The sequence below is a fragment of the Phyllobates terribilis genome, unplaced genomic scaffold, assembly GCF_046119375.1.
Source record: "Phyllobates terribilis strain yellow unplaced genomic scaffold, ASM4611937v1 Scaffold_12__6_contigs__length_324123572, whole genome shotgun sequence".
Lineage (NCBI taxonomy): Eukaryota > Metazoa > Chordata > Amphibia > Anura > Dendrobatidae > Phyllobates > Phyllobates terribilis.
Window position 1 is genome coordinate 251772276 of NW_027362772.1, and position 72089 is coordinate 251844364.

General features: G+C 47.8%; 1 protein-coding gene across 1 annotated transcript; it reads left to right on the forward strand.

Annotated features, from left to right (window-relative positions):
* Positions 1 to 41109: 41109 nt before the first annotated feature.
* Positions 41110 to 54172, forward strand: LOC141171567 (taste receptor type 1 member 2-like). The gene is made up of 5 exons (XM_073655247.1): positions 41110 to 41402; positions 44531 to 45289; positions 50265 to 50471; positions 51156 to 51276; positions 52776 to 54172. The coding sequence occupies exons 1-5, from the start codon at positions 41145 to 41147 to the stop codon at positions 53702 to 53704; spliced, it is 2274 nt and encodes a 757-aa protein (XP_073511348.1). The 5' UTR covers positions 41110 to 41144; the 3' UTR covers positions 53705 to 54172.
* Positions 54173 to 72089: the final 17917 nt, after the last annotated feature.

Genomic DNA, 72089 nt, shown 5'->3' on the forward strand with positions numbered 1-72089 from the left:
TTCACTCATTGGGGGGATCACAATGGGTATGGGGTCCGTCACCCGCACATTACCGATTTCACCATCTGTTAACCTTACTTGCTGTTGGTACATCAGGACTCGGATCTCCTTCTGCAGCGCCCTCCTCTGTCCTGGTCTGGCAGTGTCAGCTATCTGTTGGAGTAAGAACACAACTTCTCCTAAACAGTTACCAACTATGTTAGTGCCTAATACCATATACGGATTGGTATCATCAGGATTAGTCTCTACTACAATTAGTCCCTGGTCCTTCAGCTCCACTCTCCCCACCTTTACTGTCACATTCTTAACCCCGATTAGGTTAAGGGGGAGTCCATTTGAGGCATAAACAGAAAGATTTGGAGCTGGCGGACTTAGGTCGTCCATGGACCAGAACCTCTTGTAGAGGACGTCAGGCATTATGGTTACCTGAGATCCTGTGTCCAGCAGAGCGTGCGTCGGTATGCCGTCCAGCACAATGGACAGGAAAGGTCTTCCTCCGACGAGCCTGTTGTACCAGTCTGAGGGGCCGGGCTGAGTTACTCCTGGGTGTCGGCCCTCGGCCCCAGGGTTTTCTCGTTTAAAGGACAATTCTGGGTGGTGTGTCCGGTCTTGCGGCAGCGGTAGCAGGCAGGGTCCTTCTGTGGACGGCGCTGGTCACTGATCCTCGTAGAGGGTGATGTTGTCCTCCTCCTCCTTCACATCCAGGGGAAATCCTCAGGGCTATCGGCTAACAGGATTTTCCCTCCTTCCTCGGGCTCCATCCGCAGATGCAGAGCACTCAGTACAGTGGTCAGGGTTTTGCTCAACTGGCGCACTTCAGAGCGCAGGCTGTCCAGCTCTCTAGGAGATGTTGCTGGAACCTTGGCTTCAGCAGCCACTGGGGAAAAGGTGGGTGTAGCAGGCACTGGGGTAGCCCCACCCTGGTAACATTGGATGGCATTTGTTTCCAGGGGCTGCAGTCCTTTTATAGCCATGTCCTTAAGATTGTCAAAGGTGGCATCTGGATGATCTAAGGACCACCAACGCACAGTCCTGCTCTCCTCTGGAGACCTCAGTCCCTGGACAAACTGTTCCTTCAGCATTTTGTTTTCATTTTCGATGCTGGTCGGACTAACCTGTTTCAGAGCCCGCAGGGCCCCTTGTAGACGCCAGGTGTGAAGCCCAGCTGTGCTTAGTATCACAAATCCTAGAAGGGTGTATTGAAGGATTCCTCCACAAGAGGCCCCCATAACCATTCACACATCTCCACCTTCCACCTCAGACCACCAGAGGGAGCCCGTTAGGGGTATAAAAGGGAAGGTGGAGCCAGGCAGCAGTCAGTCTAAGTGAGAGTCTAAGTTGGAGTACAGTCTGGTTTAGCAGTGAGTTCAGTACAGTCTGAGAAGAGTTACCTCAGAGGAAAAAAGCCTGTTCCAGCTCCTGCAATTGCTATCCTGCAGTGGAGCTTATCCAGATCAAGACTCCGTGTAGCTCAGAGAGGTGAGCTTGAGGTGTGCCGGCGCCATAAGATCGGTGAAGCGCGGCAAGCTGCCGTTAGTGTGAGTAGCCTATTGAGGGCCCGAGTAGGCTGAAGGCGAGTAGAGAGAGTTAGTTCCTAGGGGGCAGAGGAGCTTAACTAGCTCACCCCGAGAAGCAGTTACCGGACACCGGGTCCGAAGCTTACCGGGATCTCCATGACCCAGTAAGATAAACCGGAATCCCTTGAGAACTACAAGTCCCAGGATCGCTAAAGTGCTGATACGTACCAGCACCAGGAGACACATAGGCCCCGTAAGTCGGGAGCGTGTAATCCAACAGAAGGCCCTACCACAAGGTCAGCCAGCGCAGGACAGAGACAAAGTTAGGCCTAGATCCAGGCAGGTCAGAAACTTACTACGCAGAGGCAAGAAACAGGAGGCCCAAAACCCGCTCATTGGGGAGGATCCGGACATACACCCTTCACCCTACAGTGCTCCGGGGAGTGCCTGAATTTCCATCAGTACAAGGTACTGAAGTGACTATTGTGTCCGTCCCTGTTCTTGCTCTGACCCGGCTGAGTCTCTCCGTCCTGCATACCCCGTCCGTACCCTGCCCTGAGGCCTAGCTCCACCTGTGGGGAGCCATACCATCTAGCTGCCTTATCACCGGCCTCAGTGGACTGCGCAGCGCTGGTGAATATCATCAGAAACCATAGGTGGCGTCACGAACTTTTATAAACTTGATATCTATCAACGCCTTTTTAAAGAGAGACCCCAGAGTACGGGCCCGGGAGCCGACCACCGCGACCTCCTTAAGGCTAAAGGCCCGGGTAACCAAGTCATCCCCCATCCCCTGGGCTAGTCACAGGCATAGTCCTGAACATTGTCCTCCGGCTGTTGGGAACAGTTGTAGAACCTCATCCGGAGGTCCGCCTCAGTATGATCCTCAAAAACAGTCTGCAGCTTTTTAAAGATTGCGGACACTGACTCCTGGTCTGCGGCCGACCATGTTTCCACTTCCCGTTCCGCAGCACCAGTCAATTGTCCTAATACAACAGCGGCCCTCTACTTGCCTGTCATAGAGTACATGTCCAATATACCGCATATCTTCCGTTTGAATCCAGACAGGGTATCTGGTTTGCCGTTGTATTGGGGGAGCCACTTTGCTCCAGGAATGTACGGTAGAGTTATGGGGATGACAGGAGTTACACGCGCTGCTGGTGGAGCGGCCGCCTCGGCCTGCCCGGCGTCGGGCGCGGGTTGAACATCAGGGCCGTTAACCGGTATTCCGGCGTCGTGCTGTTCCTCGGACATTCTGACGCCCCCCTAGCGAACCGTGGCCTACCTTCTTTTCTTTTCTTACAGTAGGCAGCAGCTCCGCAGGTGACGGTCGTCTTCAGGACCTTGCGTCGCTTGCGTCCTACGTCAGATCGTTCAGTGACGCTCCTTCCAGGACCTGGCGCTTCCTGGTTTGACGTCGAGGCGTGGGGCGTGTCCGGGGCTTTGCGCGCTTTTGCAGGTACGCCCCTCAGTTTCCCGAGGATACGCCCTTCTTCTCGCTCGGCGGCCCAACAATGGCGGCAGTCTTCACTACAGTTTAACATACACAGTTTTTAATTAAAGGCGCACAGTACCCGGTGGCAACGGGCATAACATTCCGTCGTTGCAGCGGGCACGGAATCCTGTTCGTGACGCCAGGAAAGAGAATGTAGAGCCCAGGGGGGGAATGGGGAGAACTCGGTGTCCGGGCCTTGTTACGGCCTGACCCTGGGGGATGTCGCGGTGGTCAGTTCCCAGGGCCGTACCCTGGGCCACTCTTTTAAAAGGGTGGATGATTATATTATTAAGTTTGTGACGCCACCTGTGGTGTTTGGTGAGGATCACAAGCGCTGCAGCAGCCCACTGAGGCCGGTGTTAAGGCAGCTTGCATGGTATAGCTCCCCACAGGTGGAGCTAGGCCTCAGGGCAGCGGGGATTTAAGGATACAGGACAGATGGGACCCAGCCGGGTCAGAGCAAGAACAGGGACAGACACGATAGTCACTTCAGTACCTTTTACTGATGGAAATTCAGGCATGTCCCGGAGCACTGTAGGGTGAAGGGTGCATATCAGGATCCTCCTCAGTGAGCGGGTGTAGGGCCTCCTGTTTCTTGCCTTTGTGTGGTAAGTTTCTGACCTGCCTGGAGCTAGGCCTAACCTGGTTTCTGTACTGCACCGGCTGACTTTGTGGTAGGGCCTTCTCTTGGAGCACGCGCTCCCAGCTTGCGGGGCCTCCGTGACTCCTGGCTCTGTTACTTATCAGCTCTTAGGTGATCCAGGGACTTGAAGTCTTCCAGCGATTCCGGTTATGTCCTACTGGGTCATAGAGATCCCGGTAAGCTCGGACCCGGTGTCCGGTATATGCTTTCTGGGGTGAGCTTGTACAGCTTCTCTGCCCCCAATGCTACTCACTTTCCACTCGCCTTCGGCCACTCTTGGGCCCTCACTAGGCTATACACACTAGCGGCAGCTTTCCGCGCTTCACCGATCTTATGGCGCCGGCACACCTTGAGCTCTAACTGAGCTACAACTGCGTCTGGACTGGGCTCCACTGCAGACTGACCTCTCTCAGACTTGACTCTCTGTAGACTCCAGACTAGACTGAGCTCGACTCTGTATTCAGGTCTGTACTTGCTTAACTCTCCAGAGGAACTGACTGCCTAGCTCCACCTTCACTATTAATATCACTAACGGGCTCCCTCTGGTGGTCTGAGGTGGAAGGTGGAGGTGTGTGTATGCTGGGAGGGCCTCTTGTGGAGGAATCCATTAATGCACCCCTCTAGGATCTGTGGCTCCAAGCGCAGCTGGGCGCCACACATACTGTACAGATTCAGAAGTTTGCAGTCACATAGAGTAACTGCAGACTTTCATCCCAAACCTGGACCACCCCTTGAAATAATTCTGTTATATTTCTTTAATTTGAAATTAAAGATATATAAGAGAATTGTTTCAAGTTCACAAATTATAAATAGTACAGTAACAGAATTGTGCTAAAGTTTGAGGTGTTTTTTTTCTTGCAATCTTGTTCATTGGTACAAGCATCAACATGCTGCACTACCAATCATTTCTGATTGTCTCTGGAGTGGAGCATTATAAACACACAATAACATTAGGAAAGCCTAAGTGAACATGTCAGAAAAACACGAATATAATGCATTTATTCTTTAGCTTCTCTCTCATCTCAACTGGTAGGTGAATTTTTGGATAGTGTAATCTTGTAAACTTTAAACAATATAATTACAGCTAATACCCACTAGGTGGCACATGTGCATAATAACTCAAAATAACTGTCAATGCTAATTGGTGTACTAATCAGGTCCAAGTGTTAAAAGGAATCAGTAGCCAGGTTTTTTGCTACCCTATCTGAGAGCAGCATGATGTAGAAACAAAGACCCTGATTCTACAGATGTATCACTTACTGGGCTGCTGGCCTCAGTTTTTACAGAATCACAGTTTTATCTGCTGCAGCTCATCTAGTTCTCTGAATGCTGAACTCTTTTTAATTCAGCCCACATGATTGGCAGCTTTCTGTGTACACTGTGCATAGGCAGAGAACTGTCCATCAGTGGTGGGGGTGCGGTTGACGCGCCCCCTGGGCCATGTTCAGGGGATACCCGGAGCCGGATCTGGATAGGGGTAGTAGTCCTTGTGGCGGTGACCCGGTCCGTGCCCAGGGTGTCAAACTAGGAGGCAGTGTTTGGCAGATAATGCTGTATGGTTCGACTACGCCACCCGTTGAATGCAGCTATGGAGCTGCCGCTGCAGGGCAGACCGCTGAGGCCGGTGGTAGGATGGTGCAGCGTGGATGGTATAACCCCCAACAGGAGGGGTATGGCCTCAGGGCAGCTATTGTGAGTTGGATGAGGGGAGTGATGGTGCGGGTGTCCCAGTACTGAGGGTGCAGGTGATACAACGAAACACGGAGGCTTGAAGTGCAGTTTCAAAGACTTTACTCACTGTTCTTTATCCGGTCGCTTGTGCACAGTAAGGACCACCCGAGTCATGCTGCGTCCACCAGGGCAGGGACTCGGCCAGCTCCCAGGTAGTTCCAGAGCGTGGTCCAGAGCTCCCCTCTCTTCCTTCCTACTGGCCGTTCTCACCAGGGACCCACCTATGTCCGGCTCCCTCGGGCCTCTTGGTGGTGAAACCTTTCCTGGCTTCCCTGGCCCTACGCGTGGTATGCCTTCCTGGTGGATGTGGTGAGGGTCGTGCCAAAGCTTGACCACGACCTCCGGTTCCTGGCTAAGGATGATTAGCCTCTGCCAGTTTGGGATCCGGTACCCTTCTCTGCCAACCCTTCACCCTCTTCGTTCTCCTGGGGGATCTCAGGGTTCCCTCTCTCCTTGCGTCTCTGGGCCTTTCTGTCTCTTTCTCTCTGCTTCAGGCCTGGCCCTGGAGCTGGGCCCAGCCGGAGCCTCAGCTCCCTGTCAGCCCCCTCTGGCTGAACTCCTCTCTGAACAAACCCTGTCTCTAGATGGTGCCCACCTTATATACTCCCTCTATGTGTGAGCCCAGGTGACTAGCACCCAATGGGCTCCTAGCTATACCCAGAGTCCCTCCCCTATCTGCCCCTACACTACAGGGATATTCCTCCCCCCTCCCCACTCCAGCCGGGGACAGACGCTGTCGTACCTGCACATCTACCTAGTGGGAGTACCGTTGTTCTGTCCCCCGGAAATGGGGTGAGTGTAGTGCATGCAGCTATCTGAGCTCTGTCCCACACTCCATCCTTACCCGGGAGTGGAATACCACACCTCTGGGTCGAGGTGCAATACCCCTGTAGCAGCCGAGTCCTCGGGGTGCTACAGGGTTATACAGAGCTCATGAATATGGAGGACTACATGTCAGAAGGTTTACCAGTCCTCTAGTCAGGGTCGGACTGACCAGGCGGGGTACCGGTGAAATCCCTGGTGGGCCCCTATTGAGAGACAGAGACCTCTTCAGTCCCTGACAGCTCCTGCAGTTAGCACAGCGTCCTTCTCCGGTTTGTGGCGCCAGCAGCAGTACGTTCTGTGAGGGCGGAGCTACGGCTGCTTCACTCTCCGGCACCTCTTCTCATGCTGTGTGCGGCCCCTTTAATATAGGAGAGGAGATTCTGCAGACTGCTCTGTGTCTGTGAGCGCTAAGGAGTCTCCAGGATCAGAGCAGCTGCACAGTAACCTGTGTGTGGCATAAAGGTGAAGAAGTGTGCTTTAACGTCTTGCAATTTGTAACGCTAAGTGTAACGCTAAGTATGCAAACATGAAATATATGAAGTTTGAATAGCATTACTGCTGTAGAAAATAGAAATAAATGAGAAATCTTAGCGCATAAATTGACCAATTCATGTGTACCTGGTAGCCACGGTAAGGCGTCTCTCAAAATACCAGGACCCTATCAATGTGAACTCCTAAGTGACTATGTCTGCTTGTGTGTGGGACAATAAGATCCTGCTGCAATTAAAATCACCTGTGGCCTAGAGGCGGAGTGCGCAGTCAAAGCTAATGCATAGAAACAGAAGAAACAGACCGGCACTTCCAAAACAAGAAATAGTTTTGAACAAGGTGTGACTGCAGCGCTGAATAAAATATATATTTTATTTTTTTCTCATTTTCATTACAGAGATATTGGCTAATAAAGTTTAAATTCTAGTTTTCACTAAGACCAAAAGGTGGTTAAAAGAGATTCTTCTCTGGGGACTCTTCTTTTTTCTCCCCTGTATGACACTGACAAATCATAAGCAGGAAGCAGGGAGGACAAAACACTCCTCCAGAGAAGCCAAGAGCTGACTCCCCGGAGCCTGTGCAATAGAAACCTGCGGCGCAGTGCACAGAGAGACGGGCTGGGATGAAGCAAAGCGCGCTCTATGTGATGTGCAGAGAGGGGGGGGATATGGTAAATAAGAACATAGGCGGGGATTTCGGGGAATAAAAAACAGATAAGCTGGGATTTCTTGGCATCCGAGGGAAGCCAAGCCTATGCAAAACCAAGTTGATAAAAACACATAGCTCTGCAATCAAATCTCTACTATGGGCCATACAGGTATGTATATGTGACATGCAGAAGTAGTGCTGTTGCAGAGTGTGACATGCAGAAGTGGTGCTGTTGCAGAGAGTGACAATCAGAAGTGGTGCTGTTTCTTTGGGAGCATTCAGCAACTATTGGAAGTGGCACAAGCACATGAGACAGGAAGTGTTGTGCTCCAGAAGCATCCAGCAACTAGAGGGGTTAACACAGTCACAGGAGAAGGGGAGTATTTTAGCAGAGCCCCAGGGGGATTGTGGGGAAGTTGTTTACTGTCTGGCTGGAGCCAAAGAGAAAGGTGGTGTGTGTGTTCTGTATCTCACAGAAGCGTCCCTGCAAGTGAAAAGGATTCAAGTCAGGAGTGAAGCTAAGCACAAGTCAGGTAGAGTTCCTGAACTAGCAGTGTAGAGTATTTTCAGACAGAAAGATAAGGACTGGAAGAAATGGTGTCACAGGGATCATCTCCCTCAGCAAACCCTCCCCCCTCCTCCATCTCACTGTGCTGTAAAGAATGCTGTGTTCATTAATGTGACTTTGCATTAGAACTGTACTGTCCTGTACTACTGGGAAGACTGTGAACTGCTGTGCTGCTAAGGAAACTGTACTGTTTGTCACTGGAGCCTGTTGCTCATAAGACTTAACTTGCACTGGCTGTGCGGCTTCTTATTAAACGCTACTGTTTTACCGTTTATGAGGACTCTTGACAAGTGTGTCTACCTACAACCTACATGTCTGTGCCTGAAGGTCAATACCCCTGTGTGCCTGAGAGAAGCTGCAGCACATGGTCTACGGTCGCCCTGAGTAACAGTTTCCCCAGGATTGCAAAGAATTCATGTAACCGGTCTCGTCTCTATCTGAACCTAGTGGCGTGCGTGTAACATATAGACTTACTTTTCTATAACCTGTATGTTCATAGTAGAGGTCTGATATCTCCCAGGGGGTGACAGATTCCTTTTAAGAAGAAAAGCTGTGTCGTTACACAAGCCATCACACAACTAAATTGAGGGGTCTTAAAGGTTTTACCCCACAAAGAAATGTTTTTAGTTTTTCTTAGTACATTAAACGCTTTTCATACTTCTATGAAGAAAAGGATGAAAAAAAACTAAGGCGATATTATGAAGAATGGATACACAGAGCCATCCTCGGGCATTGCTCACACATCCTTTGGCGGAGAAATGAACTTTGGTTGACAGCAGCACTTCACTGGTAGCATCTATCTCCCCAATCTATGATCAATTGAGTAGGAAAAGAGGTTGAGTTTACATCTCTACAAATACAGATGTCTCCCCTACTGATCTGCCTGTAATGGAGACTAAAGCTACTGTAATGCAGCACCTTGCTTGGCATTACTGTATGGTCCAGGGTATGTTCTGGCCGACCAGGTACCACCCCCTCAGCTGACTGGTCACATGACTGTGACATCACACAGGTCCTTTTGCACACAGAAGGTCTGAACACATGACTGTGACATCAGCTAAGGTCCTGTCTGTGTATGTGTGTGTGTGCTACAGGATATATAAACCCTGGTAGTCTTGAGACAGTGTGATAGGCGTGAGGCCTGTTCCCCGTGTGTGGGACACCATTCGTGTGAGGCCTAGTGAGGCCAAGTGAAGCCTGGCAGCCTGAAAGGTCGAGCCTGGATCCTGTGTGTGGTTGCTAGTGGCCTTACAGGGAAAGCCGGCTTGGTGAAGAGTCCTGAAAGGCGCAGGCTGGATGTTGGCGGTATAAGCATACCAGTAGCCTTAGACGGAGTGACGGCTAGAGACCCCCATCTGGGAAGCCGCAAAGCCACAGTGGTGGCAAACCAAATGGACTGAAGCAGCTAAAACCCGGCAAAGGTAATACACTTCATTATATGGACATTGATATGGACATTGCTATATTATTACCTTGCTGAAGGCTGTACCTGGAGCCAAGTGGGCCTGTCTGCCACTTGGGGCTCGTGGACATTATATGTGTGAACTGCGGTTTATGATAAAATAATAAACTGCTGCATTCTGAAATACTGAAAAGACATTGCTGGTTGCACTAATTGACCCGGTGCAGCGAGTATCCCCCAATATGATGACTAGCGCTGCCGTACATGTGGTTCGAGAATGCGAGCAACTGCAGTCCTGTTGCTAGGGGCAACTGCAGTCCGGTTGCTAGAGGCAACTGCAGCCCGGTTGCTAGGGGCAACGGCACAGGACGACGAGTGTGGATAAAGCATCTTGCTGTGGCTCTGCGGGGTCACGAAGATCAAAGCATCAGGCTGCAACTCGGTGGGGTTGCGAAGATTGTCATCGCACTCAAATCCGGTTTTGCTGTGACTCGGCGGGGTCACGAAGCTTAAAGCATCTTGCTGTACCTCAGCGGGGATTAGGAAAATTGTCCTCGCACTCAAACCTGGTTTGCTGTGGCTTGGCGGGGCCACGAAAATTTTCCGTGGAGAGCGGTGAACTTCTAGTGTGAACAGCGTACCGCGATGGCTGTGAACGAAGCAGCAGATATGTCTGAAACTATTGAGCGATTAAAGGGCCGGTTAAAACCGGAGCAGGTATTTGAGAAACTTTTACAGGACATGGTGCAGGAACCGCAGGAGCTGTGGGCACCATATAGAATGGCGGCAGTGGACCATTCTATGAACTCTCCGGGGGCGCCAGTATTGTTCCAGAGTGCCCGGGGAGGTGGTAAGAGATGTTGTGAACTGAGTCCTAAGACTAGTGCTGATTTTTTTTGTAAAAATTACCCTGCCGGTGTGGTTGTTAAAAAGGGGGCGGGGTCTAAAATGGGGCGGATTTTCACAAAGGTGAGGAGTGTAGAAAACTGAAAATTGTTACTGGTTGTGGGTTGGTACCTCCTAAAAATGACAATGTGACCGTTGATAACGGGGTAGCTCCAGTAGAAGGAGGTGACGTCAAAGTGGGAGGTGACCTGTTAGTCCACAACACCATGAGGAGTGACACAGACCCCGTAGCTGATGGTGACACTTCGAAAGTAGAAGGAGAGGTCAGTCAGGAGGGGCTAGACGGGGTGAAAAGTCCCCATCTCATAGACATCCACAAAAAAGGTTGCTCCTGTAGTCTTTGCTGAAAGAGAAAATAAAAAAATGTAATGCTGTGTGCCGTTGTTTCAAGGGTGGATCCTCCTTCCGAGGCAGAAGAGGAGGTGATGTTGCCAGTAGCAACCTCTGGTACAGTACCGAGTCAGAAGTATCGGACAGCCCTGGACGAGGAGGCGGCCAGTCGTGACCAAGTGCTGGAGCCTATCAGGCAGCAGTGTCAGAGTGACGTGCAGCAACTATGTGGAAACCTGGAGATCGTGTCCTCAGACCAGCAGAGCCTGGAGTATGAAAGGCAGAAATTATACCAGGTTGTGAGGAATTTACAGCGAGACCTGAAGGGAAGCAACGAGGAAATTAACCAGTGGAAGGAAATGTTCTACGAAATTAAAGAGGACCGCCGCAAAATCAAGGGAGAGGTTTTGCAGTTGAAGCTTGAGAAGGAGATGCGACAGGATGGAGTTTCTGGACGTGATCAGAAACTAGAACGAGTGCGCGAACAGTACAACCAGGAGCTGTGTGAATCCAAAAAGGAGTATGGTGAACTCATGAGGGAGCTGCAGCAATTCCAGGACTAAGTAAAGCCTCTAATGCAGGAGGAGCGGCTGGAGGACTCTCTGTACCAGCGAGACCGGGAGCTATCCACCCTGAAAGAGGCAATAAAAGTTGAAGTGTCTGGTCACGACCATGAGGCAGAAAAGAGGCATGAAAAGTTCAGTGAGGAACTGCAACAGATTAAGAGAGATTATGAGGATCTCCTCAAGGTTAAAGAAAAACTAGAGGAGGGTAAGGCGGATGCAGAGCAAGAGCGCCAAGTGGTTGAGACCACTCTGCAAGACACCCGTGGTGAAAATGGTGATCTCCGCAGAAAGACCTTAGGTCTGGAAGCTCAGGTGAAGGAGCTGCAGGCGTTCTGTGATAATCTCCAGAGGGCAGAGACGTGCATTTAGGAAAGGCTCAGCAAGATGGAAGCTGAGCGGGAAAAGATGGAGGAGTCCATCGGAGAGGCCACAGACCAGGGCCAGGAGTTGGCCGCTGGTGATGGGAGGTATGAAGCAGATACCTCCTCGAGTGATGTGAGCTCGGATGATTCGGTGGATGTAGGAGCCGAGATCAAGGAGCTCAAGGAGTCGCTACAAACCCATTGGAAGCAAGAGAAGCTTGAGAGACTGGCAGTTGAGAGCCGAGTGGGCGCATTGGAGACAGAGAGGTCTGATAGAACTCTACTGTTAAAGGAACAGTTGAAGCAGGAAGAGCTTCAGAGACGGGCCACTGAGAGGCGAGTGGCGGAGCTAGAGGAAGAAGTTCTCAAGCTCAAAAATCACCTGGCAAAGTATCACTCAGTGAATGAGGCCTCCTTGGATAAGGAAAAGGAAAAAAAAATTGCACTTACTCCTTTATACCATGAGAAGGTGGACCTGAGGAGAGCTAAGAGAGGGTTAACGGAAGATAAATATGAAATGGAAGTAGTCAGGACGGAAATTCGTGAATTTGTAGCTGTGAGTCAGCTCAGGGGAAGCATACAAGGTGAAGAAGCTGGAAGTCAGTTGTCCTTGAAACCTGAGCTGGTTGATCGTCTGGAAACCACTGGTGAGACCGAAACGTCTCGATACAAGTGCCTCGTAGATGTACCCGAGGATTTGAGGGAAGAATGCACCAGTGAGTCCATGCATGAGGAGTTTAAGAAGGCCGTGGGAGCCTGTAAGGTGTACTTGACCTCAGAAGCTAAACAGCTTGTGGTCCTGTCCACGACCGAAGTCACAGTGAAGAGGGTGGCTATCCTAAGTGACATGCACTGGCGATGTATTCGCACGACGCGGGTTCTCCGGTTGAAGACAGAACAAGCCGTTAGACAACTGGAGCTTATGAGAAAAGCTCACAGTCTGCGGGAAGAGGTCATCCGGGTGCCTCATGTTCTGGTGAGAAAGCTCGTTGGGAGAAATGGTCGAGCCATGCAGATGATGGTCAAGAAGTCTGGCGTGGTGAAAGTAAGCAGTCCACGTGATCGTCAGGACTGGATACCAGACGAAGACGGCATGGTGTCATTCTCCGCTGTAGGAACGGAAGAAAGTCTTGCATATATGAGCATGCTGATAGAGTACCGAGTGACCTACCTGCGAGAGGTAAAACAGTTGAATCTCGCTAGACTGCGAGTGGATAGACAGCATCATCTGAGCAGCAGAAGAGGGCAGCCGTCTAGAAATTGTGAGACCAGACAGAGAAAGGGCCCCCTAAATAACAGAACAGCTATAGCTGGAGTTAGGGACCTTTCAAGATGTCCTGAGAGTAGTGGGCGTGGGTTTAGAGGTAGTGAGACCTCCAGTAACTCAGGTTTGAGAGGCCCATACAAATGGCCCAATAGAGTACAGGACAGTACGGAGTCTAACCGGACCTTAGATACCAGGGCATGTGAGTCACACTGCTGTATGTCTCCCTTGTCAGGGAGACCTGACAAGGTTACGACTGACCGCTGGGAGCAGGGGAGCTCTGACAAGGTTACGACCCGGAAAGGTGACCTGACGAAGTCAGTGACATTGACAGATGGTAGGTCCCTAAGGAATGGGCTAATGTCGATGACTAATGTTCCAGGGGCTGGACAACGCAAATGTCAAGTACATGGTCTCGGTGTGAACTGTGGGTTATAGTGGTTTGTGTATGTTATGTGTTCAACCCCACAAGTTTGAACAGAGGGGGGGGGGATATGTAATGCAGCGCCTTGCTTGGCATTACTGTATGGTCCAGGGTATGTTTTGGCCGACCAGGTACCTCCCCCTCAGCTGACTGGTCACATGACTGTGACATCACACAGGTCCTTTTGCACACAGAAGGTCTGAACACATGACTGTGACATCAGCTAAGGTCCTGTCTGTGTATGTGTGTGTGTGCTACAGGATATATAAACCCTGGTAGTCTTGAGTCAGTGTGATAGGCGTGAGGCCTGTTCCCCGTGTGTGGGACACCATTCGTGTGAGGCCTAGTGAGGCCAAGTGAAGCCTGGCAGCCTGAAAGGTCGAGCCTGGATCCTGTGTGTGGATGCTAGTGGCCTTACAGGGAAAGCCGGCTTGGTGAAGAGTCCTGAAAGGCGCAGGCTGGGTGTTGGCGGTGTAAGCATACCAGTAGACTTAGAGGGAGCGACGGCTAGAGACCCCCATCTGGGAAGCCGCAAAGCCACAGTGGTGGCAAACCAAATGGACTGAAGCAGCTAAAACCCGGCAAAGGTAATACACTGCGTTATATGGACATTGATATGGACATTGCTATATTATTACCTTGCTGAAGGCTGTACCTGGAGCCAAGTGGGCCTGTCTGCCACTTGGGGCTCGTGGACATTATATGTGTGAACTGCGGTTTATGATAAAATAATAAACTGCTGCATTCTGAAATACTGAAAAGACATTGCTGGTGTGCACTAATTGACCCGGTGCAGCGAGTATCCTCCAATATGATGACTAGCGCTGCCGTACACTACATTTACACTGGTCGATAATCTGTCAGATTCTAACAGTACCAACCCATCATTCACAATATTTGTGTAATGTTAAAGGGTTCAGCAACTTAACGATCTCTCCAAAAACGCTTGTTTATGATGCATGAAATGGTTTAGGTGAGCAAAAAAATTCCCATCCAGCTTTTAAAAATTATATAATATAAATGGAGATTTTTCAATGATTTGACCAACAAAAAGGATTGCAAATTAAAGTCCTAAATAGGGTTGATCATGTCCCAAGTCACTAGTTCGGTAACAGCTGGAGCATTGGAAAAAATAAATATTCATATTAGAGAAAGTTTTTTTCACTTCTCTTTCAATTCGATTATTACAGTATCAACTCAAATATTTGTACAACGCTTTAAGAATTCATGTATTCAAAATAAATAACATCACTTAGGGCAGACCTGGGCAAAATGCGGCTCATGGTTGTCCCAGTCCGCGGGCCGCACTGGAACAGCCAGCCAAAGAGTTTATGCAATGGCACTTTCACTAATATCGGCATCCTCGGGATGAAGATACAAGGGAATATGTGACATGCAGAAGTAACACAAGCACATGAGACAGGAAGTGTTGTGCTCCAGAAGCATACAGCAACTAGAGGGGTTAACACGGTCACAGGAGAAGGGGAGTGTTTTTAGCAGAGCCCCAGGGGGATTGTGGGGAAGTTGTTTACTGTCTGGCTGGAGCTGAAGAGAAAGGTGGTATGTGTGTTTTGTATCTCACAGAAGCGCCCCTGCAAGTGAAAAGGATTCAAGTCAGGAGTGAAGCTAAGCACAGGTCAGGTAGAGTTCCTGAACTAGCAGTGCAGAGTATTGTCAGACAGAAAGATAAGGACTGGAAGAAATGGTGTCACAGGGATCATCTCCCTCAGCAAACCCTCCCAGCCTCCATCTCACTGTGCTGTAAAGAATGCTGTGTTCATTAATGTGCATTTGCATTAGAACTGTGCTGTCCTGTACTACTGGGAAGACTGTGAACTGCTGTGCTGCAAAGGAAACTGTACTGTTTGTTACTGGAGCCTGTTGTTCATAAGACTTAACTTGCACTGGCTGTTCGGCTTCTTATTAAGTGCTACTGTTCTACCATTTATGAGGACTCTTGTCAAGTGTGTCTGGTCAGCAAGTGAAACAACCTACGTGTCTGTGCCTGAGGGTCAATACCCCTGTGTGCAGAGAAGCTGCAGCACATTGTCGATGGTCGCCCTGAGTAACGGTTCCCCAGGATTCCAAAGAATTCATATAACCTGTCTCACCCCTATCTGAACCTAGTGGCGTGCGTGTAACATTGGTGGCCCATACAGGGAATCCTATGCGGGAATTAGCGTGTAGAGGGAGAAGAGGAAAAGTGTCTGGAAAAGCACAGCAGCAGAGCACCTCAACTCAACTCTGCTACACCAGTTAAAGGAGAGCAGCCCTAAAGAAAAACTCACTAGCAGCAATGGATGTGGAAATACAAATGGACAGAATTAGTGAGCTGCTTCTTCAGTTAACCTGTGAAGAATTGAGAACAGTAGCTGAACATATAAAAATGTCAGTAGAACAGATTTCCAAAGCACACAACCGCAGGCAACTGTTAGCTGCCATTAATGCAAAAATGGATGAGCTGGGGGAGAAATAAGCTGAAGACATCATGGGGACATTCCTCCAGGAACTAACACAGTTTCTAACCAGGTTGAAGTTGGAGGATGGAGGGGCGGCACCAATTACCAAAAGCAGGAATCTCTGTCCACAGACAGGAATTGAAAGAACAATTCAAAGCCCTAACAACAGCCCTGCAGGAATCGACCAAAACCTCTGAACGGGTGATAGACTCAGACAGGACATTTAACCTGCTCGGGTTAGATAAATCAGGGAGACAGTCCTCTCTAACACCACAAATCACCATAAGGAAAGAATTCAAGATCCTGGGACAGATTGAAGAGTGTGTACAGAAAGAGAGACTGTCTTATAGGAACTTGTTGCACCAGATCGATGCAGGCTTACAGAAAGGCTACCAGCCAGATGAGATTGTTGAGGGGGTAGTGAAAGCGATCAGCCCAGGACTGAATCTCCATAGTATGCTATAAATGAAAAGTCAATTGACCTCGCAACAGCTGAAGATGATTTTAAAAGGGCAGTATAAAGAAGAGAGTACTTCAGAATTGCTCCACTGACTCATTAACCTCTCACAGAAAAATAATGAATCACCCCAAAGTTTCTTGTTCAGAGCAATTGAACTAAAGGATAGACTGTTGTTTGCATCCAGAGATGTAGAAGCGGAAGAGAAGTTTGATGCTGGACTAGTCCAGAAGAAGTTCTTGAGATCATTGGGAATGGGATTAGTCAGCAAAGATATCAAATTGCAGCTGAAACAGTACATAGAAGATCCTGGCATTTTGGACAAAGTCCTAATTGAAAAAATGAATGAGGCCGCTAGTTTGGAGTCAGAGAGCGAACATAAGTTAAAGAAAGGCTCTGCTCCTAAATTAGTCAGCTGAAGTTGGAGACCCCCGGTGGCCAGTCCAAAGATCATCATGGAGACTCTCCAGTGCCACCTCCAAGAGGGAACCCTAAATCACCAACAAAAGAGAGGCCTGCCAGCGCTGACTGGGAGGAAGTAATAGGAGTACTGCGAGCCGAGTTGATTAAGGTGAAAAATTTGATTCGTTCAAGGCCAGAACTGGTATCCCTCAGACCCAGAAGTGGGTTCCAAAGCAGAAGATACTGTCACGGGAGTGTCAGAGGTGACAGACAGTCGCCCTGCAGTGGTTTGCAGGAGATCTCCACGTTTGGCAATGCAGACAGCTGCCTAGATAGGAGGCTGTGTTTAGGACCCAGCAACTACCTCCCTTTAGTCTAGGTGGGCGTCGCCGGTTATACTCATTTTTACTTGGAACTTGGCTGAAGCAGTATCACATCCTCGCTGGAGTCTTGAGGCCATGTGCCCTGTTGGAGTTCTTCTAAAGCTGAGTTGTTGTTCCCCTGTGTTGTCTTTCCCTTTTGTCTTTAGAGTGCTTGCGGCGGTTGACTAGTGCTCATCTCCTTCCACCCCCTGCTATAGCCTTACGCCAGGGATGGTAAGGCGAGGCACGTGATCGGCGACAACTGTGGAGGCTGTATAGGGACGTTAGGGGGAGACAGGGTGATGCTAGTCCAGATTAGGAGGTCACCTCTTCCCCCTTTCCCTAGTGTCTGGGCTCCCTTTTCCTTTCCCCTCTGTGTTGCACTCACACCTGTCATGACATTATAACCGGCCGAGCACGTTTTGAACAACAACAAAAAAAAAGCGACACAAGATTGACATTTGTTTTTTTTACTTTGTGTTTTTTTGGGCATGCAGCTTTTTTTTCTTTACTCCCTTTAGTATGGGATCAGTTGCAGAGCAGTTCCGCTGTCTCTGGAGGTGAATGACCTGTGAGGTTCAGCAGCGTTTATAGGCCGCCAATGTGGGGGTCTCTGCAGGTAGGCCTGTCCAGCCTGAACCCAAGGTTGCCCCCCCGGACAGGTTTTCAGGAGGTAGGGACAAGTTTTTTGTGTTTAAGAAGGCATGCAAATTGTACTTCAAACTTTGTCCCTACTCCTCCAGTAATGAGGAGCAACGGGTTGGTATTGTGTTCTCTCTACTGCAGGGCGATCCTCAGTCATGGGCGTTTTCGTTACCGCAGGACTTAGTTTGTCTCCAGTCTGTGGAGGTTTCTTTTTGAGCTCTTGCCCTCATCTATGATGACTCTGACCGAGTCGCCTTGGCTGAGTCTAAGCTATGTCACCTTCAGCAGGGGATTCAGCCAGTGGAAACGTACAGTTCGGAATTCCATAGATGGGAAACTGATTCCAAATGGAATGACTCAGCCCTTAAAAGTCAATTTTGTGAGGGCCTTACTGAAAGGTTGAAAGATGCCTTGGCTGTATATGATACCCCTCAGTCCTTGGAGGCTGCCATGTCTTTGGCCATACGTCTGGATAGGCGCCTTCGGGATAGACGGGCGCAACCTTTTTCTCCGTGGCTTTCTTGTCGGGGTTGTGTACCTTTGCCAATTGAGCAGTCTGGGGGTGAACCAGTACTGGGGGAGGTGGAGGAACCTATGTAGTTAGGGGGTGTCTCTACATCATACATCTCCCCGGAGATTCACAAGAAAAGAGGCGTATGTTTCTTTTTGTGGGAAAAAGGGACACTTTGTTGGAACCTGTCCTTCAATTCTAAACAAAAGGAGACTCGTTTAACTCTCGGTAGTCTGGAGTTGGATAAACAAGGGGTACATTTGTGGCCAAACTGCAGTTCCCGCTTTGTCCTGACAGCAGAGGTGGTGCTAGAGAGCAAAACTGAAAAAAAATCTATGTTTGTTGACAGTGGAAGCCGGGGTCAGCATGGTTGATGCTGAGTTTTTGAAAACTCATGGTCTTGCTTGCTGTGCTTCTGGTGGATTTGCAAGCCAGGGAGATTACTGAATGGGGAGATTACTGCCATGAGAACTGTCTGAATGTTTCTATTGCTGCTGTCTCTACGGGGATACTGCCTGCTTTTCTGTCTGGTTTTGAGGACATTTTTTTTGAAAAGGGGTGTCAAGATTTGCCTCCTCATCTTGCTTATGACTGTCCTATTAACCTGACCCCCGGAGCTAAACTACCAAAGTCCAGACTATATAATCTTTCTGGCCCTGAGACACAAGCCATGAAGGTTTTCATTGCGGAAAGTCTGGAGAAGGAACATATCAGACCCTCCACTTCGCCTGTGGCGGCAGGGTTCTTCTTTGTGAAGAAAAAAGATGGCGGTCTACGTCCCTGTTTAGATTTCCGGGAATTAAATCAAATTACCATCCATGATCCATACCCTCTTCCTCTGATTCCTCATTTGTTCAGCCAGGTTGTGGGAGCTAAGGTATTCTCCAAGTTGGATTTAAGGGGAGCCTATAATCTGATTAGAATCAGATTAGATTAGAATCTGATTAGAGGGGGACGAATGGAAGACAGCGTTCAATACCCTGGAAGGTCATTTCGAAAGTGGTTATGCTTTTTGGTTTGACCAATGCACCTTGCGGTATTCCAGCATTTCATGAATTATATTTTTCATCATTTGGTGGGGAGGTTTGTGGTGGTCTATCTGGACGATATTTTGGTTTATTCACCTGATTTTGAGACCCATCGGGGTCATGTTAAGAAGGTGCTCCAGATATTAAGGGATAACAAACTTTATGCCAAACTAGAAAAATGTGTTTTTGCTGTTCAGGAGGTGCAGTTTTTGGGGTACTTGTTGTCATCTTCAGGTTTTGGATGGATTCGGAGAAGATCCATGCAGTCCTTGACTGGGAATGTCCCGAGAACCTGGAGGCCCTACAATGTTTTCTGGGCTTTACTAATTTTTACAGGAAATTCATCCAAAATTACTCGGTGGTAGTGAAAACCCCTTACTGACATGACAAAGAAGGGGTCTGATTTTTCCAACTGGTCGGAGGCTTCCCTCCAGGCTTTTTCTTCCTGAAAGAATCATTGTCTTCGGATGAGAGAAATTATGACGTGGGTAATAGGGAACTTTTGGCGATCAAATTGGCGTTCGAGGAATGGCGACCAGGGGTGGATTAAGAGTAGCAAGGGCCCCGGGCAGTTTAGAAGGCGTGGGCCCCCCCTACACACACACACCCCTGATGTATCACGTGACGGCACCCCCTCTTCCCACCCCAGATACAGCCGGAGGCCGCACGGCGGCCACCCCCCCCAGATACAGCCGGAGGCCGCACGCCCCCCCAGATACAGCCGGAGGTCGCACGGCGCCACCCGCTCCCCAGATACAGCCGGAGGCCGCACGGCGCCCCCCCCCAGATACAGCCGGAGGCCGCACGGCAGCCCCCCCCCCAGATACAGCCGGAGGCCGAATGGCGCCCACCCCCCCCAGATACAGCCGGAGGCCGCACGGCGCCCACTCCCCCCCCCCAGATAGAGCAGGAGGCCGCACAGCGCCCCCCCAGATACAGCAGGAGGCAGGACACACACACAAACATATACAGACATATACAAAGACAAATACACGCATAAACACATTTGAAGCACAAAAATACATATAAACAGACATCACACAATGATATCTACACACACTGACACGCACTGTGACACACACACACAAACACCACTCACCATCCCCCTGGTCGGCTCCCGTCGTCCAGCTCCTCTCTGATGGTCAGAAGCTGTGCAGGGCGCACTGCATGACGTCATGCTAGCAGACACTGCCGCACACAGGGCAGTGTCTTCTAGCTGTGACGCGGCCGGGCCAGCACAGGTGCGCAAGCACGGTACGCAGACATGCGCGCAAGCACGGTACGCAGACATGCGCGCAAGCACGGAACGCAGACATGCGCGCAAGCACGGTACGCAGACATGCGCACACATGCATATGGCACACAGATATGCCCACAGACACATGCATACAGGCATACATAGATATCTTATAAACACATAAAACTGTCCTGTCCAGCAGCTCCTCAGGCATGTCTCAGTGCAGGGCCGCCGGCTGTCACAGACATGGCCCTGGACCATCAGAGGGGCCCACTTGCCGTTGGGTCCTTGGCTGCTTCTACGGCACCTGTGTAGGTAGTAATGACGTGGCAGGGGCAATACACATTATAGGCACAGTGTCGCCCCTGCCGTGTCATTAATACCAGACACACAGTTCACGGCCATGTCAGGTGAAGTGCTGGCGGTCCTGCACAAATGCCGGGGAAGCGGCCCGGGCCACGACAGCGAGTGATATATAGTTATACACACACACACACATATATACATATATATATATATACACACCCACACATTGCACATGGACTTACCCTTTCTGTACATGATGCAGGTTCTGCCATCTTCTCTGTGGGGCAGCCTCCCCTCCTCTTAGGGCCCGACTGCAGAGCTCACGGAGGGGGAGAGCGGAGCAGTAACATTCAGAGCAGGGGAGCGGGCAGGGAGAGCAGTGACCATGCTGTAAGCTGGCGTTCTGCTCTGCTGGAGGCCGGAGCAGGTGGGCGGAGCCTCGTCTCCTGCACTTACACAGTCAGCAGCTGGTGAGTCATCCTCTGCAGCGCCGCTGGACGCATCAGTTTTACAGAGCAGATTCCATCTTCCGACTCCCGGCCCACCTGTCACACATTATAATGAGGGCAATCTGGCCATGGGCCCCCTGGGAGGCCCGGGCCCCGGGCGGTAGCCCAGATTGACCTCATTATAATCCGCCTATGGTGGTGATGGCACTTTATGGCGCTCATAAAAGGAGCTTCCAGAGTATGACTCAGACGTTGCTTTATTAACTTGTAGATCTCATATAATTCAGTGTTGTGCCTATTAGTGTTTATGGATCTCGATTTTGCAAAAGATTTCACCCAGTTGGATTGCAACTAAAGTAACTGCAGACCATGCAACCTGCCTTGTAAGCTGCTGTGAGTCAGTTCTAACCCAAGTTCACACGTTATGGGTACTGCCTATTCGATAATTGCACAGTCAAATGTAGCGCCCCGAGGGTTCGGTTGCTACAGGGGTATTGCACCTCAACCAGAGGTGTGATATCCCACTCCCAGGTAAGGATGGTGTGTGGACCGGGACTCAGTTAGCTGCATGCATCACATACACCCCATTTCCGGGGGACAGCTCAACGGTGCTCCCATTAGTACGGTAATGCAGGCATGACAGAACATGTCCCTGGCTGGAGCGGGGAGGGGGGAGGAAAACCCAGTGATGTAGGAGCAGGAGGGGACGGTTTCTGGGCATAGGTAGGAGCCCATTGGTTGCAAGTCACCTGGGCTCATACACAGAGAGGGAGGTATATAAGGTGGGCACCATCTTAGATCAGTGTTCAGTCTGAGAGAGGAAGTGACAGAGCAGGGCCTCTGTGGAGCTCTGCTCCGGAGGCGGGCCTAGCCTGTGAGGCCCAGCCAGCACTGAAAGAGAAGAAGTCAGTGCAGAGAGTTGGAGAAGAGAAGGAGTTCAGCCAGAGAGGGCTGACAGGGAGCTGTGGCTCAGTCTGGGCCCAGCTCCACGAGGCAGGCCTGGAGTGGAGGCCAGAGCCAGAGGAGAGGAATGGAAACAGAAAGGAACAGAAAGGAAAGTAAGAAGGAACAGAACACCAAGAGAGGCCCAGAGACACGAAGGCAGAAGGAACCCTAAGGACCCAGGAGATTGCGGGTGACGGGTTGGCAGAACAGGGTACCGGATCCCAAGTTGGTGGAGGCGACTAATCCTCAGCCAAGGACCGGCGGTCGTGACCATTTACTGGTGCGACCCCTCACTACACCTACTAGAAAGGCACACCACATAGGGTCAGGGAAGTGGACACCCAGCCTCCCAAGAGAAGACCCGAGGCAGCTGGACAGAAGTAGTGTCACTGGTGGGGCACGGCTGATGAAAGGATAGAAGGGAGTCCTGTGCCACACTCCGGAATTACCTGGGGGTTGATCGAGCCCCCTGCCTGGTGGACGCAGCACGGCTCGGGCAGTCCTATCTGTGCACAAGTGACCTGGATGAGAACTGTGAGTAAAGAACTTGAACTGCAACACCTTGTCTCTGTGCTTTCTCACCGCATACAGCACTACTAGTGCTGGGACGCCCGTGCACCACCACCCCCATCATCCACATTCCCTGCCCCGAGGCCATACTCTTCCCGTGGGGCGTTATCCCATCTTTAGCTGCACACACCACACCGGCCTCAGCGGACTGCCTTGCAGCTGCGGTACACCCTGACCGCAATCCACGGGTGGCGTAGTCGGACATTAAACCATAAAAACCCCATAAATAGACTGCCACTGGTTTGACCACCCTGAGCCACGGGACCGGGTCGCCGCCACGGTGACTACAACCCTAAGCATCTCACAAAAGGCCCGGTTCTGGGTTCCCCACGTGGCCCAGAGGGCGAGTCACAAACACATAAAGGGAGTCTGTCTGCCCAAAATGACTTGGTGCACCCTTGGTGCACCTTCCCACCTACTTGTTTTCCACCTATCTCTGCCTTCTCTGGCTCCTTTAAAGCCTGAACTGTCAATCAAGGAAGAGGAGGGAGGAGATAGATGGAAAACAAGGAGGAGGAGGGAAGGTGCACTTAAATGTTTGGCCACACCAAGAGTGCACTGAGCTCCTGCGCTTGAATTGAACAGTCATTTTGTGCTGACACACTCCTTTTAACTTGAAAAATATCTTGTACGTGTTAAATTAAAATAGGAATACACTTGTCAGGATACAAACATGGTCTCTCACTGGCCTCTGCCACATGTGGCTGTTAATCCCCTCAGCACTAGTAGTGGGATCTCCTGAATTTACATGTTGGAGACTTAATGCTCACAATCTGGTGGCACCCCCTTATATTATCTCTGCTTGCCTCTGCCCCTTGCCCCAAGCCTGCCAGGCCCTACAATGACAGCTCCTCCTGCCAGGCCCTATAATGACAGCTCCTCCTGCCAGGCCCTACAGTGACAGCTCCTCCTGTCTGGCCCTACAGTGACAGCTCCTCCTGCCTGGCCCTACCGTGACAGGTCTTCCTGCCTGGCCCTACAATGACAGGTCCTTCTGCCTGGCCCTACAGTGACAGTTCCTCCTGCCTGGCCCTACAGTGACAGCTCCTCCTGCCTGGCCCTACAGTGACAGGTCTTCCTGCCTGGGCCTACAGTGACAGCTCCTCATGCCTGGCCCTACAGTGACAGCTCCTCATGCCTGGCCCTACAGTGACAGGTCCTCCTGCCTGGCCCTACAATGACAGGACCTTCTGCCTGGCCCTACAGTGACAGCTCCTCCTGCCTGGCTCTACAGTGACAGCTCTTCCTGCCTGGCCCTACAGTGACAGGTCCTCCTGCCTGGCCCTACAGTGACAGGTCTTCCTACCTGGCCTTACAGTGACAGGTCTTCCTGCCTGGCCCTACAGTGACAGCTCCTCCTGCCTGGCCGTACAGTGACAGCTCCTCCTGCCTTGCCCTACAGTGACAGGTCTTCCTGCCTGACCCTGCAGTGACAGGTCCTCCTGCCTGGCCCTACAGTGACAGCTTCTCCTGCCTGGCCCTACAGTGACAGCTCCTCCTGCCTGGCCCTACAGTGACAGGTCCTCCTGCCTGGCCCTACAGTGACAGGTCCTCCTGCCTGGCCCTACAGTGATAGCTCCTTCTGCCAAGCCCTACAGTGACAGCTCCTCCTGCCTAGCCCTACAGTGACAGTTCCTTCTACCTGGCCCTACAATGACAGGACCTTCTGCCTGGCCCTACAGTCACAGCTCCTCCTGCCTGGCCCTACAGTGATAGGTCTTCCTGCCTGGCCCTGCAGTGACAGGTCCTCCTGCCTGGCCCTACAGTGACAGGTCTTCCTACCTGGCCCTACAGTGACAGGTCCTCCTGCCTGGCCCTACAGTGACAGGTCCTCCTGCCTGGCTCTACAGTGACAGCTCCTCCTGCCTGGCCCTACAGTGACAGCTCCTCCTACCTGGCCCTACAGTGACAGGTCTTCCTGCCTGGCCCTGCAGTGACAGCTCCTCCTACCTGGCCCTACAGTGACAGCTCTTCCTACCTGGCCCTCCAGTAGAGCTCCTCCTGCCTGGCTCTACAATCACAGCTCCTCCTACCTGGCCCTGCAGTGACAGCTCTACCTCCTTGACCCTACAGTGACAGGTCTTCCTGCCTGGCCCTGCAGTGACAGCTCCTCCTGCCTGGCCCTACAGTGACAGCTCCTCCTGCTTGGCCCTGCAGTTACAGCTCCTCTTGCCTGGTCCTACAGTGGCAGCTCCTCCTACCTGGCCCTGCAGTTACAGCTCGTCCTACATGGCCCTACCATGACAGCTCCTCCTGCCTGGCCCTACCATGACAGCTCGTCCTGCCTGGTCCTACAGTCACAGCTTCTTCTGCCTGGCCCTGCAGTGACAGCTCGTACTGCCTGGCTCTACAGTCACAGCTCCTTCTGCCTGGTCCTACAGTGACAGGTCCCCCTGCCTGGCTCTACAGTGACAGGTCCTCCTGCCTGGCTCTACAGTGACAGGTCTTCCTGCCTGGCTCTACAGTCACAGCTCCTCCTGCCAGAACTCCAGGATGCTGCCTTGCCCCAAACCTTTGGCTGTTCCCATACCGCTACCTCCTGTAATCGGTACCTGGATGGACATATTTCCTTCTCAGCCATGAAAGGCTGAAATGAGAATAACACTTTAAAGTCTCGGTGTCATCACCTTCATGCAAACTTTGCTTTTCATAAGCAAAGAAACCTCCCAAACCAAACTCGAGTATCCGTGTAAATGTAAAGCCATGCAGGCGGTCCACCATTGAGGATGTAAATGAGAAGATGGTACATAGATAAGACACATAGAGTCTCTTGACGTTCTCAAAGTGGAGGTAACATACATTAAAGTATCGGTAAAGATGGCAGCCAATGTCATTGCTTTTGGACTCCTGCTGGCCATTACACCTGTTGTGTACTGCTGTCAAGATGACAACGTTGCATCTGAGTTTGTGTCTAAGGGAAAGGGAGATTATACTCTAGGAGGATTCTTCAGCCTCCATGCCTCTGGGAAAGACCAGAGCACTGACTACATACCTGACGTAGAGACCTGCTCCAGGTAAGACAGTTCTCACTAGAGCCGCAGGAGTTTGTATCACCTAAATGTGTCTAAGATAAAGAAAGAAGCAAGTTAAATAGTTTTGATTAAATAATATTCTACCGGTGTGTGTGTGCAGCTCTTATGCAGAGCTATGTGTCTGCAAGGTTACAAACTACAACTATCACATGTGTAGTCTGACTCTACTGTATACAGCTTTATAGCTATGTCAGCTTTCTTAAACTTAGAAAATTAGTATAGTGTCTCCACTGCCAATACTAGTGGCTAAATTTACATTAACCGAGCTCACCTGTCAATTGATTCAGCACATTCATAGGTAATTAACATTGTGAATGCAGCTCTGGAGTATAATACATATTGCAAGACAAGATGAGTAATGTAATGTATGTACAGTTATCCCACCAGCAGACTAGCGAGTGCAGCTCTGGAGTATAATACAGGATGTAACTCAGGATCAGTACAGGATAAGTGATGTAATGTATGTACACAGTGACTGCACCAGCAGAATAGTGAGTGCAGCTCTGGAGTATAATACAGGATGTAACTCAGGATCAGTACAGGATAAGTAATGTAATGTATGTACACAGTGACTGCACCAGCGGAATAGTGAGTGCAGCTCTGGAGTATAATACAGGATGTAACTCAGGATCAGTACAGGATAAGTAATGTAATGTATGTACACAGTGACTGCACCAGCGGAATAGTGAGTGCAGCTCTAGAGTATAATACAGGATGTAACTCAGGATAAGTAATGTAATATATGTACACAGTGTCTGCACCAGCAGAATAGTGAGTGCAGCTCTGGAGTATAATACAGGATGTAACGCAGGATCACTGCAGGGTAAATAATGTATTGTATGTACACAGTGACAGCACCAGCAGAATAGTGAGTGCAGCTCTGGAGTATAATACAGGATGTAACTCAGGATCAGTAATGTAATGTATGTACACAGTGACTGCACCAGCAGAATAGTGAGTGCAGCTCTGGAGTATAATACAGGATGTAACTCAGGATCAGTACAGGATCAGTAATGTAATGTATGCAGACAGTGACTGCACCAGCAGAATAGTGAGTGGAGCTCTGGAGTATAATACAGGATGTAACTCAGGATCAGTACAGGATCAGTAATGTAATGTATGTACACAGTGACTCCACCAGCAGAATAGTGAGTGCAGCTCTGGAGTATAATACAGGATGTAACTCAGGGTCAGTAATGTAATGTATGTACACAGTGATTGCACCAGCAGAATAGTGAGTGCAGCTCTGGAGTATAATACAGGATGTAACTCAGGATCAGTACAGGATCAGTAATGTAATGTATGTACAAAGTGACTACACCAGCAGAATAGTGAGTGCAGCTCTGGAGTATAATATTGGATGTAACTCAGGATCAGTACAGGATCAGTAATGTATGCATGTATACAGTGACTCCACCAGCAGAATAGTCAGTGCAGCTCTGGAGTATAATACAGGATGTAACTCAGGATCAGTACAGGATAAGTGATGTAATGTATGTACACAGTGACTGCACCAGCAGAATAGTGAGTGCAGCTCTGGAGTAAAATACAGGATGTAACTCAGGATCGGTACAGGATCAGTAATGTAATGTATGTACACAGTGACTGCACCAGCAGAATAGTGAGTGCAGCTCTGGGGTATAATACAGAATGTAACTCAAGATCAGTACAGGATCAGTAATGTAATGTATGTACACAGTGACTACATCAGCAGAATAGTGAGTGCAGCTCTGGAGTATAATACAGGATGTAACTCAGGATCAGTAATGTAATGTATGTACACAGTAGTGACTCCACTAGCAGAATAGCGAGTGCAGCTCTGGGGTATACTACAGAATGTAACCCAGGATCAGTACAGGATCAGTAATGTAATATATGTACACAGTGACTGCACCAGCAGAATAGTGAGTGCAGCTCTGGAGTATAATGCAGGATGTAACTCAGGATCAGTACAGGATAGGTAATGTAATGTATGTACACAGTGACTGCACCAGCAGAACAGTGAGTTCAGCTCTGATCAGCTGTTGCTCACTGTGGTGATTGTGGGTGTGGTGGCTGCAGATCCTGCTGTGTGCTCCTGATGTCTGTGAACCAACACCTCTCCACCTGGGGATCTGCTCTCTCTCCTACCCAGGGAGGGAGTGGGTTTCCTTAGATGAGCAATAGAGCCAAGTCCCAGGCTTCTGCTTCCTGAACCAGGCTGGCGGGGGGCAGGAGAAACCAGCAACCGGCCTGCACATTGGAGGACTCCGGGGTGAGATCCTCCACCAGGAGTCGCAGCAATGTGGCTCCTACTCCCCCCGGGTCTGTGGAGACCCTGAGAAGCCGCAAGGCTTCCAACATGGAGGAAAAGCCTGACAGTGTGCATGAAGACGCTCCTTCCGGAGGAAAGCTGAGTTCTCACGGAGGTGAGGCCAACCTCATTGAGGAAGGTTGGGGGCTGCAGAGACCCTGGGAGTCTGTGTCCACCTATGCCTCCCGGGTCATGAGCCGCGTCCGTGAGTATGAAGATGCGAGTAAGCTCGTCAGGAGGCTTCGGGAGGAGCTGCGCTGCACAAGCGCAAAAGCTGCTGGTGCCTCCAAATCGAGGAAGACGAAACTCCAAGCGGAGGTAAAACAACTCAAGCTTGATATTAATGAACTGGAAGTGAGAAAAGCTTTGATAAGAGAGCAGAGTGGTCAATTCAAGGAAAAACTAATTAATGAAGACCGCTTCAGAGAAATGGCTGATAACAGAGAGCAAAGGCAGATGGGGCTGCAGCCTGAGAGCCAGGTGGATGTTGAAGTGCATGATGAGAGTGATGATGACCAGCAGAAAGCCCCATCTGGCAGCCTGCAAAGTCACCCGCAGGCCACGTGCAGCGAGCTCCCTGCAGGACAGGCGACAATGACATCCGGTCGCAGTTCTGCCGGCTCTGAGGAGGACAGTGACAGCAGCGGCCAGGGAGGGGCGCTAATGGCAGAGATAAAGCTCCTGGAGTCTCCAGTGTGCCTCCAGAACTTTCATCTTGGTGACGATCTACCAGAAGATGCACCAGGGGGCCAGAAAAAGGCTAAGAAGAACAAGCTAAAGCTGCAGGAAGCGGTAAGCTATGTATATGCCCCCCTCCCTGTACCCCCTGAGTCGGCAGCAGGCTCAGCTCACTGTATAAGCCCCGTTGCCCAGCCCAGGTTCTGCTGTGGATCCAGTGCAAAGGCGCGGGGAGATTACACAGCGTGGTAGTGAGGCGCAGAGCTCCATCTCAGCTTGTAGTAGCAGGGACGCAGCAGGAGGTGCATCAGCCGTGAGGCTGGACAGTGAGGGTGGCCTGGTGGTGGGTGTTCGGTCAGGCCACGATACTGTGGTGCTCTCCTCAGTGGGAGCAGCCCGGTGTCAGGGGCAGCTTCGGTAGCCTCGGCGCCTCTGAATGCTGTTGCCGCTGATCACTTAGTTGAGAAGTGGCGGCAGTGTGAGGAGGCTGCTGGGGCTGAGAGTTCCAGTCCTCCCACAAAAGTGTTATTTTGTGTTGGCGTTGCTGGTCAGGAAGATCCTGATGCTAAAGATCAGCGGCGCCTCACAGCAGCTAAAGATCAGCGGCGCATTGCTACAAATGCAAAACAGCGGAAATTACCGACTGATGATGTGGAGGGCACACATAAGACCAGGGGTGAGGTCGCATCCAGTTCTTTGGAGGTGACTGAGCCCCTTGTGCCTGATGATGCTGAGGTCAAAATGTCATCCACCATTGTTACTGGTCCAGCAGGAATGAATGTGGTGGTGGGTGTGAATGAGGCCAGTTCATTGTCTAGTGGTGTGGTTGCTGGTTTGGTGTAGGGGGAGATGGAGGTGGGTAATGGTGATGCCGTTGGGGCTGGTGTAGTCACTGGTCCGGTTGCCCCCCCCAGTGGTGGCAACGCCTCTCCAGAGTTATGCCAGTGTCACCTCCGGGGCAAATAGGGCATCCTCCTCCTCCTCGTCTCCGGGTTTGGGGACGGCATGTTGTAACGGCACCTTCTGGAGGCTCTAAAGAAGGGGGAGAGATCACTAATGGTACAGGGTCGAGAGGTTGATCTATCTTTCTGGATTGAGAGGCATGGCCTCGGGGGCCTTCCGAGAGCAAAAAGTGGGGGATACAGTGTGGTCCCTCCCTACAACTGGGCCAGGCAGTGTGCGTAGGAATGTGGTACGTCTTCGGTGGAGGGGCAGTGATGCATGTCCTCCAAGGTCTAAAGTTGTGGAGCTCCTGCTGAGGATGGGCTTCAAGGCAATTGACATCTACGCCTTGATACATCCCTATTCCACGCCTGAGTTTAATGTCAGCTTTGTTCGGCCGGAGGGGCTTGAGCTCTTCTGGACGAATTATGAGTTGGCAAAAAATGAGCCCGGCTGGCGAGACTTTGCCATTCAAGCAGTGTCTCGCCAAAACCAAATCAGGAAAGTGACTGTGATGACTCGTAACGAGTCGCTTTCTTGTTATGACATCATGACGTGCCTTAGTCGGTATGGAGAGGTGGTGGAGATGCCAAAGAAAAACCGCGACGAGTTTGGTATCTGGTCAGGGGCCTGGATGTTTATGGTAAAACTTAAGCGTTCAGGTGGTACGGTTGCCCACATTCCATCATGTGCCTTCCTGGGTAGGGATCGTAACCTGGTCTTCTACCAGGGGCAACCAAAGCTCTGTCACAGTTGCGGTGACCCCACACACTTCAGTGCAAATTGCACTGTGCAGAAATGTGCGTTGTGTGGGGGTGTCGGCCATCTTGCTGCTTCTTGTGTGGAGATTAGGTGCCACCTGTGTGGTGAGTTAGGTCACCCATTCAGCCGTTGTCCTCGCTCCTTCGCTAATGCAGTCGAGACCCCGGTGGGAGGAAACCGTGAGGCCGATTCTCCTGGGGAGGGGACTAGCAGGGGTGGGGGAGTTGAGGGGCCAGGGAAGAAAAACAATAAAAAGACATCTGCCCAGCTGAGGCGTCTAGACAAGCGCAGACAGGAGAAGGAGCGGGGCGAGCTGCGGGCTACTGGGACGGCCCCTGTCCTGGATGCCAGTGTTGCTGCTGAGGCCCCGAGGGATGATGAGTTAGATGAGGAGGTCAGGAGGATCCACAGGGAGGAAACCGCCTCTGCCTCAAAATCCTCCCATTATGAAAGTATGGATAAGGATAATAAGCGGTGGCTAGACGACAAGCGTAAGTTCGGCACCAAAAAGAAGAGAAAGAAGGGAGATAAAACATCTTCTCCCGCTCTGACCAAGGTACCTAAGGAAGGTAAAACTGACTCCCCCCTAGTTGGTCTTTCTAACCTGTTCCAAGCCCTTGATAACATCTCTTCCTCTGAAGAGGAGGCTGAGGGTGAGGTTCCAGCTTCGGCAGAGGAAAAGGGGAGTGGGAAGAAAAAAGCCACCCAACTCGATCACCAATGATGGCGGTACCCACTCCGTTGACAGTGGAGTCCATTAATGTCGCCAGCATTAAGTCAAATATGGCTAGATTTGCGGCCTTTGATTTTCTCAGCTGGGTTGAAGCTGACATTTTCTTTTTGCAAGAGACCAGGCTGCCAAACATGGCAAAGGTGTTTAAAGCAAAGAGGGAGTGGAGACTCGGGCCCTCCTATTGGTCTCTTGCGGCCTAGCTGTATAGCGGAGTGGCGGTCCTTTTTTCCGCATCGGTAGAATGCCGACGGGTTATTGAGTTAGAAATGGGGAGGTGTCTGATATTAAATGTCCTCATGAAGGGATAGGAGTTCGGCTCATTAACATCTATGGTCCCCAATCTAAGTGGGACTGGAAGTGTCTCTTTATGAGGATTAAGCCCTACCTTTTTACGAGTCGGCAGGTCGTCTTTGGAGGGGACTTCAACACTGTCACGAGGCCCCGGGATAGAGGAGGTTCCAGAGACAAGCTGACTTATGATAGCGTCGCCCTTAATAGTATAGCTAGTGAGGCTCGCCTGGTGGATGTCCACATCCGGCACACCCCAGGCCACGAGGGGTTCACCTATCATAGAGGTAACTGTAGGTCCAGGATAGACAGGTTTTATTTAAAGGAGGAAGCCGTCTCTTCAGCAGTATCTGTTGTCGAGGTGGAGTTCTCCGATCACTGTTTGATTTTGTTTTCTCTGAATGTTACAGAGACCCCCTGGATGGGAAGAGGATTTTGGAGGCTCAATTCGTCTCTCTTGGAAGAAGAGGAGATAAGACAGTCCTTTGATTTTCTTCAGAGCCAGGTACCCTTACTGGATCTTTGTAGTAGTAAGTCAGAGTGGTGGGAGATGTTCAAGAAAAAGGTGGCGAGATTCTTCCCCCAGCTCTCGAGCCTCAGGAGCCTGGACAGGTATCGCCTGTATCAGGGCCTGAGGAGGAAACTCGAGCATCTTGTCTCAACTGGAGGTAGCCGCGAGGAGATCTCCAGAGTGAAATCTTTGCTAATGAGGTGTCAGTATGATAGACACGCATCTTTGGTTTTTAAGAGGGATTACGGGAAGTACCGCTCGCCCGACCCTTACAGAAACTGCAAGATGTCAGTGAATAGTAAAGTTGTTACCGGACTGGTTGACACTGCGGGTTCCCTGAAAAGATCCAGATCAGGGATCCTGGAGGTCGTCAGATCCTTCTACTCACACCTCTTGGGGAGGAGGGATCTGGATTGGGATGAGATGTCGGCTTTTCTGGCTGAAGTCGTCCCCGAACCAGGGGTAGACCCCTCTCTTGGCGTTTTGACAGAGATGATCAGGGAAGAGGAAGTTAAGTTGGCGATTGAAAGGCTTGCCCTAAAGAAATCTCCCGGTCCAGATGGCTTAACATCTGAATTCTATAAGACCTTTAAGGACGCCTTGGTTCCCCTCTTGACTGAGGTATTCAGTGAGTGTCTTTCCTCGGGTACTCTGCCAAAGTCAATGAGGAGGTCTGCCCTGATCATCTTGTCAAAGGGTAAGGACTCATCTTGCATTGAGAATTGGCGTCTCATAGCGCTTCTCAGTGCAGACAGGAAGGCTTTGGCAAAGGTGCTGTTTAATCGGCTGGTGAAATTTGCGCCCTGGCTCCTTTCGGGGGCCCAGCATTGCTCTGTTCCGGGCCACAGTACGATTAGTGCTGTACTCTGTGTCCGAGAGGCGGTGGAGCAGGGTAGGGCTGGCCACTGGAAGGGGTACATACTGTCATTGGACCAGGCAAAAGCGTTCGATCGGGTTAATCATGAGTACCTCTGGTCTGTCCTTCTGAGGTATGGCCTGCCAGGGAGGTTTGTTGATTGGCTTAAGACCGTGTATGCTGGGGCAGAGAGTTTCCCGCTTGTGAATGGTTGGATTGGCAGCTCTTTTGAGGTTGGGTGTGGTGTTTGCCAGGGTTGTCCCTTCAGCCCACTGCTGTACGTGTTTGCGGTTGACCACTTCTTAGGGGGGTGGGGCGTGGACCATTGGCTGGGATCAGGATGGACCGGGCAGCACCGGAAGCCACTCTGAGAGTGGTGGTGTACGCTGATGAAGTCACCGTTTTTGTTCCCTCTGACGGGGAGGCAGAGTGGCTGATGTCAGAGGTAAATCGCTACTCTGAGGCATCCGGGTCTAAGATCAACCGGGATAAGTGTGAGAGTCTCTGGCTGGGAGAAGGAGATCCTGTTTTGATCTCCCGGACACCCTGCCAGGACCCAAAGGCTCTGCAAAAGTTTTTGGCATCGAATTTGGCCAGGGGGATTACCCCAAACAAAATTGGGACAGCAGGCTAGAGATCGCCACTCAGAAGGTGAACCAATGGAAGGGTTGGTCCTTGACCCTAAGTGACTCGCCCCCAGGGCCGTGGGGTACTCGGCAGCTGGGCCTTATGGCTGCTGTTGGGGGGGAGATCACGATGGCTGGCCCGGTCCGTGAACCAGGGCGGTCAGTGCAAAGAGGGGATATTTTTATATGGAGTTTTTGGGATTTTTCGTGACGCCACCTGTGGTGTCTGGTGAGGACCACCAGCGCTGCGACAGTCCTCTGAGGCAGGTGTTAGGGCAGCTTGAGATGGAACGGCTCCCCACAGGTGGAGCAGGCCTCAGGGCAGTGTAGATAAATGGAGGTGCGCTGGGCGTTGTAGTGCAGGGAGGGAAATGGCACCGGCGAAAGAAAGGAGCGGAGGCAGCTTAGTGCAGTCATCCAAGATTTACTCACAGTTCTTAGACAGTCCACAGGTGCACTGTACAGGTGCAAGCCTCCCGCGTCGCACGGCGTTCACCGGGCAGGGGTTCAGTCCTTCCTCAGGCAGTTCGGGTGTACCTGGTAGAACCCCACTTTCTTATTTACCTCTCTAGACCGACTTCACGCTGGGTCTTACTCCCTCCTGCCCTGCGCTTCCCACTGTGAATCCTGTTCGGGTGCTGCGAGGTCCCCCCTGTCCGTCGGAGTTGCACAGACCTGCTTGACCTTACTTGGATTGAAGTGGGGGTTTGGCTCCTGGCTATAGAAGTCAGAAGCCTCTGGTTTTTCCAGTCGAGGCATGAAGCTGCACGACTGAACCAGGGGCCGGTCCCCTTCTTGCGGCCTAGATCCTCCTGACACTTGGCAGGTTTGGGGTGTACGGGTGCCTCCTGCACTCGCCGTACTCTCCTAGGATCCCTTCTGTAGAACGGAGCTTACTCCCTGCTCCCCTCCTGGGCCTCAGTCCTGGGCCATTGTAGTGGAGCAGAGCTCCTACAGAGACTCTGCTCCCAGACTTGTTCCTCTGAACCACGCTCTCTCTACACTCTCTAACGTTAAGATGTCTACCTTTTATATATCTACTATATGAGTGCTCCCATAAACTACTTCCTCCATCCACACCCACTACTGGTTCCCCCTAACTTTTGGGTTCCCCCCCACCCCAGCCAGGGTCAGGGCTCAGCAGAAAACTACATTGCGTCTTGCCCCTCCTGCTGGCCTGGGGTAGTGTAGTGTTGGATGTAGGTGTTGGGGTTCCGTGCAGCACTCCCTCCTTACCTGAGAGAAGGGAGACACCACGCCTCTGGGTGAGGTGCAGTATCTCTGTGGCGACCGAACCCTCAGGGGCGCCACATAAGGGAAAGGGTAAACCTGATCAAAACTTACCTGCTCCCTTTGCTGATTTATCTGGGCAGTGTGTGCATCTTGCCGGAGCCTCTCTGGACTCGGGTCTACAGTTTGTTCTTCCAACTGTTATGGGGGAATAGACTGAACCTGGTCAAGAGGGAGGTTACTTACCGTACGAGGAGACTAGGAGGGTTGGGTATGGTCAACCGTGTGGTATTCCTTGTGAATACCTTCATTAAGATCAATATTGCAAACCTCCGGAAAGAGAGGGCTCCTCCGTGGGTACTCTCCAGTAGGGGATTGTTTCAGCCTTTCTTCCAGGAATGGCTTACGCTACCCTGGTTCTGAAGGTAATTCACCGGTGGGGTCTGGGAATGTGGGAGGTCAGGACTCTGCCAAGGAAGCTCCTTGACAAAAGGGTTCTGTTGACCCATTTTCAGAGGCCTCTGGCGCTCAGGGATTGCCCAAGTCGGGATCTTGGGGTGGGTCTGCATCTTTTGAATTCTATCAGGATCCCCTTGAAGGTTTGGGACTTGGCTTGGCGCTGCTTCCATGGGAAAATGTGTGTGAGGGACAATCTGAAGTGTAGGAGCTCTGAGGACAGGAACTGTCCTCGGGAGCATTGTGGTACCATGCTTGAAAGCATGGACCACTTCCTGCTTCGTTGTCCCTTTAACACAGAGGTGTACAACAGGGTGGACACCTCCATTGGCTGGCCCCGGCTGGCCGGTCTCTCTTATGCGGAATGGGCCTATGGAGCATTCGGGGACCTGGGTGGTCGGGACCGCTGCACCTTATTTCTAGTTAGCGCAGTGGTTAGGTATCACACGTGGAACGCACTTTGCTTAGTATAGACGCAGCGGAAAATCCTCCCAGTGGACGATGTGTTTAGGACCATACTCGGTGACCTGGTGAAGGTGCGTTCTCCGGAGTATGAGAGACTGGGTACACGGAGGGCCGCTCTCCTCTGGAGGGGCTTTTCTTTTATTGTGCCCTAGTCTGGTCATCTCCTCTTCTGGTGGTGGGCTGCTGCTGACACCATAGATTTTTGTTTTATTGATCAGTAGACAGTGATGTAGGGCTGCAGGCATCGAACTTGGGCTTTGTCAGTTGTGGTTATTGTATTGTTTGTTATTGTATTGTTTGTTTCTGTATATATTGTATATATGGGTTTGGGTGTAGGTGTTAGGTTGGGTGGAGGGAAAAGGGGGGAGGTGGGTTCATCTTGTGGGACACTGGTTATTTGGGTGAAAAACTGGCACTGCCTGATCTGTCCTATGGACGTTGGACATGGACTGAGGCATGAGGCGCAGGACCAGCTCTCAGGTCAGTGCCGGGGAGGGACTGGTGGGCTCAAGTGTGGGGTGTTTTGTTTTGTCTTGTATATATTTGTATAGTTAGTATTTATTTTATCTATTTAAAAAAAAAAAAAAATGTATATAATTTGTCGGTTATTGTTTATTATATTGTTATTATTTGTTTGGTAACCGGACCAGATGTCATGGTGTAGGTAGTTATTATTGTGTATATATGTATGATATGTGTGTGAGGAGAGAGGGAGCGGCTGGACCAGTTTCATTACACTGTTTATTTTCTGGTTATTAATTTTGTTATGTTTCTGTTATTATTATTGTTATGTTTTTCATTTTTATAATAAAAGATCTACAGGATGTAACTCAGGATCAGTGCAGGATAAGTAATGTAATTTATGTACACAGTGACTGCACCAGCAGAATAGTGAGTGCAGCTCTGGAGTATAATGCAGGATGTAACTCAGGATCAGTACAGGATCAGTAAGGGGTCTCAAACACGCGGCCCGCGGGCCGCATGCGGCCCCTGAGGCTGCTTTATGCGGCCCGCAGGCACAGACCCCTTGACGATCCCGACCTGGTCCAGGAGGAGCCGCCGACAGCAGCGCTGAATTGCCACACAGAGACTGTTTCCCAGCACTGCATTTCCAATGCCAGCCACTGGCCAATCAGAGGCCAGCAGCTGATATCTGCGTGTCGGCGCAGCGAGTATGACGTCATTGCCATATGCAGATGTCAGCTGCTGGCCTCTGATTGGCCGGCGGCTGACATTGAAAATGCTGTGCTGGGAGACAGTCTCTGTGCGGCAATGCAGCGCTGCTGTCGGCGGCTCCTCCTGGACCAGGTCGGGATCGTCAAGGGGTCGGACTCTGTGGTGCCTGCGGGCCACATCTGCAGGAAGGCCGCCGAGGGAACGGAGGACAGGTGAGAATCATCTTTTTTTTTTTCTATTTTATGTGTGTGAAGAACAGCACAGGGGGCACAGAGCCACAACATGGGGACCGGGATGGGGCACATAGCCACAAGAGGGGACCTGGATGGGGCACAGAGCCACAAGAGGGGACCTGGATGGGGCACATAGCCACAAGAGGGGACCTGGATGGGGCACATAGCCACAAGATGGGGACCTGGATGGGGCACATAGCCACAAGATGGGGACCTGGATGGGGAACATTGCCACAAGATGGGGACCTGGATGGGGCACATAGCCACAAGATGGGGACCTGGATGGGGCACATAGCCACAAGATGGGGACCTGGATGGGGAACATTGCCACAAGATGGGGACCTGGATGGGGCACATAGCCACAAGATGGGGACCTGGATGAGGCACATAGCCACAAGATGGGGACCTGGATGGGGAACATTGCCACAGGATGGGGACCTGGATGGGGCACATAGCCCCAAGATGGGGACCTGGATGAGGCACATTAGTACAAGATGGGCGCCAGGATGGGGAATGTTGCCACAGGATGGGGACCTGGATGGGGCACATAGCCACAAGATGGGGACCTGGATGGGGCACAGAGCCTCAAGATGTGGACCTGGATGGGGCACATAGCCTCAAGATGTGGACCTGGATGGGGCACATAGCCACAAGATGGGGACCTGGATGGGGCACAGAGCCACAAGATGGGAACCTGGATGGGGCACATAGCCACAAGATGGGGACCTGGATGGGGCACATAGCCTCAAGATGGGAACCTGGATGGGGCACATAGCCACAAGATGGGGACCTGGATGGGGCACAGAGCCACAAGATGGGGCACATAGCCACAACATGGGGACCTGGATGGGGCACATAGCCACAACATGGGGACCTGGATGGGGCACATAGCCACAAGATGGGGACCTGGATGGGGCACATAGCCTCAAGATGGGAACCTGGATGGGGCACATAGCCACAAGATGGGGACCTGGATGGGGCACAGAGCCACAAGATGGGGCACATAGCCACAACATGGGGACCTGGATGGGGCACATAGCCACAAGATGGGGACCTGGATGGGGCACATAGCCTCAAGATGGGAACCTGGATGGGGCACATAGCCCCAAGATGGGGACCTGGATGAAGCACATTAGTACAAGATGGGCGCCAGGATGGGGAACGTTGCCACAGGATGGGGACCTGGATGGGGCACAGAGCCACAAGATGGGGACCTGGATGGGGCACAGAGCCACAAGATGGGGACCAGAGCCACAAGATGGGGACCTGGATGGGGAACATTGCCACAGGATGGGGACCTGGATGGGGCACATAGCCCCAAGATGGGGACCTGGATGAGGCACATTAGTACAAGATGGGCGCCAGGATGGGGAACGTTGCCACAGGATGGGGACCTGGATGGGGCACATAGCCACAGGATGGGAACCTGGATGGGGCACATTAGTACAAGATGGGGACTTGGATGGGGAACATTACTACAAGATGTTTTCCATTATTACTATATGATGCTAATTGTAAGACAATATTACTGTATGTGGCCAATTGGGGGAAATAAAATTGTAAAAAAAATAAAAAATAAAATAAAGCATGAAAAAATATTGGGCACTAAAAATGCTGTTTTATATGTAAACTAAAGTAAACACAAAAAAGTGCACGTTTATTATCGCCACATCCATAACGACCCAAGCTATAAAAAAATAAACACGGCAAAAATGTTCAAAAGGTGTATACAAAAAAAATGGTATCACTAAAAATGTCACATTGAACAAAGAATGCGGCCCCCCAAATTCAAATTTTTTCCATGTGCGGCCCATATACCCAGCCGAGTTTGAGACCCCTGATTTACACAGTGACTGCACCAGCAGAATAGTGAGTGCAGCTCTGGAGTATAATACAGGATGTAACTCAGGATCAGTACAGGATCAGTAATGTAATGTATGTACACAGTGACTGCACCAGCAGAATAGTGAGTGCAGCTCTGGAGTATAATACAGGATGTAACTCAGGATCAGTACAGGATCAGTAATGTAATGTATTTACACAGTGACTGCACCAGCAGAATAGTGAGTGCAGCTCTGGAATATAATACAGGATGTAACTCAGGATCGGTACAGGATCAGTAATGTAATTTATATACACAGTGACTGCACCAGCAGAATAGTGAGTGCAGCTCTGGAGTATAATACAGGATGTAACTCAGGATCGGTACAGGATCAGTAATGTAATGTATGTACACAGTGACTGCACCAGCAGAATAGTGAGTGCAGCTCTGGGGTATAATACAGAATGTAACTCAGGATCAGTACAGGATAAGTAATGTAATGTATGTACACAGTGACTGCACCAGCAGAATAGCGAGTGCAGCTCTGGGGTATAATATAGGATGTAACTCAGGATCAGTACAGGATCAATAATGTAATGTATGTACACAGTGACTGCACCAGCAGAATAGTGAGTGCAGCTCTGGAGTATAATGCAGGATGTAACTCAGGATCAGTACAGGATCAGTAATGTAATGTATTTACACAGTGACTGCACCAGCAGAATAGTGAGTGCAGCTCTGGAGTATAATACAGGATGTAACTCAGGATCAGTACAGGATCAGTAATGTAATGTATTTACACAGTGACTGCACCAGCAGAATAGTGAGTGCAGCTCTGGAGTATAATACAGGATGTAACTCAGGATCAGTACAGGATCAGTAATGTAATGTATTTACACAGTGACTGCACCAGCAGAATAGTGAGTGCAGCTTTGGAGTATAATACAGGATGTAACTCAGGATCAGTGCAGGATCAGTAATGTAATTTATATACACAGTGACTGCACCAGCAGAATAGTGAGTGCAGCTCTATAATACAGGATGTAACTCAGGATCAGTAATGTAATGTATGTACACAGTGACTGCACCAGCAGAATAGTGAGTGCAGCTCTATAATACAGGATGTAACTCAGGATCGGTACAGGATCAGTAATGTAATGTATGTACACAGTGACTGCACCAGCAGAATAGTGAGTGCAGCTCTGGGGTATAATATAGGATGTAACTCAGGATCAGTACAGGATCAATAATGTAATGTATGTACACAGTGACTGCACCAGCAGAATAGTGAGTGCTGCTCTGGGGTATAATACAGGATGTAACTCAGGATCAGTACAGGATCAGTGCAGGGTATGTAATGTATGTACACATTGATTGCACCAGCAGAATAGTGCGTGCAGCTCCGGAGTATAATACAGGATGTAACTCCGGATCGGTACAGGATCAGTAATGTAATGTATGTACACAGTGACTGCACCAGCAGAATAGTGAGTGCAGCTCTGGAGTATAATACAGGATGTAACTCAGGATCGGTACAGGATCAGTAATGTAATGTATGTACACAGTGACTGCACCAGCAGAATAGTGAGTGCAGCTCTGGAGTATAATACAGGATGTAACTCAGGATCGGTACAGGATCAGTAATGTAATGCATGTACACAGTGACTCCACCAGCAGAATAGTGAGTGCAGCTCTGGAGTATAATGCAGGATGTAACTCAGGATCGGTACAGGATCAGTAATGTAATGTATGTACACAGTGACTCCACCAGTAGAATAGTGAGTGCAGCTCTGGAGTATAATACAGGATGTAACCCAGGATCAGTACAGGATCAGTAATGTAATGTATGTACACAGTGACTGCACCAGCAGAATAGTGAGTGCCGCTCTGGAGTATAATACAGGATGTAACTCAGGATCAGTGCAGGATAAGTAATGTAATGTATGTACACAGTGATATCACCAGCAGAATAGTGAGTGCAGCTCTGGAGTATAATACAGGATGTAACTCAGGATCAGTACAGGATAAGTAATGTAATGTATGTACACAGTGACTGCACCAGCAGAATAGTGCGTGCAGCTCTGGAGTATAATACAGGATGTAACTCGGGATCAGTACAGGATAAGTAATGTAATGTATGTACACAGTGACTGCACCAGCAGAATAGTGAGTGCAGCTCTGGGGTATAATACAGGATGTAACTCAGGATCGGTACAGGATCAGTAATGTAATGTATGTACACAGTGACTGCACCAGCAGAATAGTGAGTGCAGCTCCGGAGTTTGAGGATTAGTTCAGGATTAGTACAAGATTTAACTAATTTAATATTTTTTGGATTTGAAAACTTTTATTATAAATGTCAAAGGGGCATCTGTTTTTGAAATGTATAATTTCATACAGTCTATTACGATGTTCAGTTCTATGGTCTGGTCCTAACAATGTGTATTTTTCACCCTATAGTTTAAAAGTCAATTTTGCAGGATATCGGTACTTTCAAGTCATGAGATTTGCAGTGGAGGAAATTAACAATAGTAGTAAACTTCTTCCCAACATAACCCTAGGCTACAATGTCTTTGACACTTGCTATGTGTATAACAACATCCAGCCGGCTCTGAATTTCATGTCACGGGACTACATGATTAACCTTACAGAAAGTTTTACAGAATACATCCCCAATGTAATCTCTGTGATTGGCCCTGATAACACTGATGCTGCGGAGACCACCGCCGACCTTTTTAATCTACTGCTTCTTCCACAAGTAAGTATCTGATCATTAATGTGAGTTAATCTTGCAGATGTCACTTACAACTTCTCTCCCTTCAGCCACCAAAAATTATTGTTTATATCCAGTAGTGAAATAGTGCCCTCTGCTGGCTATACAGTAGAAAAAAAAGAAAATTTTCTGGTTACTATTGGTAGGATTTTTTTTTTAACTATAGTGTATTATAAAATTGCATATTTAATATAATATTACTGTTGGGGTAATTGACTTTAATAATGTGACCATGCTCACAATTTACATTGGACTTGAACTTTAGGGCCTTTTTAATTCTAATGGTAGCCCAGCAAAGCGGCAGCTTAGTTTAGTGTGTAATTAGACAACAGCCAAATACAGCATTCATAGGGCAATATGTAAGTATTTGATTGCTATGAGGGAACCCTTAAATTGGTTGTCCAGGTCATGTGACCACAAGTATGTGATTTGCATACTTGTACCCACATTCCAACTAGACTTGTCCTGCCTCGTTCTATTCACTTGTATTGAGTGAGACCACGTACGTCTAGTTGGCATGTAACAAAAATAGCATACTTGCAGCCATGTGCCCGCCAGCACCGGAAAATTCTGACAGCGCGCACATTGCACACTGTGGGGAGTCACAAATTGGCAGTCACATAGAGTGACTGCAGACTTCAACCCCAAGACTGGACAAACCCCTTTAACAAACACAAAATTGTTGGTTCTGTGTTCCCATTTTAATGGAGTGGCATGTACACTACTGCCGCATTCATTATCTATAGAACTGATGGTAAAAGCTGAGGACAGTGCTCGGCTATCTTCGTCAGTCCCAGCAGCAATGAATGAAGTCCTGTTCTTGTGATTCTTCTGGTCAGATACCATTGTCATATTATTGTTAACCATAAACACCATTCCCTACATTTAAATCCAGCCGCAATGGGTCTGCACCTTTTCTCTATTTTTTTGTCTTTTTCGCCTGTTTTTCATTCACTATTAATTTGCACTTTTTTCAGTCTATTTTACTGTATACTGTATATGTTCTCCTGGCTTTTATATGTTCATCATTGTGAGTGAAGTTTGAAGTTTCCAGATATTTTCGGCTGATTCATCAAGTTGCAAAATTTTTGAGCAAATAAAACTCCAGTATGGATTCTTTGTACAAATTTTGTGAAATTTTTAATGTAATATTTTTTTTTTAAGCTAATAATTTGCAAAGAAAAAGGATAAAGACAAGAATAAAGGGCCCAATTTATCTTTTGTGGAGTTTTTTATGTCACTTTTCTTTTTTTGTCTTTTAGTACTTATTGACGTTTTTTTGCCCAAAATATCTACAAAATGGGGCACCCAGGTTCGTGAAATTTGAGCAAACTAAAAAATGCGCTTAATTTTTGTCTTTATCCATTTGTTGTTGTTTTTTGCAAATGTAGCAAAATTTGTGCAAGGAAACTGAATGTACATAAAGTCACTCCAATTAAGCGGGTTGAATACATTTGCGTAAAATGTTGAAACCTTTTAAAAAGTTGGAAAACAGCCGAAAACATCTGGAAACCCCAAAGCCTGGCCCAAAATCACAAGCATAAAAAAAGGCGAGCTCATAGAAAAAATAGACTTTAAAAAGGTGAAAATTAAAAGAATAACGTACAAATGAAAAACAGGTGAAAAACACAAATGCAATTATAATGGGGCCCAAAGAGAACTTTTAGTTTTGTACAAAGTTCATGAGCCACGTGCACCTTTTTGAAGATTGTAGCGCAAAAAAGTCGACAAATATCACAAGACAAAAAAAAAAAGAAAAGTGACGTAAGGAGACTTATAGGCAATGCAATGCTTCCCTAGCAATTTTTTAAGTTACTTTTCTTTTTTTTTGTCTTGTGGTATTTGTTGACATTTTAGCGACAAGTTCTTCAAAAAGACTCACGTGGTTCACGAACTTTGTGCGAAATTAAAAGTTCTCTGTACTTATTGCTAGGGGAGCATTGCATAGACCTGTAAGTCTCCTTACGCCAACTTGGTGCTCTTAACAAAGAGAAATGTTACCCTCCAAATCCCTTATCAAAGGCCACTCACCCACCAGTTCTTGAGTTTTCACTGATGAGCTGCAAGCACCCCTTAACGTGTCTGCAAATTGAAGCCCTGCTGTGTGTAGCACAGGCGATCAGATGATCGCAGCTTCTAGTCTCCCATGGAGACTATTGAAGCAAGTGAAAAGAGAAAAAAAAATATTTTTAAAAATATTAAAAAAATTAAAAAATATATAAAAGTTCAAATCATCCCCCTTTCGCCACATTCAAAATAAAACAAAAAAAATAAGAAATACACATATTTGGTATCACCGTGTTCAGAATCACCCGATCTTTCAATATATAAAAATAATTAATACAATCGGCGTAGCAAGAAAAAAAATCAAAACGCCAGAATTACTTTTTTTTGGTCACTGCAACATTGCAATAAAATGCAATAACGGGCAATCAAAACATCGTATCTACCCCAAAATGGTATCAATAAAAACGTCAGCTTGATGCGCACAAAATAAGCCCTTGCCCGGCCTCAGATGTTGAAAAATGGAGACGCTACAGGTCTCAGAAAATGGTGACTTTTTTTTTTCTTTAACAAACTTTTGATTTTTTTTCACCACTTAAATAAAAAAGAACCTATACATGTTTGGTGTCTATGAACTCGTAATGACCTGGAGAATAATAATGGCAGGTCAGTTTTAGCATTTAGCGAACGTGGTAAAAAAATAAAACTATTATGGAATTGTACTTTTTTTGCAATTTTACCGCACTTTGATTTTTTTTTCCCATTTTCCAGTACATGATATGGTAAAACCAATGGTGTTGTTCAAAAGTACAATCCGTCCCACAAAAAACAAGCCCTCACACGGCCATATTGACCGAAAAAATAAAAAAAGTTATGGCTCTGGGAAGAAGGGGAGCAAAAATCGAAAACGCAAAACCTCAATGTGGTAAAGGGGTTAAAGGGTCGATAGTGTCTTTTAGGATTGCTACTTCCAACAGTCTACATTCCGAGACTACGGCAAACCACCGGGGAACTTCTAGACCGTAGGCTGTTGGCCAAGAGTCTCAGGGTAAGGCAGCATAGAACTGGGATCTGATTCAGTAAAAATATTTGTTTTTGTACATTTATAGATCAACGTTTTTGCTACCAGTAAGAGGATGAGTGAGCTGAGCCTGCCGTCCAGCTTCCAGACCATTCCAAGCAGCAGGGTGCAGCAACAAGCCATTACAGACATCCTCAACTATTTTAATTGGACTTGGATTGCTGTGCTGGGAAGTTTGGATGAATATGGATTCAAAGGAGTCCAGCAATTTGTAGAACTCACATCAGATACGAACATTTGTATCGCATATAAAGGATTCATACCTATTAAAATCGTGGGCAAAGAGACGGAGTGGGAAAATTCTCTACACAGTGTGGTCTCCAATATCATCCTCACTAACGTCAATGTCATCTTGGTGTTCTCCGTTGACATTGTGGTTTTGGACTTTTTTAAGGAAGTGGCGGAACTGAATGCTCCGTCGAAGATCTGGCTGGCTACCGAGACGTGGTCATTGTCTAAGGAAATTTATGATTTGCCAGTTATGAAGAATTTAGGGATGGTACTTGGCATTGCTCAAAAATACGTGAAGATCCCAGCCTTCGATGAATATCTCCTGAATGTATACTATGAAAACAGAAGCAGATCAGGAACTTCAAGCCTAGATGAAGGCTGCAACCAAGACTGCGATGAATGTCACACTACAACTCTCAGTAACTTTTTGGGTGCCTCGGATAAAAGAGTCAGCTTCAGCATCTACTCAGCTGTGTACGCCGTGGCACATGCCCTGCATAATGTGCTTGGTTGTAATGAAGCATCCTGCAACAAAAATGAGGTCTACCCCTGGCAAGTAGGTGGCACCTCTTACCAGGTCTCTTGAAATGTTTTTGACTTTTGGCTGTTTTCAGGATTTTTTTTCCATGATTTTCAATGTACTTGTTAAATAAAACACAAAAACAGCATGTATACACACAGACATAGGCAGAGATGAAGACAGTACACTCATATTACTATATATCATAGTCTCCCCTTAATATAAAAATGTCTCAGTGATACAGCCTATAAGGAAGAAGCATGCTGTGGTTTACATTTGGAAGCAGATAGATATTACATGCAGAGCTAGAGTAAGTCTTAGGCACCTCTATGGGTGCCATAATATGGCTCAGTACAAGTTGGAACTGTGATGCACCCATGTGCATGAGGCCTTCAAAGGGTTGTCTGGGACTTTTATATTGATGGCCTATCCTTTGAATATGTCAGTAATATCTGATCAGTGGGGGTGCGACACCTGTCCCCCCTGCCGATCAGCTTTACAAGAATGGATGTACTTAGTTGCAGAGCAGGATCCAAGGGGTAACATTTGTCCTTGCGGAGAGTGACATGTCAAGCCTGACATGCCAAGGTGAGGAGACTTTCAAGCCGCAATGCTCCTCTGGAAAATATGCAAATTGTCTCTTCAGAGAGGAAGAGGACTAGAACTCTAGTGCCACCTACAGGAAGTAGCAATCCTAAGAGTCAATATCGACTCTCTAACAAGCCTTGTCACATGACTTAGGATAAAAGTCATAACCAGAATCTCACCCAGCCACACTAGATCTCACACTTTGCACTGATGAGGGGCAGTACCCCGAAACACAGTGTCTGCAAATTAAGATTCTGGTTTGGGCTTTTATCCATGTGACAAGGCTCGTTAGAGAGTCGATATTGACTTTTAGGATTGCTACTTCAAATAGGTGGCGCTAGAGTTCTAGTCCTCATCCTCTCTGAGGAGACAATTTGCATAGTTGCAGAGTTGCACAGTACAGCGCCGTCAACAGTATAGTGACCACGGCCCGGTACTGCCCATCTACCCCCTATTCAAATCAGAGGGGGAGCCGCGTGTCCCATACTACTTGATGACCCATACTAAGGATAAACCATCAATGTTAAGGTCCCAGACAACCCCTTCAAGGAACATTTACATAGGCATTGATAGACTATATAGAGGTAGATCAGCGCTTATTTAAAGGTCCTTTCACACTGTCCACAATATGGGGACAGCGACAATTGTTTTGCCCCCATACAGTTTGCGTATTGTCGCCAGCACGTCTGGTGCCAACTACGATCAGATAATGTCCGATACAGTTATATGAAAAAGTTTGGGCACCCCTATTAATCTTAATCTTAATGTTTTATAAAAATTGGTGTTTTTGCAACCGCTATTTCAGTTTGATATATGTAATAACTGTTGGACACAGTAATGTTTCTGCGTTGAAATGAGGTTTATTGTACTAACAGAAAATGTGCAATCTGCATTCAAACAAAATTTGACAGGTGCATAAGTATGGGCACCCTTATCATTTTCTTGTTTTAAGTACTCCTACTTACTTTTTACTGACTTACTAAAGCACTTTTTATGGTTTTGTAACCTCATTGAGCTTTGAACTTCATAGCCAGGTGTATGCAATCATGAGAAAAGCTACTTAAAGTGGCCACTTGCAAGTTGTTCTCCTGTTTGAATCTCCTCTGAAGAGTGGCATCATGGGCTCCTCAAAACAACTGTCAAATGATCTGAAAACAAAGATTATTCAACATAGTTGTTCAGGGAAAGGATACAAAAAGCTATCTCAGAGATTTAACCTGTCAGTTTCCACTGTGAGGAACATAGTAAGGAAATGGAAGAACACAGGGACAGTTCTTGTTAAGGCCAGAAGTGGCAGGCCAAGAAAAACATCAGAAAGGCAGAGAAGAAGAATGGTGAGATCAGTCAAGGACAATCCTCAGACCACCTCCAGAGAGCTGCAGCATCAACTTGCTGCAGATGGTGTCACTGTGCATCGGTCAACTATACAACGCACTTTGCACAAGGAGAAGCTGTATGGGAGAGTGATGCGAAAGAAGCCGTTTCTGCAAGCACGCCACAAACAGAGTTGGCTGAGGTATGCAAAAGCACATTTGGAGAAGCCAATTTCTTTTTGGAAGAAGGTCCTGTGGACTGATGAAACCAAGATTGAGTTGTTTGGTCATACAAAAAGGCGTTATGCATGGCGGCAAAAAAACACAGCATTCCAAGAAAAACACTTGCTACCCACAGTAAAATTTGGTGGAGGTTCCATCATGCTTTGGGGCTGTGTGGCCAATGCTGGCACCGGGAATCTTGTTAAAGTTGAGGAACGCATGGATTCCACTCAGTATCAGCAGATTCTTGACAATAATGTTCAAGAATCAGTGATAAAGTTGAAGTTACGCAGGGGATGGATCGTTCAGCAAGACAATGATCCAAAACACCGCTCCAAATCTACTCAGGCATTCATGCAGAGGAACAATTACAATGTTCTGGAATGGCCATCCCAGTCCCCAGACCTGAATATCATTGAACATCTGTGGGATCATTTGAAGAGGGCTGTCCATGCTCGGAGACCATCAAACTTAACTGAACTGGAATTGTTTTGTAAAGAGAAATGGTCAAAAATACCTTCATCCAGGATTCAGGAACTCATTAAAAGCTACAGGAAGCGACTAGAGGCTGTTATTTTTGCAAAAGGAGGATCTACTAAATATTAATGTCACTTTTCTGGTGAGGTGCCCATACTTATGCACCTGTCAAATTTTGTTTGAATGCAGATTGCACATTTTCTGTTAGTACAATAAACCTCATTTCAAGGCAGAAACATTACTGTGTCCAACAGTTATTACATATATCAAACTGAAATAGCTGTTGCAAAAACACCAATTTTTATAAAACAATAAGCTTAAGATTTTTCATATAACTGTATAATTGATCCCATCAGTCCACCAACAAGCATTTTGCTTGGCTGATCGCGATGCGATGATTGGAAACAAGTGTTGTTATGTACGCTCGTTCTCCAAGTCTTCTGAGCATCAATATCTTTTCACAATATAAATAAAAGAAAAGGGAAATACAAAACTGGTAACAGATACAAATGTTATCAAATATATCAAATAATAAAAACAACAACCTTTTAAATCCCACACTTCTTCAGCACTGTCACTGCAGTTTTGCTGCATTTTTTAAGTGTTTTCCCCCTTTTTTATGTGTTTTTAGTGCAGATTTACACTGCATTTATTTTATGCATTTTTTTTGTAGAGAAATGCTGAAATTCTGCACTTAAAAATGCTAATTTTTTTCTTGTCCTTTTAGGCACCCCATAAAAAACTATAGAGAAAAAACGCACCAAAAAAATTCCCAGTTCAGGAGACTTTAAATGTGCAGAGAGCCTGAGTTTTCATGAAATCGCATCCACTTTGCTTTAATTATGAACTGCGGATTTTCTGCACAAAAGCAGCGGAAAACGGCAGCGTTTACTCTATGTGGGAATAAGGACTAGAAGGGTTTTCTAAATAAAGAAAAGTATGTCCTATCTCTAAAATATGTCATCCCTTACTAGATATGAATGGATTGATCCATAAGTAATTGAATTAGTTTTGAATTTTCTACAAAATTTAGGATACTGGTGAATTTAACATTTTCAAGATTCGATTTGCACGAATCGAGCAAAATGGACGATGATTTGACAATGATTTTTCTGGATTCTTTTGAGAACTGGGAAGAAGTTAAAATAAAAAAAAACATGTTCTAATCACCTGTCTCTGGCCCTAATATGACTCCTTGTGCCACTTCCACAGCCCACACAGTCACATGCGTGTGTGAGAGGTGCAACGCACAAAATTGACCTCAATGACCAGGGAGCTGCGGTAGTGGATGTAGCGAGAAGAGTCAGGTGAAAGCATAACACAGGTGAATATAATGTGTTTTTTTACATTTTTTACCTCTTCCTTCCCATCTGTTTATTATGCTTTGGGATCTGGAGTTACAGCAGACAATAATAATAATAAACGTCTTTTCACGGCAATTGGGGCATTTTTAATTTGGACCGAATCAAATCTGTTTAAATCAAACTTTTGGACATTCGCTCTTCTCTATACCCTACTTTTCAGTGCAAGTATGACTCACTGTTCCTTTGGACGAAGGGGACACGCTATTACAGTAGGTAAAAGAACGTGGTTGCTTTATTTCTCCTTCACCATGGTGCTCACACTTACCAGCTATGTAGAGTACTTGTCACAATGGAGTTGGGACTATGGAGACTAACCAGGTCCCTAGAACTAGGGATGCCCTAGTCAATCTCTGTCCCCAGGATTACTCCTGAAGGTGGAGATGCCGGGTTCTCGTGCCTTGCTATGCTCCTATATCAACCCTTATCTGTCCTCTCTCTCACCCAGGGTAGTGAGAAATTGAAGTGTTTAGGAACACATTAACCAGACAAACAAGGGAAGACAGACAGGGATAAATGAAAATTCCAACCATACAAAATACACTCACCAAACAACAGAGTGGGACACAGGGGGGCAGGGAAGTTAAAAGAAGTAGACACCAAATTGGAAAGGATGAGGATGTGCACACAGACAAAACTTCAAGCAACAATCTCCTGAACAAATCTCCAAACGCCAACTCCAACCACAAACTACACATCCAACTCCAGAACCAGGCAGTAAGAACTAATACTGGCAATCCCTAAGTGCCAGATACGAGCATATATAGCAGAGGAGAGTGGCCAACACTGAACAGCTGAGACAATCCAAGTAGGAAAGCTCCAGGAGCTTCAACTGAACAGATTAACCCTTTCACCGCTAGCAAGGGAAAAACCTGCACGGTTTAATAAGATGGTGAAGCACTTCTAACCAGTGCAGGAGTTCGTGAAACCAGATACCGCGGTCTTCTGGCCCCTCTCTGTCTCGGTATCCCTGTGACAGTACTACATCACAGCTTTATTTAGTTTGCTGTAATTTTTTGCAGTATTTACCGTATCTTTTGCTCATTTTAGATCACTGAAGCTCTGGGACAAGTGAACTTTTCATTGCTGGATAATGAAATAAACTTCGACATATATGGTGATTCTCCTATCGGATATGACATTGTCTTCTGGAACTGGTTGGGTGGATCTGCATTTCAGACTGTTGGGACCTATGCTGGCTTAGGAAACCTCGATATCAAGTCAGACATGATTAATTGGCAAACAGAAAACAATGCGGTTAGTTAGTATGATGCATGGCTTAATAATGGTTATACCCTAAACCTCCACTTAATACTTTGGGACTGTTCTTAGTATTTGACACTAAACTGAACTCAATGGCGACCAAATGTCGCATAGCGCATATATACAGTCTCTAGTTACCTAAAGTTTTATATAGTACCCAGTGGCTGGTGTTGTACAAAGTGTCCAGTCTATGGTAACTTAAAAAAGACTTGTGATCAGGACAAAAGTGTCCAGTTTTTGCTCTTATTTTATTCCCGCTGCTCTCCTGAGTTTTCCATTTTTTATTTTGTTAAAATCCACCATACATTTCCAGAGATAGGGGCCTTTTTAATAAGTGCTGTTTTTTTATGATTTTTATCAAGGGGGTGTGGTTCACAGTATCCTCTGGGGTGTGGCTCACATATCCTCTGGGGTGTTGCTCGCAGGATCCTTTGGGGTGTGGCTCACGTGATCCTCTGGGATGTAACTCACAGGATCCTCTGGGGCGAGGCTCACATGATCCTCTGGGGCGTGGCTCACAGGGTCCTCTGGGGCGTGTCTGCATTATTAGCCTGTGAGCTCCGCCCCCTTTTAAAGATCATACAAAGCATCAATAAATAAAAAGGCTCATATCGCTAGAACCGTATGGCGGATTATAAAAAAACTCATGTTATGATTTTGTGTCTGTGCTTTTTGTAGGTACCTTCCTCTGTGTGTTCCTCTGACTGCTTGCCAGGACAGGAAAAACATCAAAAGGGGCAATTCTCGTGCTGCTTTTCATGTGTCAGCTGTGAGCCCGGGACCTACCTCCATAAAAATGGTTTGTAAATCTTCTGTTTTTGCTTGGAGATGTTAATTTGAAAAAGGAGCAAAACCTTCCTTTGTCACCAACTATCAGTTAAATTAGATTTTTGGTTTACATATCAGTCCACTATGAACCAATTCTCTTGCTCTATAACTTACCATCCATTCCTTTTCAGTAAGTGGTTCCTCTTCATTCACATTCTGCCAGCACTATAGGAGCTGGGACTATTTTGTAAATTCTTCCACCTAGGAACTAATTACACTTGACAGCATCCAGTTTTCAGCTAGTTAGACAGAAGAGAGACACCCACCAGTTGGCAAATTTAAAGTGATTTTTTTGGGGAGTGGAATGGTCAACATTATTTTTGTATTAAGTGATTAGCATATTGTTTATCAAATAAGATCAAGTTGTCTGAAAATACAGTGACCATTTAATAAAATAGAGTCTCTTTATTAGTTAGCTGGAGCAGCAAATTAATTTCACTAGGAACAATATATAGTAATACTTCATTTAGCCTCCGGAGGTGCTGCAGGAATATACTTACAGTAAATTACAGCTGTTATTGTGTTATTTTTAGGGTGAATTTTACCTTGAAAGGGAATCTGTTGTCAGAAAATTTCCAATGGTTTAAATATGTTTGGCAATGTTTTTTTTTACCATATCACAATCTGTATTAAAAAATAAAATCGGAAATCTTGCAATTTTCACACTGGCGACTGGAGTTGATTTTTTAGACTTTGTTTCAGGAAACAACAAATGTACCTAGCCAGAATGGCCAGTCCTTATTTTTTGTATTGAAGCATCTAATGAGTGTGTGTAACGTTCATTGTGAAGGGAGGAGGAGCAGGGGAGTTGTGATATCGCTTATTGTGATTGGTGGATCTGAGTTATCAGCTGTGTCACCTTTCATTGTAATCCTGCCTGTGACAATAAGGAGCCTGCTGAAAACTCTTCCTGATTGGACAGAAAATATGATTCTAAAAAAGCCTCAGAGGCCAGTTTGAAAATTGCACCATTACTAATTTTATTTTTCTTTATTAATTTTTTTTTTTAAATACATTTAACACATAAACCTGATTCACACAGTAAGCCATTTTCTGATGATAGCTGATGATATATGATGGCTTGTGTCATAACTGTATAACATGTTAATAAAAGACCAAGAGGAGGTCAGCTCACCTGGTAAACAAAGATTCAGATTGCACAGAAACCTTGCAATATAGCAAGCCCCGAACACTAATAAATCGCAATTCCACCAATGTGAATCCTTAAAATGATTATTTATTGAGTAGAAAAAACGGAAAAAAAATCCAAATCTAACGTTAAAAAAATCAGACGCGTTTCGGACACAGTCTTCATGTTGATTCAGTGAGTAAGGACTGTATGCGAAACGCGTCAAATTTTTTTATTAGGATTTTTTTTTTCTATGCAATATATCATCATTTTAAGGATTCACATTGCAGGAATTTCTTTTTTTTATGTATATTTATTATTGTATTATTTCTTAATTTTAGGTACCTGTATGAACTGCAATGCAGACCAGTGGTCCACAGAGAGAAGTACTGATTGCTATAATAAAAGCAGACGCTATCTGACTTGGAATGACATCCTGACCATAGCTTTATTTGTGACAACAGTCGTTGGGATGTTACTAACAGTTGTCATCATTGTGACCTTCATTGTGTGTTTATCCAGTCCGGTGGTGAAGGCTGCCGGGGGTAAAATGTGCTTCCTCATGCTAATATCACTGACGGTGGCCTATCTTAGCGTCTTGGCCTATCTTGGAGAGCCAAGTATAATGAAGTGCATCATGAGACACCCTATATACAGCATCGCCCTCACCATCTGCTTCTCCTATATTTCCATACGGTCCTTTCAGATAGTCTGCATATTTAAGATGGCCTCAAAGTTGCCGGCCACCTACGACTACTGGGTAAAACAGAACGGGCAGTACATCTGTCTGGCCGTCCTTTCCGGTTTTCAGATCTTGATCTCCTGTCTGTGGATTTCGACTAAGCCTCCACTACCATCCACAATGGAACTGAGCCCAGATGAAGATCTCTTGTACTGCAGCCAGTTTGGATCCATCTACAACATCCTGCAGTACGGTTACAACGCTTTTCTCAGTCTTCTCTGTTTTACATTTGCTTATATGGGCAAAGAATTACCCAAAAACTACAGCGAAGCCAAATGCATCACTTTTGCCATGTTGATTTATTTTGTCGTCTGCATCTCTTTCTTTACCGCTCAACTCATTGATGTGGGAGAGTACATCACCCCAATTAATGCCGGTCTGGCTTTAGCCAGCTTATTGGGTATTACCGGAGGTTATTTTTTCCCAAAATGTTACATAATTTACTGTAAGCCTCAATTTAATACCACAAAGCACTTCCAAACAACCATCCAGTCCTACACCAAGAGAGGGAGTGGGAGCACGAGGTAAGATCTTCCCAATGAGGATGTATGCAGGCTTGGACTGGCCCACCGGAGAACAGAGGCCGCCCCTGTGAAGGAGTACTAATGAGTAGTGTTATTACATTTGATTCACAATTTGCAGAAAAAGGTACAATCTAATCATTCATTAAGCAAACTAGCCAAGTTATTATTACATAGAAGCAAAAGTAAATTTGTGTAACAGGGTCAGGTTATTTTTGCATGTAGCTGAACAGTGGGCCCCAAGAATCAATGATGGTGGGTCTTTGTCAACCCAGTCCGACACTGGATGCATGTCACAGCTGTCTGGTACAATGGCATTGAATTACCATATTTTGCGGATTATAAGACGCACCGGTTTATAAGACGCACCAAAAATTTTGGGGAGGAGAATAGAAAAAAAATGTTTTTTATAAACCGGTGCGTGTTATAATCAGCTTACCTGGGGGGCTGAGGCGTTGGTGCTGTGGGGTCCCAAGTGGCAGGGTCTGTATGGCACCCTTCATCCCTCTTCCTGGTATGTATGGCATCCCTCATCCCTCTTCCTGGTATGTATGGCACCCTTCATCCTGGTATGTATGGCACCCCTCATCGCTCATCCTGGTATGTATGGCCCCCTCATCACTCTTCCTGGTATGTATGGCACCCCTCATCCTGGTATGTATGGCACCCCTCATCCCTCTTCCTGGTATGTATGGCACCCGCCATCCCTCTTTCTGGTATGTATGGCACCCTTCATCCCTCATCCTGGTATGTATGGCCCCCCTCATCACTCTTCCTGGTATGTATGGCATCCCTCATCCCTCATCCTGGTATGTATGGCACCCTTCATCCCTCTTCCTGGTATGTATGGCCCCCCTCATCCTTCTTCTTGGTATGTTTGGCACCCCTAATCCTGGTATGTATGGCACCCTTCATCCCTCTTCCTGGTATGTATGGCCCCCTCATCCCTCTTCCTGGTATGCTTGGCACCCGTCCATCCTGGTATGCTTGGCACCCTCTGATCCCCATCACGCTGCACACAGAAAATAAAAAATTATGCTCACCTCCTCTCTCCTCCAGCGCTGCGTCCTGCTCTGCTGCAGACACGAATATCACTGTGTGAGCCAGCAGAGCAGGACGCAGTGCTGGAAGAGAGATGAGGTGAGTATAATTGTTTATTTTTTTGTGTGCAGCATGATGGGGATCAGGGGTTGCCATACATACCAGGAAGAGGGATGAGGGATGCCATACATACCAGGAAGAGGGATGCCATACAAACCAGGAAGGGGGATGAAGGGTGCCATACATACCAGGAGCCGAGCTGCAGGTACAGTGTGCGCGCTATTAAGGAGAATGAATATTCACTGCAAGTGAATATTCATTTTCTTTAGTAGGGGGGCACAGTTTAGGCTTCAGCAGACTCTACTGCCTACTGTGCCCCGCTCCTCCACTGCTATATATATATATACAGTACAGACCAAAAGTTTGGACACACATTCTCATTTAAAGATTTTTCTGTATTTTCATGACTATGAAAATTGTACATTCACACTGAAGGCATCAAAACTATGAATTAACACATGTGGAATTATATACTTAACAAAAAATTGTGAAACAACTGAAAATATGTCTTATATTCTAGGTTCTTCAAAGTAGCCACCTTTTGCTTTGATGACTGCTTTGCACACTCTTAGAATTCTCTTGATGAGCTTCAAGAGGTAGTCACTGGAAATGGTCTTCCAACAATCGTGAAGGAGTTCCCAGAGATGCTTAGCACTTGTTGGCCCTTTTGCCTTCACTCTGAGGTCCAGCTCACCCCAAACCATTTCGATTGGGTTCAGGCCTGGTGACTGTGGAGGCCAGGTAGCGTAGCACCCCATCACTCTCCTTCTTGGTCAAATAACCCTTACACAGCCTGGAGGTGTGTTTGGGGTCATTGTCCTGTTGAAAAATAAATGATGGTCCAACTAAACGCAAACCGAATGGAATAGCATGCCGCTGCAAGATGCTGTGGTAGCCATGCTGGTTCAGTATGCCTTCAATTTTGAATAAATCCCCAACAGTGTCACCAGCAAAGCACCCCCACACCATCACACCTCCTCCTCCATGCTTCACGGTGGGAACCAGGCATGTAGAGTCCATCCATTCACCTTTTCTGCGTCGCACAAAGACATGGTGGTTGGAACCAAAGATCTCAAATTTGGACTCATCAGACCAAAGCACAGATTTCCACTGGTCTAATGTCCATTCCTTGTGTTCTTTAGCTCAAACAAGTCTCTTCTGCTTGTTGCCTGTCCTTAGCAGTGGTTTCCTAGCAGCTATTTTACCATGAAGGCCTGCTACACAAAGTCTCCTCTTAACAGTTGTTGAAGAGATATATCTGCTGCTAGAACTCTGTGTGGCCTTGACCTGGTCTCTAATCTGAGCTGCTGTTAACCTGCGATTTCTGAGTCTGGTGACTCAGATCAACTTATCCTCAGAAGCAGAGGTGACTCTTGGTCTTCCTTTCCTGGGGCGGTCCTCATGTGAGCCAGTTTCTTTGGAGCGCTTGATGGTTTTTGCAACTGCACTTGGGGACACCTTCAAAGTTTTCCCAATTTTTCGGACTGACTGACCTTCATTTCTTAAAGGAATGATGGCCACTCGTTTTTCTTTACTTAGATGCTTTTTTCGTGCCATAATACAAATTCTAATAGTCTATTCAGTAGGACTATCAGCTGTGTATCCACCTGACTTCTGCACAACACAACTGATGGTCCCAACCCCATTTATAAGGCAAGAAATCCCACTTATTAAACCTGACAGGGCACACCTGTGAAGTGAAAACTATTTCCGGTGACTACCACTTGAAGCTCATCAAGAGAATGCCAAGAGTGTGCAAAGCAGTCATCAAAGCAAAAGGTGGCTACTTTGAAGAACCTAGAATATAAGACATATTTTCAGTTGTTTCACACTTTTTTGTTAAGTATATAATTCCACATGTGTTAATTCATAGTTTTGATGCCTTCAGTGTGAATGTACAATTTTCATAGTCATGAAAATACAGAAAAATCTTTAAATGAGAAGGTGTGTCCAAACTTTTGGTCTGTACTGTATATATATATATATATATATATATATATTTATATATATCGGACTATAAGATGCACCCCCCACTTTCCTCCAAAATTTTGGAGGAAAAAAGTGCGTTTTATAGTCCGAAAAATACGGTAATCCTGATCATGATCTCTGTAGCATAAGTCTATGTTCACACAGAGTTTGTTCAGGAGTTATTTTTGGGAGTAGATGTCACGGGTGTGTCAGGTGTGACAGACAGTCGCTCTGGAACCGGCTGTAGAAGGTCACTGCACTTGGCATTGCAGACGCCTTCTTGATTCCCTCATCTCTGTAGTATTGTTATATCCTTCTTCCTTTAGGACCCAGCAGCGACAGCCACCTTCTGCTGCTGATTGACACACCCTTGCTAGGTATTTGAATAGTCTCAGTTTCTCCAGAGAGTCGCCGGTGATAGTTCTATGTACCTCTGTGTAGGCTTGGAGCACTAGCAGTTGGCTAGTTTCTTCTCTGGTGCCCTTGGAGGACAGTTGGCGTTATCACTCTGGTGTCTGCTCAAGCTAAGTGTATCCCCTTTGTTTGTCTACCTTGTTGTCTTTAGTTTGTAGTGTAGACCCCTAGTGCTCACCCTGTCCCATCCCTATCTAGGGCCAAGCTCTAGGGACATTCAGGGCTTAGGTTCCTGCTCAGCCATAGGTGTGAAACCTTTATAGGGATGATAGGATAGGCAGGGTGATATTAGATCTGCCTAGGGGTCTCCACTCCCCCTTTCCCTAGTGTTTGGGCTTCCTCCCCCTCTTCCCTTCGTGTTGCACTTAGTCTTTCCTTCAACTTGCGTGACAATAGATCTGCGCCAAATCTTCCTAAAAAACAATTTAAAAGCAGTTGGAAAACTTGTCCTATTCATTTTTATGGAAAATCCACTCACATGAGAAGTTTTTGTAGAATTTTTATTCCTGAATGGTATTATAGCATCAAGGAATTGTGCTGGTTATTTTTTCTTTGCCACAATTTTCCAAATTCACTGTAAAAACGCAGTGGCTTTGCTGTTATTTTGGAAGATGGTGGGAAAAAAAATGCATTTTATATTTAACCACAATTTCAGAATATTGGGATAAAAAAAAGAAGTGCACTCACATTGTATGAACTGAAGAAGTGGGAAAATGCATGTTTGTTCTTTGCGGTAGCAATCCGCTCAAATTTAGGTACTGTCAAATCAAAAGGCTGCAAAAAAAATGCTTCAAGAAAAAATATTTTCCAAAACTACTTCAGGAAAATAAATATTCCTCCAAAATCTCTCAAAATCGAGGAGCGTTTCCTAAAGCAGTTTCTGCTGGAAAAACTCGTAATTTTTGAACTCCTGAGTGTGCAGTACGGTGGCTCAGTGGTTACCACTGTACTATATATATGGCAGGCTGATGGCTCAGTGGCTAGCACTGTAGCCTTGCAACTCTGGGGTCCTGGATTCAAATCCCACCAAGGACATCTGTAAGAAGTTTGTATGTTCTCCTCATGTTTGCGTGGGCTTCCTCCAATTTCCTCCCACATTCCAAAGACATCCTGATAGGGAATGTAGATTGTGAGCCCCAATGGGGACAGTGTCCATACTGTCTGTAAAGTGCTGCAGAATTAATAGTGCTATGTAAGTAAAATAAATAAATAAACTCCTCAAAAAACTTCATGGGAATTTAGCTTAATTATTTGCACATTTTTGATGGCATAAAAAATGTTATAAAAGAGTGAAAGTGATGACTTTTTACTGTGATTCTCCATCTAAATATTCTGTATATTTTGAAAAATGGATTAATAATTCCAGGTGACATGAAGATTGACATAACCTAAGTACTGCCAAGTTTCTTGGCCTTTTCTGCTAGTAATGGTCTGAGCTGTGTGACAATGGTGGGTTAGATGAATACACTGCCTAAAATTTATAGCTTTTTATGAGGTTGTCAGACAGTGCCTTCCTAGGCTGTTTTTTAGGATTTTTAGTCTCAGGTTACTCAATTCCAATTTAAATGTATGCAAACTGACTCTTCAGAGGACTTGTACTCTATATCGCCACCTATTGGAAGCGGCAATCCTACAAATCACAATCAACCCTTTAACGAGTCTTGCAATATGACTTAGGATAAAAGCCAAATCAGAATCTCAATGTATACTTTTTAGAGTGTATAGACATCATGGAGGGTCCCTGCTTGGGACACCCTTCTGTAAGTCAGACTGAAGAGCTGCTGGGAAACCTTGTCTCTCTTTCTGCCAGACTGCATATTACGTGGACATACATTCATATAAATGACTGCTGTGTAATGCTGCATCAGATGTCTTGGGATGAGATGATGGAGCAAACACTCTCAGATTATTATTATTATTTTTTATTTTTAAAGCCCCATTAATTACATGGGGATGTACATGTCAGGAGGGTTTCCATACATACAGTGGGTACGGAAAGTATTCAGACCCCTTTAAAGTTTTCATTCTTTATTTCATTGCAGCCATTTGGTAAATTCTAAAAAGTTCATTTTTTTTCTCATTAATGTACACTCTGCACCCCATCTTGACTGAAATAAAAACAGAAAAGTAGAAATTTTTGCAAATTTATTAAAAAAGAAAAACTGAAATATCACATGGTCATAAGTATTCAGACCCTTTGCTCAGTATTGAGTAGAAGCACCTGACGCGCCCCCGGGGCAATGGGGTACTCGGCAGCCGGGCCTATGGATGCTGGTGGGGGATATGTCACAGTGGCTGGCCCGGTCCATGGCCCAGGGTGGTCAACTAAAAAGGGGATTATAACTTGGATAGAAAAATAAAAATAAAGTAAATAGTTTGTGACGCCACCTGTGGTACCTGGTAAGGATTACCAGCTCTGCTGCAGACCTCCGGGGGGGGTGATGAGATGGCAGCTGGGATGTTTCTGCTCCCCACAGGTGGAGCGGGCCCCCGGGGCAGTGTGGAGTTTGATGGTGGGTGGTGATGCTGGGGCTTGTAGTGTGTCACCCCAGGTCTGGATGCCACAAATATTAAAGGCTGTGTCTGAGAGCAGGAGGGAGGTTCCCTGGTCAGGGACAATTAGCATACAGCACCTCCTGTCCCAGGACAGTAGGGGGAGCAGGCTGCCCCTATAAAAGCTGGAACTGAGGGCAGGGTTAGAGAGAACTGGACGACCTAGCTCAGGACTGAGACTAGTCCCAGAGAAGTAGGGACAGTTGTGCTGTAGCCAAGCAGTCCGTGAGGCAGTGGAGAAGCTGCGAGCCAGGGACAGAGGCGACGAGAGCCGGTCCTGGCTGAGAGAATCACTACCGGACATTGGGTTCCGAGGCTGTCAGGGTTGCAAGCCCGGCAGCAGAGAACCAACCCGCAAGGGATTTCAGGTCCCTTGGCCTAAGAAGCCTGGAGGCTCCGCCACACAGAGGGACCAGTACAGCAAGGAGAAGCAAAAGGTACCTAAGGCCCGAGTCGCAAACCATACAGGCAAAGTACATGGCCAGCTCAGGGACGTGGGCTATTACACCACGAAAAGGGGGATAGTCAGCAAGGGCAGAGAGAGAACGGTAGGCCTTCACACTCACCCTGACCAGTGGGGCTCGCCCGAATGCTCTCAGACACCCAGGCCCATTCCTACCCAGTACTCCTGTTGGGTCATTAGTAATACCAACAATAAAGACCCTGGACTGTTTGAAGCGGACTCTGAACTCTTATTACTGCAACCTGCACTATCACCCCCAGCATTCACATACGCTGCCCTGAGGCTACACTCTTCCCGTGGGGAGTTATCCTACCCCTGTGCTGCACACCAACACCAGCCTCAGTGGTCTGCCTAGCAGCGGCGGTTATCCCTGACCGCAACCCACGGGTGGCGTAGTCGGACATTCCAAAACACTGATAAATAGACTGCCACAATTTGGTCTGACCACCCTGAGCCACGGGGTCAGGTTGCCACTACTACCCCCCATCATCGCACTGAAGCCCGGTTCCGGGTGCCACACGGCCCAGGGGGCAAGTCAGTAGGGCAGGCGGGATGGCGCAGCAGGACTAACTGACAGAGACAGGGGATTCGCTTCAATACCTTTACTGGTGCGGATGTCAGGTACGATCCAGGGTACTCAGTAGGATGGGTGCACTTTAGGACTTCTCCCCAGTGAGCGGGTATAAGGCCTCCTGGTCCGTGTCTGCCTCTCTCTAAGCTCCTGGCCAGCGTGCAACTGGGCCTAGCTTATGTGTCGTGCTGTTCCTTCACCTGTCGCTCGGTAGTAGGACCTTCTGTTGGCAACCACTCTCCCTGGACGCTGGGGCCTTGTGGTTCCTGGTCCTGTAATGGGTCTAGCTTCAGGTCAGCCAGGGACTTGTAGTCCTCCTGGGATGCCGGTGATCCCTACTGGGTATAAAGGGACCCTGTAGGCGCGGACCCGGTGTCTGGTTTGTATATTCGGGGTGAGCCTATGATGCTCCTCTGCCCCCTCAACCCCTCTCTCCTTTCTCCTCTTGCCTTTGGCCACACTCGAGGCCCTCAGAACTCAGCAGCAGACGCTCTGCGTCTTCGCTGCTTTCAACGTCAGCACGCTCTCAGACTTCCTCTCAGTCTGACTCACAACTAACTGAGCTGCCTGGCTCCACCCTCCATATCCCTAACGGGCTCCCTCTGGTGGTGTGAGGTGGAAGGGTGGAGGTGTTTGTATGTAATGAGGGCTTCTTGTGGAGAAGTCCGTCCATGCACCCTGGGTCCTGTGGTACCTGTGCGCAGCAGGGTGCCACACACCTTTTTGAGCTCATACAGCCATGAGTCTTCTTGGGAATGATGCAGGAGTTTTTCTCACCTGGATTTGGGGATCCTCTGCCATTCTCCCTTGCAGATCCTCTCTAGTTTCGTCAGGTTGGATGGTGAACGTTGGTGGACAGCCATTTTCAGGTCTCTCCAGAGTTGCTCAATTGGGTTTAGGTCAAGGCTCTGGCTGGGCCAGTCAAGAATGGTCACAGAGTTGTTCTGAAACCACTCCTTTATTATTTTAGCTGTGTGCTTAGGCTCATTGTCTTTTTGGAAGGTGAAACTTCGGCCAAGCCTGAGGTCCAGAGCACTCTGGAAGAGGTTTTCATCCAGGATATCTCGGTACTTGGCCTCATTCATGTTTCCTTCAATTGCAACCAGTCGTCCTGTCACTGTCCACACATACCGCTTAGAATTATCACCAAAAAGTTCTATCTTCGTCTGATCAGACCAGAGAATCTTATTTCTCATAGTCTGGGAGTCCTTCATGTGTTTTTGAGCAAACTCTATGCAGTCTTTCATATGTTTTGCACTGAGGAGAGGCTTCCGTCGGGCCACTCTGCCATAAAGGCCCAACTGGTGGAGGGCTGCAGTGAACTTTCTCCCATCTCCCTACTGCATCTCTGGAGCTCAGCCACAGTGATCTTGGAGTTCTTCTTTACCTCTCTCACCAAGGCTCTTCTCCCACGATTGCTCATTTTGGCTGGACGGCCAGGTCTATTAAGACTTCTGGTGGTCCCAAACTTCTTCCATTTAAGGATTATGGAGGCCACTGAGCTCTTAGGAACCTTGAGTAATTTAGAAATTCTTTTGTAACCTTGGCCAGATCTGTGCCTTGCCACAATTCTGTCTCTGAGATCCTTGGGCAGTTCATTTTGAGCTCATGATTCTCATTTGGTCTGACATGCACTGTGAGCTGTGAGGTCTTATAAAGACAGGTGTGTGCCTTTCCAAATTAAGTCCTATCAGTTTAATTAAACACAGCTGGACTCCAATGAAGGAGTAGAACCATCTCAAGGAGGATCACAAGGAAATGGACAGCATGTGACTTAAATATGAGTGTCTGAGCAAAGGGTCTGGATACTTATGACCATGTGATATTTCAGTTTTTCTTTTTTAATAAATTTGCAAAAATTTGTACATTTCTTTTTTTTTCAGTCAAGATGGAGTGCAGAGTGTACTTTAATAAGAAAAAAATGAACTTTTTACAATTTACCAAATGGCTGCAATGAAACAAAGAGTGAAAAATTTAAAGGGGTCTGAATACTTTCCATACCCACTGTACATAATTCCATCTACATGACAATGGGGAAGGATACAGTAAGTTGGGGGGATTGCAGTAGATCCATTGATGGTCAGGTGGCAGCGGAGTAATTTCAGGCTGTAAACTTTCCTGAAGAGATGAGTTTTCAGGTTACTTCTTAAGGTTCCAAATGATGGAGACAATCGGACGTGTTGGGTGATGGAATTCCAGAGGACGGGGGATGCTAAGGAAAAATCTTGGAGGTGATTGAGTGAGGAACGTACGAGAGTGGAGGAGAGACAGAGGTCTTGTTAGGACCAGAGATTTCATAGTGGGAGATATCGAGAGATTAGTTTGGAGATATTTGGACGAGACATTATGGACTGTCTTATATGTCATTAGTCATGTAAATTGGATCGTTGGGGAATTGGAAGCCAGTGAAGGTATTGGCGGAGGGCAGAGAAGGAGTATTGAGGGGAATGGTGGATTAGTTGGGCAGCGAAGTTAAGGACAGACTAGAGAATGTTAGTCGAGAAGCTACAGAGGAGGATATTGCAGTGGTCAAGGCGGGAGATGATGAGGGCCAGCACTAACATTATAGTTGATTCGAGGTTGAGGAAAGGACGAATTCTGGAATTATATCTCAGGTGCAGGTGGTCAGGGCTGGGCATGAAGGACAGAGCAGAGTTAGGGTTACACCAAAGAGGCTTGACCTGTGATACAGGGGAAAGCATGATGTCATTTATTGTGATAGATAGATCTGGTAGGGGGGATGAATGAGATGGAGAAAAGATGATAAACGAGATTAACTGCATTCTGTTGTGAGATATCCCTTTAAGTCCAAATTGTCACTGCTTATAGAGCGCGGGAGAGATAACGCGGCCTGTCGGTATTCAAACCACAAAAAAATATTCTAAAAATACAAGTGTCACAGTCAACTCACATGTCAACTTTAATTGAGTCCAGCACTGAGTCCACCACACTTACTAAACAGTGGCAATAATGGAAATTCCAAAAAGACAAATATAAAAGCACTCCAGCTATACTTCAAAGTGAACAGTGGGCAATAACATACACCGTTAAACCTTTGCACGTGTTTCGACTGCAAGGAGACTTTAAGTACAATATTACTTGGTGATTATACAACATAACAACACTCAGAATGATGTCACATAGTTGTCCAAGCTCAACACACTGTTCTGAAGTCATAATCTCTCATTTTCCTGAGTTTTTCATCCTTTACGCAGTAATGCTCACTCTTGAGGATATGTCAAATGAAAAAGTTCAAGTTCTTTGAGCCCAAAAAAATCTCGTGTGAAAGTGGTGGAGCCGTTCTGACGGATAGATCACGCTACAAAATACTTCCACCATCACTTCAAGAACTGCAATGACGTCTCTGCCTCATTAAACTGAATGGCTCCCTCGGGGGTCCCGTCTAAATCCCATTTTTCGGAGACTTAGACAGAAACTGCTATGCAAGTGCTCATCGTAGAGCACTGCAATGCGAACCTCTCCTAGGAAAAACACAGCTATTTTCTTCTAATAACAGCGCCTCACCTGTCCGTTGGCTAGTATTACAATTCGGCTCCATTGAAGATAGCGGTGCACATAACCGGCAAACAGATGTGTTACTGTTTTTTTGATGAAAGAAACCTTGTTTTGCTAACCTTATAAGTCACTTTAAATGGAATCTGTCTTAAGTTTTTTTAATGTGAGAGCATCATGATGTAGGGGCTAAGACCCCAATTCTATCGATGTGTCACTTGCTAGTCAGCATACTGTAGTTTTGATACAATCACTGTTTTCTCTGCTGCAGATCTCTGAATGCTGAGCTGCGTTGAACCCCACCCACACCACTGATTGGCAGTTTCTGTGTACATTGTCAGCAAGCAGCCATTCAGCAGTGGGGGCGTGGTTGGACCAGGAGGCAAGAGAAGTCTAGTTTGCTAGTGATAATCTCCTGCTGATAAAACACTGATTTTATTGAATCAGCAACGCACAGCCTAGTAAGTGACACATCGCTGGAATCAGGGTCTCAGACCCTACATTATGGTGGTCTCAGATTAAATAGCAAAAACCTACTGACTTGGAATTGAACCTTTAGGTAAAATTGTTTTTTTTCATCCACTCCAAATGTAGTCACTTGCTAGTCATATACAGTACATATATTATTCTTCATATGTAAACTCTGAGCTAAAGTTCCCTGTTTGCCTTAGACTATGAAAATTAAGCAATCAAATAAGCTGGAGAGCATGCAAAACTGGAATGAGGCTTAAAAACATGTCTGTTTTATACAAATGTGGAGGAATTATGTGCAAAGCGAGACTCAATCTGCTCTGTATACGGCATCCAGTGTTCTGGATCTTCCGATACAGAGAGTCGGAGCAGATCCTATGACAGTTATTAATTAATGATGACAGCGCTCTTGTGATTTATTAGAACGCTCAGGCAGATATCAGGTATGTGATCTTTATGATTTATGAAGGCACCTTACTAACTTGATTACCTATGAAATGTACTGTATATAGGAAAATTCCTCTGATTTGGCTTCTAGTTCAACAATTCATAAAAATATGAATTAGGTGACTATAATAAAAATGAAAGCTAGAGTCGTATATTTTGTGCATTTGTCTTCTTTTCTGCTTTTACTTGTGCCTATTTTATATACTTTTCTATGTTTTCAGTGATCCAGAATATGGTAATAATCAGGTTTCATTACTGCTGCATTAAAGGAATTCAACATCACTGATTTACACTTGTGAGTAATAAATACATCCGCCAACCTAATACACAAGTTAGGGACTTTTGCCACCTGAATGCCTCGTAGTGTCAAGTCTGTGCGAATAATGCCATCAGAATACAGGGCAGAGCAGACACTAATGTGAAGAAGGCAGGAGCTGTGGTGCTGGGCATGGGGCGGGCCCACCGGAGGATTCTCCGATTTCCCGGTGGGCCAGTCCGACCCTGTGTCCAGAACTATCCAAGACTGATATATCTTTTCATGGTTGCTTTAGTTGTGTTGTTGCCATGCAAATTTCAATATTGTATTGGTCTATGCCATGCAATATTTTACGGTGTTATGTCGTACCTCCTGCGTAACAGCAATATGCTGTTGCTTGGTAGTATTGTGCCCATTTTAGTTAGGTACGAACTATAATGTCTAATAATGTTTCCTAATGCCACTCGTGATATGTGGGTGATGTAACTGAGTTGTAACAGGTGTGCGAGATTATATATTACACATGTGAGTAGTGCATAAGGGTTCGTTCACATGTTGCAGCCACGATGCAGATTTTCATAATCACGGAAAAAACATTGTGGTTTTACCTCGATTGTGTAAAAAAACACACTTCAGTTGCAAGGCGTGATTGCAGCCTAAAAGGGATGTGAGTAATTATTTTGGAGAAATGTCCCATGTCAGTAGGTCCAGGTAGGATGCCACTGGTATCAGCACCAGGAGGTCCAAGGTACAGCTTATTAGCAGTAAGGATTGTGCTATGTGCTTTAATAGAAAAAGGGGTTTTCCAGGCTTGAGACTGAAATTTCTGCAGTCACGCTACGTGACTGCAGATTGGCGAATCATGACTATGTGAACAAAACTCACTGTCAGGATTCTCCTTAATTGCCAGAACGAGCAGGCCATCATGTGATTTCCAGTATACAATCTGTATACTGGTGGTCACATGCCGAAGAGATTATCAACTGCTTATCAAGATGAGAATCTAGTTTGGCACATGCATACAGTTATATAGTTAGCACAATGTCAGGACTCGCCAATCTATAGTCACATAGAATGACTGCAAAAATTAAGCTTAAGGGGGATGTCTGATCTTAGGGTACAACTCTGCAGTCACTGTATGTCAAGTTTCTTCAGTGCCGGCAGAAGCGAGCGTGTGATCACAAGTATGCGATTTTGCAATCATGTGCCGACTAGACATGCAAGTGAATTGAGCGAGGCTGGACACAGTCTAGTTGAAATGGGGCAGAAAGTTTGCAAATCACATACTGCAGTCACATGACTGCCCTCTCCTGGCAACCGGGACCGGAGAATTCTCACAGTGGGCACTGTGCGTGCTTTGAGGATTCACAAGTCTGCAGTCATATAGAGTGCCTAAAGACATGTACCCAAAGGCCGGACAACCCCTTTAATAAACTAATGACACAGCTGAGTTAGAGGGAGGTGTGAGGTTAGCACCATAAGAACATCCACGTCCCCTTGTTGCATATAGAGAGCATAAAAGGTTCGTATTTCATGCCAGTAGAGGTCTGACACATGTAGACTGGTCAGGGAGGCAGATGAGGTAAGGCTGTGCAGCAGCAAACAGAACACCTGAGCCATAGCTAGCTAGCAAGTAGGGGTAAGTAGCATTCACTTTATAGAGGAGCTACGGAGGACGAAGTAAAAGGCTCCGGCCTGTAATGCAGTGGGTGTAAATAGTCCTGGGTGGAAGAGACCAGCCCACCTACATAGAGTACTGCCATTACAGAGATACTAAACCTGTGAGTGAAGAACACATACGCCATTAAGGTGGAATTTCGTCACCCTCAATAGGCAAGGAGGCAAACCTGAGGAGTCTGAAAGAAGATATCTAAACTGTGAAGAAGCATGCCATGTCAGTGTCGGCGAAGAGACTGGTGTGAACGATGACACTGTAACGGGTCTGGGAGGCGGAACCTCTGAGCTACTATACAAGGGGGCGGTCCTTGTAAGGGAGCAGGTGGCAATCAGGGATGACAGGCAGGCAGTCACAGCAGGTGACTGGGACAGTCTCTGAGTGGACGGGCTGGAGGTCACGGAAAGTGACCGGGGCAGTCTCTGGATAAACGGGCAGGGAGTTACGGCAAGTGACCGGGGCAGTCTCTGGATGAACGGGCAGGGAGTTACGGCAAGTGACCGGGGCAGTCTCTGGGTAAAGGGTAGGTACGACCTGTGATGGCAGAGCCTCCGGGTAGGCTAGCAGGCAGATGGTAGATGTGTGCTCCCAGGTGAGCAAGCGAGAGTCTCTGGAATGGTAGGTGGTCACAGCACGTGACGGCGAAGCCTCCAGGTAGGCTAGCAGGCAGGTAACAGGTGGGCGCTCCCAGGTGAGCGGGCAGGAGGCTCTGGACAGGCAGGTGGTCACAGCACGTGACGGCGAAGCCTCCAGGTAGGCTAGCAGGCAGGTAACAGGTGGGCGCTCCCAGGTGAGCGGGCAGGAGTCTCTGGAAAGGCAGATGGTCACAGCACATGACGGCGGAGCCTCCAGGTAGGCTAGCAGGCAGGTAACAGGTGTGCGCTCCCAGGTGAGCGGGCAAGCTGGTCCATAGACAGACTGACAGGAGTTGGAAGGCAGACCGTCGGACCTCAGGCTAGCAGGCAGGTGACTGGATATCAGGCAGGACAAAGGCAGCAAGCTGGCAGGAATCTGGCAGGTAACTGGCAGGTAACTGGCAACGGGACCTGAGGGCTGAAGCACAGGTGAGACACAGGTGCAAACAACATTGCTCGGGCACCTCCATTTTGGAGGAGGTGCCCTTTATATGGGAGGTCCTCCGGCAATTGGCCGGGGACTCCTTAGGACGGCGCGCGCGGTCCCTTTAAGAGAGGGGGAGCGCGCGCGCGCGCCCTAAGCACACTGCCGGGGAAGGAGCGCGCGCCGGAAGCAGCGGGGAGAGCAGCGCTGGAGGACGCCAAGCCAGGAGCGGGGAGGTGAGAGGGACGGCGTCTCTGCCTAGAACGGGGCAGAGACGTCGATGCTACAGTACCCCCCCCTTTAGGCCCCCTCTTTTTTAGGCCAGAAAGAAATTTTTCAAGGAGAAGCGGGGCGTTGATGTTCTCCCTGGGTTCCCAAGTTCTCTCCTCAGGACCAAACCCCTTCCAATCTACCAGAAAAAAGGTTTTTCCTCTTACCCTCTTGGAGGCCAGAATACTCTCTACCTCAAAGATGTCATCAGCGGAAACCGGAGCAGGAGGGGCACCTGGATTTTTGGAAAAAAAGTTAAAGACAACGGGTTTGAGGAGAGATACGTGGAAGGAGTTGGGGATCCGTAGGGTGGCTGGGAGTTTTAATTTGTAGGCCACAGGGTTAATTTGCCTGAGGACTTCGAAGGGGCCGATGAATCGAGGACCCAACTTGTAGGAGGGTATTTTGAGCCGCACATGTTTGGATGAGAGCCAAACCTTGTCTCCCGGACGGAATTGGGGCGGATCCAGACGTCTCTTATCAGCATATCTCTTCATCCGCTCAGAGGAGAGAAGAAGAGCGGACCTGGTGCTCTCCCAAATAGTAGAAAATTCGCTGACAAGAGACTCCGCAGCAGGGCTGTCCACAGAAACGGAGACAGGAAGTGGAATCCGGGGATGTTGGCCACCAACTATAAAGAACGGGGATTTGGAAGAGGACTCGCTCTCATGGTTGTTATAAGAGAACTCGGCCCACGGTAGAAGATTCACCCAGTCCGAGTGGTGAGCATCCACGAAGTGCCGGAGGTAGCTGGACAAGATCTGATTGATCCGCTCCACTTGACCATTGGACTGAGGGTGGTAAGCGGAGGAGAAATCCAGGGTAATGTCCAGCAGCTTACAAGTGGCTCTCCAGAAACGAGAGGTGAACTGAACCCCACGATCCGACACGATGTGGAGGGGCAGACCATGGAGACGGAAGATGTGGGGGATAAAGTCTTTAGCCAACTCGGGTGCAGACGGAAGACCAGGCAGGGGAATGAAGTGGGCCATCTTAGAAAAACGGTCAGCGACAACCCAAATGACGGTACAACCGGCAGAAACTGGAAGGTCGGTGATAAAGTCCATAGCGATGTGTTGCCAAGGAGCAGCAGGTACGGGAAGGGGCAGGAGATGGCCGGCAGGTAGATGTCGGGGAACTTTGTTACGAGCACAGGATGAACAGGCCGCGACGAAGTCTACCACGTCCTTACGTAGGGTAGGCCACCAGTAATGCCGGGCAATAAGTTGAAAGGTCTTTTTTTGGCCAGCATGGCCAGCTAGTTTAGAAGAATGTCCCCAGCGAAGAACCCTCTCACGATCTGGCACAGCTATGAACGTCTTACCGGGTGGAAGACGAGTTAGATCCAAGGGAGCCACATTCATCACCTTGGAGGAGTCGATGATGTGCGTAGGTTCCTCCTCTTGATCGGAGGACAGGAAAGACCGAGACAAGGCATCAGCTTTGACGTTCTTGTCCGCCGGACGGAAATGAAGAGTGAAGTCGAAGCGGGCAAAAAACAACGACCACCGGGCCTGGCGAGGATTGAGCCTCTGGGCATTTTGGAGATATGCCAGGTTTTTGTGATCCGTGTAGATAATTACCGGGTAGAGAGCCCCTTCAAGCAGATAGCGCCACTCTCCTAGTGCCAATTTGATGGCTAGCAATTCCCGGTCTCCAATGGAGTAGTTGCGCTCCGACGAGGAGAAGATGCCGCACGTTACCATTCTCCCGGTAGAAGACTTCTGGGTGAGCACCGCTCCGGCTCCGGAGGAGGAAGCATCAACCTCCAGGTAGAATTGTTTATTACAGTCCGGACGGTGCAGGACGGGAGCAGAGGCGAAGGCTTTCTTTAGGGAAAGGAAGGCCTCCTCGGCTTCAGGCGACCATATCCTGGGGTTAGCCCCCTTACGGGTAAGTGCAGATATGGGAGCAGTCCGAGACGAGAAGTGTGGGATGAAAAGACGATAATAATTAGCGAAGCCCAGGAATCGCTGTATCGCCTTCAAACCTTCAGGACGAGGCCATTTTAGAACGGAAGAGAGCTTCTCGGGATCCATTTGCAGACCTGTTTGGGAGATGACATAGCCCAAGAACGGAAGGGAGGTCTGATCGAAGAGGCACTTCTCGTATTTGGCGTAAAGGTGGTTCTGCCGAAGCCTAAGCAGGACCTGACGAACATCCCTCCGGTGTGTGGGGAGATCCGGAGAGAAGACCAAGATATCGTCCAGGTATACCACTACGCAGGAGTACAGGAGGTCACGGAAGATGTCATTGACTAGTTCCTGAAAGACCGCGGGAGCATTACAGAGACCGAAGGGCATCACAAGGTACTCGTAGTGACCGTCCCGGGTATTGAATGCCGTCTTCCGCTCGTCTCCTTGACGGATACGGACCAGATTATACGCTCCTCGAAGATCCAGCTTGGAGAAGATCCTGGCGCCCTTGAGCCGGTCAAACAATTCGGAGATGAGTGGCAGGGGATATTTGTTTTTTACCGTAATGAGATTGAGTCCTCTGTAGTCAATACAGGGACGTAGCGAGCCGTCTTTCTTTTTGACAAAGAAGAATCCGGCTCCAGCCGGGGAGGTAGATTTTTGGATAAATCCCCTAGCCAGATTCTCTTCAATGTACTCAGACATGGCTCGGGTCTCGGCTGCAGATAACGGGTAGATACGCCCACGGGGAGGAGTGGTGCCAGGTACCAGGTCGATCGGGCAATCGTATGGCCTATGGGGCGGCAACGTCTCAGCTTCCTTCTTACCGAAGACGTCCGCATAGGGCCAGTAGGGAGCCGGGAGACCAGGTAAGTTAGCTGGAGTAGGCTGAGGGCGAAGTGGACGGACCGGAACCAGGCAGGTCCTATGGCAGTCAGGACCCCATCGGAGTACTTCACCGGACCGCCAGTTCAATACGGGTTCATGTGTCTGGAGCCAAGGTAGACCTAGCAACAAGGAGTGAGAAAGTCCGGACAGCACATGGAATGAGATCTCCTCAGAGTGCAGCATTCCCACCTGTAGGGTTATAGGTTCGGTGACAAGCAGGATGGTCTCCGAGAGAAGTCTTCCATCCACGGAAGCAACTGACAATGGCTCCGCCATGGACTTGGTGGGAATATGGTATCTCTCTACCAGAGACTGGGCGATGAGGTTTCCAGCAGCTCCAGAATCCAGATGGGCGAGTTCGAAGAGACGGTTTTCTCCCCAAGCAATAGAGACCGGTAAGGTCAGAGACGGAGAGGACTTACTTTTGTCTAGGACGACCTCTCCGAGTGGTCCTAGACACTGGCGTTTCCCGGCTTTTCCGGGCAGGAACGGATGAAGTGCTTCTTACTGCCACAATAGAAACAGCTTCCCTCGGCTCGGCGAGATTCTTGGCGAGAACCGACCATCTTGGTCTGGTCGACCTGCATAGGCTCAGGAGAGACAGAGGGAGTGACGGGTTGCTGAAAAGTAGGAGCTAGGCGTGGAAACCTCCTCTCACGGGTGACCTCTTTGGCACGCTCCTGGAACCGCAGGTCAATCCGGGTGGCAAGAGCTATCAGGTCATCGAGGGTGGTAGGAATGTCCCGACCGGCAAGTTCATCTTTAATACGGCCGGACAGACCCTCCCAGAAGACTGAAACCAGAGCGTCATTATCCCAGGCCAGCTC

Coding starts and splice junctions, on each gene's coding strand:
- LOC141171567 (XM_073655247.1), top strand. CDS start 41,145: ATGAGATTTGCAGTGGAGGAAATTAACAATAGTAGTAAACTTCTTCCC. Junction 41,403..44,530: donor ATCTACTGCTTCTTCCACAA/GTAAGTATCTGA, acceptor GTACATTTATAG/ATCAACGTTTTTGCTACCAG. Junction 51,277..52,775: donor GACCTACCTCCATAAAAATG/GTTTGTAAATCT, acceptor TCTTAATTTTAG/GTACCTGTATGAACTGCAAT.